The 72089-nt window shown below is 33.7% G+C and overlaps 1 protein-coding gene across 5 annotated transcripts; it reads left to right on the top strand.

The window, feature by feature from the left end:
• Positions 1–15795: 15795 nt before the first annotated feature.
• Positions 15796–52998, top strand: LOC149563526 (uncharacterized). 5 transcript variants are annotated; one of them, XM_089826759.1, is made up of 13 exons: positions 15796–15992; positions 16098–17014; positions 17298–17409; positions 18790–18853; positions 19073–19156; positions 21853–21969; positions 26007–26450; positions 27390–27811; positions 28370–28469; positions 30224–30283; positions 30403–30486; positions 43383–43520; positions 52191–52998. In XM_089826759.1, the coding sequence occupies exons 3-13, from the start codon at positions 17312–17314 to the stop codon at positions 52512–52514; spliced, it is 1935 nt and encodes a 644-aa protein (XP_089682885.1). In that variant the 5' UTR covers positions 15796–15992; positions 16098–17014; positions 17298–17311; the 3' UTR covers positions 52515–52998. The 5 variants fall into 5 exon arrangements, with proteins under 5 accessions (XP_089682885.1, XP_089682886.1, XP_089682884.1 ...); XM_089826760.1 differs by lacking the exon at positions 15796–15992 and having other exon boundaries at positions 16016–17014; XM_089826758.1 differs by lacking the exon at positions 15796–15992 and having other exon boundaries at positions 16879–17014; positions 18787–18853.
• Positions 52999–72089: the final 19091 nt, after the last annotated feature.

Raw genomic sequence — 72089 nt, 5'->3', positions numbered from 1 at the left:
AATATTTACACGTGACAAATATTTAACTTTATTGATATATTATAATATGTTTGGAGTGTTGTATTTATGTTTTAAACATATTGATTTTTGTTTTGAAGGTTTAAAGCTTTTGATAAATATTTACAATAGTAATATTTTATGAGACTAATAGGTCAACTAAGGTTTCTTGAATTTTTAATCCAATAACCAAGAAATTTTAATATCTTGTTACACCTTCTCTTATGAATCTTCTTAATTGAACACTTACATAGTTATAGGAACTTGCAATTACTCTCTCAATTCACTTCGATCCATCTTTATCCTTGGACCCATATTGATGTGAAATACTAAAGTGAAAAAAAGAACATGGGATGAATAATTAAGATAATTAGTGACAATGCAAGTTCAAAATTTTGGTAATATGATTGTTTAATTATAGCTTGGTAGTTATTCAGATCACACACAAAAGGTCTAAGTATGTTTTGATTGTTTATACATTTTAGGCTTATTAATGGTTTTGTGCTTCAATAGTTCAATTTATATTATTTCTCATGTATTGCTCTATGTTTAGAAAGTTTTAAGTTCTAGCCCATGCAATTATTTTGTTTAGTGATTTATTTATTTATTATGAGGAAAAAAATAGGTTTTGAAGGGACCTCGAAACCCTTTACAAGCAAATTTTGAGTGGGATCCAAAACCCCACTAAGATGAACCACTAAAAAATATAAAAATTCTAGTCAATAGCATAAACCAACAAATTACAACATTAAATAAAGAAAAATCAAGCAATGCTTTAGCTACGAGGTAAACAAATCACAAGGTTGAAGCCTCGATCAAAGAGAAAGTTACATGAAAAAGGATATCCTTGGGGCTTGAAATGAACTCCAGAACTGAACAATGGGTTTTAGCATAGCTCCTAAAACCATAAATAAAATCCAACTAAAAACATTTATCTTCATAAAAATAGTGAAACTTATGGGGTTTTGGTACAAGAGCACCTAACACTAATAAGGATCAGAGGATTAATAATAATTTTACATATACAAATTACAAGTTGTAAGGTCATTTTAATACACTTTGACTCATCATGTCAATTTATGTAATATGAATGTAACAAATTGTCAAAGTAGTCCATTTAGGTCTTGATTTGGTCCATTTGGTCAAATTTGTGTAAAAATATTATGAAAGGCCAACAATGATGTTAAATGCGTTATTTGGTCCATTATGATGTATAAGGAAATTATTTACAAATTTAGGTGGATGTTTGCATCAAAATTGTAAAAGTGTCAAAAAATTGTAAAAAGTGCACAACATTACAAAGTTGTACAAGAAGTTGCAAAGTTTGAAACTTAATGGTCATAAGGAAGTTGAGTGGTTTTAAACTTTCAAGTAGCTTATAAAAAGTCTTATGATGGCCAAATTTTTAATTAATTCATTTAAATGAGGTGAAGATTCCACCTAAAGAAATAATAGGCCAACACTTAAGAATGACTTTGAGTTGAGCTCACATGTTCACATGCTTGGATCCTACTGACTGACAAAGGAGGGGGATTGAAAAGAATCGAGGGAAGGATTAAACTCCCAGTCATATCATAAGATATTTGTGTTGCATTAGAAATAACCTCTCAAGGCTTAATCATTGTATTTTCTTAAAAATGTATTATTCCAAAAAAAAAAAAGCATTTCCAAAAAAGTGTAACCCACTATTTGATCCAAAGTTAATTTCACCACTATTATAGAAGAGTAAAAAGTGTTTGGCACATGTATTTCATATGTGCGGATTGTACTCATAAGGATGTGGGCTCTTTTTGCGTATAGCTTTCTATAGGAGGTGGAGATCCTAGTTCTGATGAGTGGGGATAGACATCTCAAGTGGAAAGACGGGGTGGGGGGAGGTTGCATGAGAGGGTTTATTTTGGTGCTGGCCTAGTCAATGGGCATGTTAAACTATGGTGATGTCACAGGTCCCTAACACGGGATATGGTTATATGAACATACCAATATCCCTCATTCAGTAAAATAAAATGCACTATATGACTATCTTCGCATGTTGGGAAAGTGTCCCAAATGTGAAAATAATATTTACTTGAGAGATGTTGGGGTTGTTTAATTGAGGTGTTAAGTTTATTTCAACATATTGGTTTGATTCCAAAGATTCAAATCTCTCAAGAAATATTTACCCAAATAGTTTTTATATCTAATAAGTTATTTAAATTTTATGTGAATGGATTAGTTAAATTCATTCTCTTTAAAAACCTCAAAAATGTCTTGTTTGATTATTTTTCCGTGGTTATAGGAACTACTAACTACCAACTTAGTTCACCCAGGGTATCCTCTATCCATTGTATAACTATTCTTGGACATATTTATTTGTGAAATGCTAAAATGAAATGAGAATGAGAAATAGATAGATACGTGGAAGCTTTAGTACAAAATGATCAGTTTACAAGTTTACTATTGTATTAGATTAACAACATTGTTGTGAATATTATTGATTTCTAATTTGTCCTAAAAAAAAATTGTTTGTTTAAACTACTATATTTTTTTGTGCTTTTGTGGTTTCTTTCATATCATTTCACATTTTTCTATGTTTAGGAAATGTAAGCTTGCAACCAAATTAACTAGTTGCATTTTTGGTAACTTCTACCTTCGATGTACTTTCAATTGATTCACTAGAATATATATGTTATCAAATAAACAATTTGGGTCCTATTCATTTTAAATGATTTACTAAGAAACTAAAAATAAGAATTCCTATAGATGCAAATAGTCTTAAATGTATAATTTTTTAACTTTGATTTGAATCAAAGTGTTGATTGTATGATTAGGATTAATATGTTTTCTTGGCTAATGTGTAGAGGATCATTTCCAATTGATTGATTGCATGTTTGATGGTGTAGATTGAATGCTCACATTTTTGGTAGTGCATATTGATGGATTTTTTAATGGGTTTTGAAATGTTTTTAATGCAACAAAGTTTTAATAAAATTAATACATAGTAATTACTATATTTTCAATTAAACTACTTCAAGAAAAAACTAAATCTAATCTAAACATAATGAGCAACAACAAAATGTCAGTCTAAAAAATTCATATAGTCACACTATTCTAACAATAGATAAACTAATTTATAATTAAAATGTAGAAATCTTACACATAAATGTTAGATATTTAAGGTGTGTAAGGATTATTTAGCAATGTAGGAGTCCTTGGAGACCCAATTTTTTTAAATCTTTAACTCTTTCTCATTCTGATAGGTCCCTCCTTTATGTTGGATGGTGACAAAAAGGTTGAGGGTTTAATATGTTTCAAAGGAAAAAAAGAAAAAATATAGTGATCAATAATATTTCAATCATCAAAATTGTGAGAAAATATAAATGCAAAAGACTCTAGAGTGTTGGAAACTTGTTCAATGCTTCCCTCGAGATTCGTGGCAAGGGCTTAACCACCTTCTATGTACTATAAGTTGAGTTGTTGTATTAGGCATCAACAGATCAATCTTTTGGTGCAACAGAAACCCCACTCTAACAAGTGGTATTAGAGTTTGGTTACAGGTTCAAATCCTTAGATCCTTGGATAATGTTGAGGGGGAGATAGTTGGAAATTTGTTCAACACTCCCCTCAAGATTCATGGCATGGGCTTAACCATCTCATGTGTACTATAAGTTAAGTGGTTGTATCAGGCATTGACAGATTAGTTTTTTGGTGCAATGACAGCCCCACTCTAATATAGAGGTGGTGAATATTATGGAAGATTGTTTCAAATTAATGTAAGCATGCAATGTGATCCATGTTGAAAGTTAAGGTCTTAGCCTTTATAATATTTTGTAGAATTATTCATTAAATTTGGTATTTTATCATTTAATATATTTAGAAATTGGTTTTTTATTTTATTTTAATTAACATTCGTGTTCCAACAGAATTGTACATTAATTTTTTGAGGTGAAATTCATTGTCATGTATCACCATCTTATGGTATTTTGTAAGGATTCATCCAAAGGTTTAGTTCGAGAAGATATGAAATGCATATCTAAGTGGAATCTTATAACAAATTCTCATGACACAAAAAGTATGATTATAGGGAGTTACTAATTTTGAATCACGAATCTTAACTTGCTTAAGATACATGCTATAACACATCATGTAAAACATCTTCTAAAGAAGTAAATGACAAGTAAATGTATGCCAAATTCATATGTGGGTCATTTAGCCATGATATTTTTTGGATCTTATTTAGGCCCATGGAAATAGCCAAATTAGCAGCATTTTGCCCCCACCATGAGTCTATTTGAGCATTTTAGATGAAGGAATCTAGGATTTTTATGTAGGTTTGTACTATCATTTTTTCTTTAGAAATGAAATATAAATCTTCATTCAATACTTTGAGCCTACAAGTGTATTGTAACATGTTTTTTTGTTGTAGGTTAATATATTAGTTCAATGAGTTGACATGCAGGTTTCTTAACTTAAAAATGTTTTCCCCATGTATGTTGTTGTCTCTTCTCTTTTATTTATTTTATTTTTATTTCATTCTCTCAAAGTGTTAATGCCAATAATTCTACCAACCTTTACCTAGATTTGAAAGTTGCATTATTTTCCCTCTAAGAGTTGTTGTGGGAAATTAACTATGTTTGTTTCTAATTTAATTGAAAGTAGTATGTGTTTATACCAATCTATATTGACTATATTATTAAGATCATTATAGGACACTTGAAGATTTAGATTGAGTTTTTTATTTTTCTATAGTTCATATGAAAGCTATGACAGTTCCATGAAATCATTTACTTTCATAGAATTGTGTGTGCCTACATGTTATTATATGTGTTTAAATATTAGTGCATGTGATGCTTCCATGGTATTTCAGGTTTTGTATTTTTTTTATAATTTATTTCCTAGGCTATAATGCTTCAGGATCTATAAAAAAGAGCTCATTGATTTTTAATTATTTTATGAGTGCAAGTCTTATTTTTCAAGATAAAACAAACACTCAAAGGATGGAGTAGGTGGAGTATAATGGATTTGGCTATGTAGTTTCTTGTAGTATAACATTGATCTATAGATTCTCCTTAATGGTATGATGACTTTATTATTTTTCTATGGTTGCACGAAAAACTATTCATGTTGGTGTTGTTCTTGGGTCCTTGGTCACATGAGCAAACTTGGGTTGTCTCGACTATTATTTGATGTGCTCATGTTGGGTGTGTGGTTTTAGCCCTAGCATTCAAAGACATTAGTTTCTACCAACTTGAAATATATTTAGACTAAAAATTTGATCATTAGGTCATGTGATTTTTGGAACAACCTAGCTCCTCTATATGCATGTACATGGTCATCGTCGTAAATTTTGTGCATTTGTTGACTTGACTTCAACAACCTCTTCTTCTTATAGGTTATCTTTAATTGTATGTTTTAGATTCATATTGATTGGATTTGAGATTCTTATAAGATTTTTGTTCAAACCCTATAATTACACTTACCTATTATATTTTATTGTTCTAGTTCAAATATTTTGGTGATTTTTCATAATTGTGGGTCCTCCAAATGGAAAGTGATTTTGGATTTATATATGTCCATGATATGGATGGTTTGTAGATTTAACATGGTTAACTAAAACTTGATCTTCTGTACACTTGTGGATTGACTATTTTCATATTATGATTCTACAAGGATGTTAGTTACATGCTTAGTCAATAATTATTTCATGCAGGATCATCCTAGGGAAGTGAGCAATCCTATATGCAAGGGATTTGTGCTCGAGTTTGTGGAGTTATGGTTTGTACAGTTGGGGTTGTGATCAAGATATATTAATCAACCTTGTCCTAAGTGAGCATAGAGTTTGGAGTTATCATCTTGGACTTAAATCCATTTTTGTGATCGTTGGTCATATGTTTTTTGGCAGACTTTGGAGATTGTAATTGTGAGCTTCTATACGTGGGAGTTGGTGTGTGCACTCTTAGATTTGGATAGTTTGATGACACACAGACCTGTGTCTAAGTGCACATTCTTATGAGTTAGTTATGCATTGTAAACTTGGGGCATGTCCTAAGTATATAATTTCTATCATGTATTTAATGTTTGTAGCCAAGCCAACTTGTGGCTTGAGGATGTATTTAATGTGAGTGTTTATTTAATGTCTATTATGCTAGGCCTACTTGTGGATTGATTTAGTATAAGTAGAGGGTCTTGTGGAGTCTAGAGTCATTATCATTCAACAGGGAGAAGAAGGAGTAGCTGAGAAGAGCGAAGTTTGTGAGCAGAGCTAGTAGCTACGGCTTGGGAAACAAGAAGGTTTCTTGGTGGCTTGCGAGCACAATTTTAGATTCTTCTTGGAGTTCTCTACCAGAGTGTGGATCTGGACTAGCTAGGAGTTGGATCTTGTGAGGTCTTGTAAAATTACTTTTGTAATTGCTTATGTATTTGGCTGTAACTTGGAAGGCATTACAGTCAAACATGTTGGATGTAAATCTGATGATTCTATATTATGAGAATTGATGCTATTTTGGATCTAAATCTTTGTGTTACTATTTATATTCTGCTATGTGGTTATTTTTTGGGGGCTAGGACATCTCCTTTGGCGAATCTCTTGCCTTGCACTATGTCAAGTGGTATCATAGAAGGTTGGATCTTGTTGATAGAGGGTTCGCGAAGATCTTAGTAGATGCCTTTGAGACAATTAGACCCTAGGGCAATTGAAGATATCTCTGATGCTATGGAAGAGAGGATCTTAGAGAAGATTAAAGCAGAATTTAGATCTAAGATGGTGTTGATGAAGAGTGATATTATTGTTGAGATCATAAGTGCTATAGGTGGTATACCCCAACATATGGGTACTAAAGATGGTTATGAGGAAGCTGTTGAAGACTTTGAGGTTGTTGGATCGAGTGGTGAAGGTAGAATTGATTGAGTTGAGAGACCTATGGGAAATAGGGTTGGTCAGTTTGGTAGATTTGGGTCCCAGTTGAAGTTGAAGCATAAGATGTAGGTTTCTAAATTTTTAGGTATTTTGAATCTTGAAGACCTAATTGATTGGATTGGCAAATTGGAAGACTACTTTAAGTTAGAGGATATTGAAGATCCACTCAGAGCGAGGTTAGTACAAACTAAGTTGAAAGGACATGCTGCTTTATGGTGGAAGGAATTACAAAGAGATAGAGAAGAATAAGGTGAAATGAAGATCAGTAGGTGGAGATTGATGGTGACTACATTGAAGGTTAAGTCCGTTCCTACTGATTATGAACTTGAGTTTTTTAAGAGATTGCAGAATATGAAACATAAGGATGTGTCTATGAAAGATTAAACTAAGGAGTTTTAAAAGTTGATTATTCGGTTTGGACATAGAGAACTATCTAATGAAGGTGGCTAGATATATTAATGGTTTGAGATTCAATATTCAGGATGAGATTAGTATGCTAAATATTGCTTTGGTTGAGGATGCTTATTAGTATGCTTTGAGAGCATAAGAGAAGTTGAAGAGGAGACATCAAGGTAATCCTCGAGGAAAGGAGAAGCATGATCACTTGGTGAAGAAAAAAAATTGATGCAAATGAACCAAAACCTGTTGAACAGAGGAAACAAACAGACAAAGGTGTATTTAAGGGTGCTTTCTATAGATGTGGTGAAGAAGGTCACATATCTTTTGAATGTCCTAAGGCTGGTGATAAAATAAGTTTTGTGGTAGTAGAGGTCGAAGACATGGTGAATGAACTTGAGCAACATGGGATAACTTGTTGATTCAGAGTGTTTCTAATGCAGAAGCATCTTGCATCAGAGAAAAAAATTGGAGGAGAGAGAAAGTGATGAAAAATTAGAGGAAAATAAAAATAATAAAAAAGGGAAAAGAGGAGAAAAAAAGGAATTTATATTTTCAAGGTGCATAGATGGCATAAATAGAAAAATAAATTAAAATGGTTGTCATTCCATTTATCGAGGTGTGTAGGTGGAATTTTACAAGTTTGTGGACATTTTATTAAATCATGCACTTAATATTTGTTGGGCCACATGGTGGTGCTTAGTTGTATTTGGGTGGGAATTAAATATTTTTTGTAAGGTAGTTGCATTTACCTTTTAGCCCACATTGATTGTGTTTGTAACATCTTGGGTGGTAACTGCCTATTTAAGCAAGGAATATGAGCATTTCTAATCAAGCTTCAAGGTGTGATCTCTACTTAGTAGAAGCTTGGAGAGAAGGAGGAAGCAGAGGAGCGATTTTTTTCGAGTCTATGGACAGAGCGTCAAATGTGAGGCAGTTTACAGTAGGATTGTGGTGGAGTTGTGAGTGTGTGGACAGAGCGCCAAATGTGAGGCAGTTTACACTTGGATCTTGAATAAAGTTGGAGAAGAGCTAGTGGTTGTGGTTTAGAAACAAGGAGGTTGCTTGGTGGCTTGCAAGCACAAGTTAATATCTTAGAGGTTTCTACCAAAGTGTGGATTTGAACTAGCTAGTGTTTGGTTGGATCTTGAGGGATCTTGCAAAATTGTTATTGTAATTGCTTTGTATTTGGTCATAACCAGGAAGGCCTTACAGCCCGACACATTACATGTAATAGTTATTTTATGAATAAAGAGTTGTGATTTGATATCAGATCGTGCATTGTTATTGTATTTTCGCTATGTGGTTATTTGTTGGGGGCAAAGTTTATTAGAGCACAGTTGTTCCTGAGCGTGTAGAAAGATTGCCAAAGTTGTGGTAGTTTGCACCAGGACTTGGGTTGGAGAAGTAGATCTGAGTTGATCTTGATCTGGTGGTGGATTTTCTTTCTGGAGTCCTAGATCTCTTGGTTGCAAGGTAGTAGATCGTGGTTCTAGCTTGTAATTACAGAGGGCTTGCAGATGGATTGATGGATGCGAAGATGGAAGTTTGGTCTTGTTGAGGCATGATTGTAGAGAGTTTGTGGATTGTAGATCTGTGGTCTTGGACTTGTGATGTGGCTCCTAATTGTTCATTTGAGGTGGTAGGTTGCGATCTGACTTGCAAACAATTCAAGGTTGTCACAAGGAGCGTGGGAAGGATTTTTTGTAGAGGGTTTACAAAGATCTTGGGAGATGGCTTCAAGAGGATTGGACCCTGAGATGATTGAGAATCTCTGTGACGTGGTGGAGAGGAATTTTTCTAAGATGTCTGTTCAGTTTGAAGCTAGTTTGGCTGATCAAACTAAGAAGGTGGTGGCTCAGTTTAAAACTAGTTCGGATGATCGAGATAAGGATAGGATGACGAAGGCATTCTGTAGATGTTTGTGGAGTTGGAGTATACCAATTCGGAAGAGAGTTGTCTAGCCGATTAGAAGACTTGTTTGTGAGAGAAGATGGTATGACAAGGTCGAGGTGGATGAGTTTGGTTTTGTTGATTAGTTTGTGGAGCTTGATGTAGAACTTGCAGAGCAACTTGAGGTTTTTGTTGAGGATATTCCTAACCTTGTTGATGTTGGGATGAAGATTGGTTTTCATGATCAGTTGGTTGACTCTGACATGGAGATTGTAGAGCACCCAGTTGTGGATGATCTAGTTGCTATTGGTGGTGACTTGTATGTCGCAGAGCATCTTGTTGTGAGCAATGAGATTGTTGGTGCTGTGAATTTAGAATGTGTTGATGGAGATCTACATATTGCTCTTGATATGGAGTTTGTTGTTGCCGGTGTGAATTCACTGGTTGCTAATGTGGATGAGGGTTTTTTGATGAAGTATTATGTTCAATTTGTTCCTGGGAGAGAGCATGTTGATTGGATGGTTGAGATTCTGGTGTTTGACATATGGATGCAAATTGGTTTTCTTGTCCCTGATGAAGTGGAAACCTTTGGTGAAGATGAAGATGGTCGTAGATCTTTCTTTTGGGGTCAAAGTGTGGGGGACACTTTTTTATCTACTTGGGAAGTTTGATGTAGGAGCATCTTGTGTCAAAGAAAAAAATTGGAGGAGAGAGAAAGTGAAGAAAATTAGAGGAAAATAAAAATAATAAAAAAGGGAAATAAGGAGAAAAATAGGAATTTCTATTTTTGAGGTGCATAGATGGCATAAATAGAAAAATAAATTAAAATGGTTGTCATTCCATTTATCGAGGTGTGTAGGTGGAATTCTAGAAGTTTGTGGACATTTTATTAAATTATGCATTTAATATTTGTTGGGCCACATGGTGGTGCTTAGTTATATTTGGGTGGGAATTAAATATTTGTTGTAAGGTAGTAGCATTTACCTTTTATCCCAAATTGATTGTGTTTGTAACATCTTGGGTGGTAAGTGCCTATTTAAGAAAGGAATATGAGCATTTCTAATCAAGCTTCAAGGTGTGATCTCTTCTTAGTAGAAGCTTGGAGAGAAGGAGGAAGCAGAGGAGCGAGTTTTCCTGAGTCTATGGATAGAGTGTTGAATGTGAGGTAGTTTACAGTAGGATTGTGGTGGAGTTGTGAGTGTGTGGATAAAGCACCGAATGTGAGGTAGTTTACACTTGGATCTTGAATAAAGTTCGAGAAGAGCTAGTGGTTGCAGTTTAGAAACAAGGAGGTTGCTTGGTGGCTTGCGAGCACAAGTTTAGATCTTAGAGGTTTCTACCAGAGTGTGGATTTGAACTAGCTAGTGTTTGGGTTGGACCTTGAGGGATCTTGCAGAACTGTTATTGTAATTGCTTTGTATTTGGTCGTAACTAGGAAGGCCTTACAGCCCGAAACATTGCATGTAACAATTATTTTACGAATAAAGAGTTGTGATTTGATATCAGATTGTGCATTGTTATTGTGACTCCGCTATGTGGTTATTTGCTGGGGGCTAGGACATCTCCTTTGGGGATTCTCCTGCCCTGCATTGCGTTAATTTCTTAGATAGAGGACATTAGAGCCCTATCAGAGAAGAAATTTGTTTAGGACTCATTGTGAGTCTAGAGGTAAGATCTGCAATGTGATTGTGAATGGTGGTAGTATTGATAACCTAGTTGCTGAGAAGATGGTTCAGAAACTTGGTTTGAAGAGGATGAGACATCCTTATCCTTATAGGATTTGCTGGTTACAAGATGAACATTCTTTGGAAGTGAGGGGGCAATGTCTTGTTGATTTCCAGATTGGGTAGTATAAGGATCAAGTATTGTGTAATATTCTAGACATGAGTTCTTGTCACATATTACTTGGTAGACCTTGGCAGTATGATTGTAGAGTTATGCATGATTGTGTTAAGAATGTGATTATTATTAAGAAAGGTGGTAGGAAGCATTCCTTGATACTTTTGTAGAATGAAGAACTCGGTAGAAGGAACTTATGTATTGGTAGTCGAGTTGAGTTGAGAGATTTTGAAAGGGTTGGAGATCAACATGGAAATCAAAACTATTGTGCACTGAAGATAGATGTGAAGATGACAATTCTAGAAAAGAAGTTGCCGAAGAAGAACAAACACAAGAGTGTACAAGTTGATGTGGTAGAAAACATGTATGTGAAGAACTAGTTCGAGGTTCATGTGTTGAGCCCTGAAAGATGTTCTTCCAACTATTAAGAACATGTTTTCTTCTCACCTGGGGTGTCTGATGTAGGAGCATCCTAGGGAAGTCTACAATTCTGTATGTGGGGGCTTTGTGCTTGAGTTTGTGGAGTTATGGTTTGTGCAATTGGGGTTGTGTTTGAGATATGTTGGGCAACCTTTTCCTAAGTGCGCATAGAGTTTGGAGTTATTGTCTTGGAGTGAGAGTCATTTTGGTGACTGCTGGTCACATGTTATTGATTTTTTGGCAAATTTTGAAGATTATACTTGTGAGCTTCTATCCGTGGGAGCTAGCATGTTCACTCTTGGATTTGGATAGTTGGATGGTACATGGACGTATGTCTAAGTGCGCGTATTCTTATATAGTCTTATGAGTTAGTTATGCATTGTAAACTTGGGGCCTATCCTAAGTATTTAATTTATGTCATGTATTTAATGTTTGTAGCTAAGCCAACTTATGGCTTGAGGGTGTATTTAATGTGAGTGTTTATTTAATGTCTATTATGCTAGGTTGACTTGTGGCTTGATTTAGTACAAGCAGAGGGTCTTGTGGAGTCTAGAGTCATTGTCATTCAACATGGAGAAGAAGGAGTAGCTAAGAAGAGTGAAGTTTGTGAGCAGAGCTAGTAACTACAACTTGTGAAATAAGAAGGTTGCTCAGTGGCTTGCGAGCACAAGTTTAGATTCTTCTTGGAGTTCTCTACCAGAGTGTGGATATGGATTAACTAGGATTTGGATCTTGTGAGGTCTTGTAGAATCATTTTTGTAATTGCTTATGTATTTGGGCGTAGCTCGGAAGGCCTTACAGCTGGGCATGTTGGATGTAAATCTGATGATTCTATTATGAGTACTGGTGTTAGTTTGGATCTGAATCTTTGTGTTAGTATTTATATTCCATTGTGTGGTTGTTTTTTGGGGGCTAGGACATCTCCTTTAGGGATTCTCCTGCCTTGCATTGTGTCATTATTCCATAAGGATGTTGGTACCTAGTTAGTTAATAATAATTCTTGTTGTACTTTATCGATGGGATCCTTGGCTATAACTACTTGTGGATTTATTTGGAAAAGTAAACTTGGAGTTGATATGATGTTTGAGTCTTGAGACTTAAATGCTATTTTATTTGTTACCCTTATTTGCAAGTTAATAATTTGGGGATGAGTTTGCATGTTTCATTGATTTAGATCTATAAGTTATATAGTTGTATAGGTTGAATCCACCCATTGACAATAGTTGAAGGACTTATATGTTGAGTGTTTGTTTCTATAACTATTTTCAATATTGACGCATATTTAGTTGATTAGCATTGCATGTGGTTTTTTTTGCACTAGTATGCTACATTAGGTTGAGAGGAGAGATGGCTAAATACATGTTTACTAAGCTATTAGGACTTGTAACATCTTGGCTTGGAGATTATGGTTATACTTATTCTTTAGTGCTATAAGTAAAGTGCAGTTCAATTCTTTGATTATGTTGGAGCCATGAATTTTCTTCATTTAAGAGATGATTATCATGATGTTATGGATAACTCAATGCCATAGTTAAGTTCAAATCTTTGGCAGTGACATGATATCATCAATTGGTGATAGATGATCTTCTATAATGGTTATTGGCATCATGAACTCTTCTTGGATTATAATTCTTGAATACAATGAGAGTACTTTGACATCTTGGCTACCATTGTTAGAAGATCCTAATCTTCAAATATTCAAAGATATTAGCATCCTACTTAACCACAAAAAAAATTAGAGTATTTAGTTGAGATGTTAATTTGAGACTTGTTTTTTCCCATAGTTGATCCTTGATTCATAGGATGGTTTAGTATTGCGTCATGGTGGATTCTTGATTAGGCATTAGAGGCTTAGCATGATGGAGCTCTAAGGGTGTTGAATATTTATGGAGCATATGATCTTCTAGGAGATGATGTTAGATTATGATGTATTCCTAGATTTTCTAGGCATGTAATGTAAAATTTGACAATGTCATAGTCAATTCCCCTAGTATTAAATATAATAATATTTTGATTGGAGTTTCATGCTAGCGATATGTTACATTTAGATTTTCTTTAGCATGAATTTATGGGTTGTGTCCATTCATGGATATATGGAGATTGAAGATTTCTTAGCTCGAAGAATATAAGTTGAAAAATATATTCTCTAATAATGTTTCAACAAAAAGTTCAACAATTGTTGCATCAAATATACACGTATTTGTAATTTATTTAAAAAATATTGTTATTAAAAAGAGTCATTACGACTTTATATATCCCTATCCATTATATTCAATTTTTAAGTATTATATATAAATAATTAAAATAAACAACATTCAAATTTTTAGTAATAAACATAAATAAATAAGATGGATATGGTACTACTTTTATATAAGTAACCTTTGTGAATGTAGGGGAAACGACCTAGTAGTCGTTCAAGCTAACTTCGTGCACCTATAGTTCCTAATTTGTATGTCAAAATTTACCATTTTTTTCAGTGACCCTCCATAGGTGAGTGAAGATCTTAAAGCTAACCTTTCGACTTTTTCACATTTACATAACTCTTCATAGAACTTGTAGAGTGCAAGGTGGTCTAAAAGTGTCATTGTAAAACGTTCGCCCAATGCCCGCCACTAAGACCCACCAATAGCCATTATAGTACTTTTTGCACAAATGGACCAATCAACAATCAAGAAAACTAAAAAATGAAAAAAAACGAAAAAGAATGGATATTGGTGTTTATGGTGATTTGTTTTGGTATGTTTGTGTGGAGATACCAGAGTTTTTTGGGGTGTAATTAGGAGTAAAATGTAATTGTTAATGTGGCAGCATTACGTACATGAATGCACGACTCATTTCCCTTATTACCTTTTTTTTTTTAAAACACTAATTTTGGCATATGGTTTTTTTTAAAACACTAATTTTGGCATATGGGTAAAGGCAATATTATTTATTGTTTCTTATAGAATAGTGCTGAGTGCCCCTTAATTCTTCTAAATTTGTATTTAGTGCCCCTTAAATTCTTGTAAATTTGTAGTTAGTGCTCCTCATTTTCTTGTAGAATAGTGCTGAGTGCCCCTTAATTCTTCTAAATTTGTATTTAGTGCCCCTTAAATTCTTGTAAATTTGTAGTTAGTGCTCCTCATTTCAATTCACTTTTTGGCAGTACTGTGTCATTGACTCGTGGCCATTTAATATTGCAAGAGTGTTGAAATTAGAAAAGAAGCTCATCTTGCAGTCATATTTAATAAAGACTCATGCATAATCATTTGCATGGAATTTCAATGCTTTTTGAACTTTTGTTGTCATGATTATGAAACCTAGTGCATGCCCATTGACGCGCTACATACTTTTCCAATTTCTCTGTAGTAAAAATGACAGCAGAGCGTCATTTCAGAATATCAAATTTTAATGGAATTCTGGGGTCCAATGGCAGAATTAGCCCTCAAAAGTGCGGATTTTTCATTGCCTTTAAGGTGTGAATAGACAGTCCTGTTGTTCGAAAATGTATATAAGTTCGCGAAAAAGCCAAAATCAATGATGGTTCCGATAATGGCGATACGAAATGGAATAATTTTGCAGAATCTCTGTTTTCTTTGAATTTCCCGTTGTCACTTTGTGGGAATGCATATATTTTTTTCATTATTTGAATGTTCTTTTTGCACTGTAGAACTATTTGTAGCTAAGCTTGGTGCAATGCCCAAAAAATGCATTTTTTTTTCGTTATGTGGACATTCTCGTTGTACTGTAGAGCTAATTTGACACTAAGCCTGGTGCAATGCCAAAGAACTCATATTATTTTACTATTTGGATTTTTGTTGCACAGTTTATCTAATTTGTAGACGAACCCGTTGTAATGCCAAAAAAAATGCATATATTTTCCATTATTTTGGCATTCTTGTTGTACAGTAGTGCTAATTTGTAGCCAAACTTGGTGCAATGCCAAAAGAGTTAACGGATGTTTCCAAATTGCGAGATTATGATAGTATTTTTTTTTGTTTTTCCATGGAAATCTCTGTTAAATTCCTTGTGCTGTCCTCTCTGCAGGTCTATTGTAATTGGAGCGGGTAGGAGTGGACTTGAGGTCAGGAATGTTTTAACCATCTCTTTCGTTTGTCCCTTGCGGAAAAGATTCTCGGGTTAGGTATTTCATGTTTCTTTCAATCCCACCTAACAGGAAAGAGGTGAAGCAAGTGCATCATTTTAATGGCCGACCTGAATGTAACGTGAGTGTTAGAGCGAGAGTATTTTATGATTCGTACCAGAAATTGAACGTAGTCGAATTGACCGCGGACAAGGACTAGTACCTATTGAATTGGTGGAAAATTTAATTATTGTACCTTATTTACCCTAACTCAGCTCATAACTGTTTGCAGGTTAGGGGCCACAGAATGTTAGATTTCTGGGCCAGTACTTTGTGACCGAAATTGGCTACCGGCGAATGGAAATTCCGCGGCTCCCTGCAGACTTTTCACTTCTCAGTTTGAAAATTCTCGCCGGTCACGTTGAGAACTCTGAAGTCCGTCAGAGGTCTCAGATGCTGCTGATTTGTCAAATTCTGTTGGATATTACGGTAAATGCCTCGCGCTGAACTGAACCGCATTAACTCACTAATTTTATTTACTATTATTTTGCACAGAAGCGGTCACGATTGCTGACGTGTGCATCAAATGTGCAGACATGGACATGTGCGGAGTTACAGGGACGGGAAAAATTTGCAAGCAGTTTGTCTCCCTTAACGAGGCAAATGTAAAGGATTTTGACAAACGTTTACTCAAATATGTCAGAGGAAATCGTACAATTTAAATCCTACAACTTAAACTAGAATTTAGGGTAAGTTAATGGCAGAATCAACTAAAGCAACAGGAAGCTATTGGATTATAGCGACAGGCGCCTCACATGGGGATTCGCACTGTTGTATTTTAACAGGATAGATAAGTTATTATGGGATCTCCGCCAAAACAGCGGAATGGCTAGGTACTCCGCCTGCTTCAATTAATTATCTATAATAAGTTATTATGGCATCTCCGCCAAAACAGCGGAGCGGCTAGGTACTCCGCCTGCTTCAATTAATTATCTATTGTATTTAGCAGAGCATTGATGGCTTGTCAGGGGTGCCCGCCAAAAGACGGCGCCAGAGGAGGCCCCAGCACTCGATTATGAAACAAAATTTTGAATTAGAGAAATCGTAATTAATGTCACTAGTTCGTGAGAGTGCAATATTTTTGCTCTCCTCGTTATGAGTTCACTTTTTACACGCTATTCACCGTAAATATTTTGGTTCTGTAGTTTCGGACTCTACCGATTTAAGTCAATGGTAGCTTGCTGTCATTTGACTCAATGTGAGCGAAAAACAGAGAAGTATATGCGTTATGTGATGGCATACGGAGAACAAAGTTAGATAAGGATGATGGAATGAATGCGTCCGAGGCAAATTTGGAAAAGAGAACAAAGTTATATTCCGCTTAACAATTTTCTCTTTGTTTGTTTGTGCTGGAATGCTCTATTCGCGCCATTTGAAGATATATTGAAATTGCCTTATTTGCAGAATGAGTTGTTAGTGATCAGAATCCCGAGCAAAATTGCGGTCACAATGTGAGTGAGCTCATTTGCCCTTGTAATTTCTTTGTTATTCTGTTATCTGCGCAACGAAATTTAGGGGATAGCATGCACCGATTTAGTATTAGAGAGGATAAGTGTAACGGAAATGGCGGCAACAAATATGTTTAATATTTTAAAAAGGTGGGCGTTTCCGAAATTTGGGTGGTGCAGAGGAGAGGATAATATATAATAATTTTTTTCTTCTTTCAGCGGTTCATAAAATGTTGTGTTTTGGGAGGTAGAATTTGTGGTTTCATGGAAATTTCTGAATGTATAGTGAGGAGGAGGAGGATGGACTGCAAAACTGACCAGGATAAGTCTGTTGGAAAGAGGGAGCATTCCGAGACCCCAGCAAAGCCTCCACGCGGAAACCACGGCCGCTCTCTCAGGTATTAAGGCTATGAATTGGTCGTCCCCTGTCAAAAAACTTTTAAAGCATTTGGAAATTGCACATCCTCTGAAATAGCAGTGGCAGATAATAAGGCTAATTAATGTGCTCTTTTGTCTGTGAATGTTAGAGGATTACATCGGGGGATACTACTCTATGGCTACATTTGCAATCAAGGGATTTTTAGCAAGGTTTTTTCCTTGGGAAGATCCTTTATACGTTTCCTTACCGACTCTTGAGTTTGTAAATAGTCTAGTATGGTAATGAACTAGTTATGAATGTAAGCCCTTCCAATAGATCAAAGGTCTCTCCACTAGGGATAACCAACAGAAAATTTATAAATATCCACGACAAAGTAGTCTAACAGACGACAAATTAACGTACATACCTTGCTAAGAAGTGTTATTTGGGTTATTCTCCATAACTCTTCTGGCGAAACAGTAGCTTCCTTTTGAAGAATGGATCCTCATCATAAACTATCTGAAGAAATCTCCTTTTGAGATCTAGCAGCAACTCTCAAGGTACTGACATATTTGGTCCAGCCTAGATTCTAATCTTAAGGTGTAAACATATTTTTTCTGTATGTCACTGTAGACGTCGCAAAGTTGGATTACATACCAGGGAAGCGAGACAGATAACCTACAAATCGGGCATTGCTAAATAAGACCTAGACGGTTAAACATGCCTCGGGACCATAGTCTATGAGATATGGTTGGGCCAAAAGTCATCTGGTATTACAGCTGGATTTGTTGTAAACTACGTAGCAGGGATGGATGAGATAAGTTTTAACAAATTAAATCAATTAATTTATAAACTCATATCGGAGACATTAATACATCTTTGGGACTTTCTCCGCGTGCAAAGTGTCTGAGTTTATATGCGGATTTCTTGTACTAAATGTGTGATTTTTAAATGCCAAAACACTAGTGCAAAATGTGTGCTTTCTTTTAGAAGTCCTAATTGAAAAGTTAATTATGAGACTGGATATCGTCGAGATTCCTGTATGCCACAGCAATTATTTTGTTTCACCTGATCGAAAATATTTCATGATATTTGATTTTGTTATTGTTTTCTTAGTTAGGTGTGCATCTCAGTGGGTTTGCTTGGGGATGGTGACTCAGACGGATATTCTTCATTCATTTCTAGTTTCTGTTTACCTTTAATTATAGAATGGTATTTGTCTGACACATTTAAAAGGAAATTGTCATTATTTTTTTGAGGTGTGTACTCATTCTTCATTATAGATTTTTTAAAATCTGTACACTGATTTGTTGATTTGTGGAGAAGCTTAACAATGGATACTATATGCTTTGTAATCATCATGTTGATTTAGTATATGCACAGTTGATTCATGGAGTTTAATATTATGTCACTGTAGCAGCGCTCCAGAAAATGAAGCTGATCACTGGGATATATCACCGCAAGCATTTCACAGTATAAAAGCGGTAAGAATGCATTGTCTGGCAACACAGAACTATATGGGTTAGTGCAGGAACACACTGAAAACATTGGGTGGTTGTTTGGGAACCTACTTTTAGCTGTGTTAATTACTTGATTCTGGCCAATATCACAGAAGTTCAGAACACAGAGAATATATATTGGCCTCGAAACCTTTTTTCAGTTGAGCATGTGATGATGTGTTATTTGATTTATATACATTTCAGGGTTGGAAAAGGATGAAAAGAAGCATTGATATCACAAAAAGGAATGTTTCTCGAAAGGACCGGCAAACCTCTTTGGAAAAAGATGTGAGTTTATTACTTATTAGGAAGTTTATTTCATTGAATAAAGTTATTTTCTCAATATTTATGCAATTTAGTTGGAGTAATCTTATCTAGATTAGTGATACAAGCTATTAAAAAAGATAAATTATGTATTTGGCACATTTGGTGTCTTCCGAGATGATTTAATATGAGGTACAATGGCAAGGATCCCAAGTCAATAATGCTTCTGATTTTTCCAAAGTACAGCTTGAGTTGTAATTTGTTTCTTAGACATGAGTTTAAATGATATCATTTTCCATTCATATGGGCACTTGACAACAAGAGAGGACCTTTAGGTAGTTGAGTGACAAAAGGGCCTGATCACTGGGAGAGCTCTCAGCTTCTGGGTCCATGATCTTGAGGCACTTGACAAATAGGTGAGATGTCAATTTTTGCTAGCAAATTTGAACTTAAATGCAACTATCTTTAGGCATACAACTGATAGTTTGAGGGCCTGTACTAATACCCTTGATTGAAGAGAGGGTGGGCTTTGCGGCTCCTTTCCTGAAGGAGCATGTTTCTGCCCTTAACTACCCCTAGTATTAGTTTGAGGCTGATCACTACTGATTTAGGTAAGGGCATTTATATCCTGACAGTGGGGGAGAACAATGAGGTGTGAACTATTGTGAACTGCTTGATCACCTCTAAATTTGTAGCCATGTTGCATCAGTATGCGTACCCACACCGCTGGGATGTGTACCCACGTACCCAAGTAACGGTTACTCGTGGAGAGTATTATAGCTAACGACCTTGATTAAGGTTTCCAATTTTTGTTTCAGTTTTTTGTTTGCATATCAGCTTGTTGTTTATCAAGCATAATTCAATATATAACCAGTGTGAAACTTTGATAGGATACTGATCAACTGTAAACTTTATCACTGTACAAGTCAGAAGTTTATCATTTGCAATATGTCATTTTTATATGATTTATGTTCTTCTTGTTCATGTTTAAAGTCCGCCTTCTCTGTTATGCATCAAAACATTTAGCATCTATTATTATTACAAACATTCTGCAAATCTGCAGATGTTATCACTGCTCTTGTTTTGAAAAACCATTGTCATATCTTCAGATTTTCAATAAACTTTAAAATATATTAAAAAAGAAAAATTTAACTTACCCAAGTACTCGGTCCCCTATTTTGAAAAATAGCCATACCCGTACTTGTACCTACACCTGTACCCTAGGTACCCAAGTACCTCCGTCCCGGTACAACCTTGGTTTGTAGTCTAGTTGTTAGGCACTTGGTTGATAGATTGAGGGCTGTCATGAGGATTGGAGCAATCCTCCCATTGTTTGAGAAAATTGTACTTGTAAATGCAAGTAGTCCCAGTTGGAATGCTTCTAGAGGTAGCTTGCTAGGTTATTGACAGACAGCATTTGATGTAGACACTCAGACCAGCATAATACAATTTAATGATCTTTAACAACTACAGTATTTAAAAATGGGGAGCACATTCTCAGTCACCTCATATCCAGAATATTCAGCAATAAGACAGTGACAAGAAATAACACACAGTAACGTTATAGAAACAGCTAGATAAGATGAGATAAGAACGCAACATATATGTTTCCATTAATTTGCAAATATTTACAAAAAAATCCGAATCAAACTCTCCTACCTATCCCTCTATAGTTACCAATCTCTGGTTATAATTTTTTTTTAACTCACAAAGTAAACTACTCCTAACAGGACTTTTTATTTAGCAATCACGTTGCTCCAGTTTCTAACAGACTAATGGACTAAAATCTATTACTAAACATAGTAAAAATAGTTAAATGCGCGTCCTTTATCTAAGGAGTTGGTCAGCTCCCGATTTTTAGAAATGAATTTCCATGAAGATTATATATCTCGAGATTGAAGCTGTTCTCTCTATTTGAAAGGTGTCTTTTCAGGTGGCACGTGCTGTTTCTGTTTATGAGATACTTTATAATGTTCTCTATCTCTCATTAGTTGACAAATTGAAAAAGTGAACCAAACAAGGAAACAAAGTGATGTCTCCAATTGTTGGAATACCATTAATGCTGCCTCTGTTATATATAACAAGTTTGAATTTCAAGATTTCATGCTGGTCGATGTAGATGGATGTGTGCATCTCTACTTAGAATTAGGCTCAATTATGCCATATGTGGCCTCTTCAAACCTTATAAATACATTTAATTTCTATGTCAGTGATGACCCTGAGTTATTATGCATTTTATCTGAAAACTGTTTTTTGAGCTTTTTATCCTTTCTTAAATCTATTCTTCCTTTGCACAAAAGAAATCGTTTGCAATGTATTGTGAATAGTAGGAGCCATGCACTGATGCACCACAGATGGCATCAATTCAGTTGCTCCCATTTATTAACTGTTGCTTGATTAATCATTGATATGAACATACAATCTTCTTTGCTGTGTATTTTCGTTCTTCTCCATTTTCTGTATGGCATTTGAGTTGTAGGTGAAGACAAATATCAAATATGTTTAAGCTATGTTCTAAGATCTCCAGCATCCAACTCTAGCTACAGAATATTGGGTCTTTACCCATTATTTAAAGTTGATTTTTGATTTTTGAGAGCATCAATTTGACTGGCAAGGAACTTGAATACTCCTGGAGAATTATTTGGTTTCATTCATTAAAGTGATATATTTGAAGCTCAATGCATTAGGGAACTTTTGTTTATTAAATTGGGTTATTGCAGGTTGCCCTGCTTGAGATGAAGTTGCAGGGTCAGTTGGCAGTGAGAGAGGCTCTGGAGAATGCTTTAGGTCAAGTCTCAACTATAGATAATTCAGAAAATGGATGCAATATTCCCAAGGTAACCTATCTTGCTATATTAATATCTGCTTCTTCACTGATAAGAATTATGGGAATTTGCAGATCTTATGGCTGGCTGTTATGTGTTCCTGGTGTATGACTCTTCTCTTAAGTCAAACAGTCTTAGGCTAAGAATGTTTTAATAGATATAATAATGAGCTTAAGAAACTGATCTGTGTCTCAGTGGAAAATTCTAAATTAGACTTCCTGATTATACAGTAACTGCTAGTTTTTCGAATCAATTGACTAAAGCATATTATCATGTATATGTCTCAACTGTCTTGTCTCACTTGCTTTCAAATTATAAGTTTTTTCTGTCTTGTCTCACTGGCTTTTAAATTAAGGACAGAGTCACAAACCTTTAGAGAAAGAAACAGGCAAATGTAATCATAATTCATGATAATAGATAGAGTGAAATATTTTCTGGAGATATTCTAGCAGAGAAGAAAGTCTACTTATTTTAATTAATCCTTGAAATTACTACTATGATAAGGATGGCCAGAAGCATCATCTGACTTCAATCAAGACAATTAAAATACCCTTAAAATTATCCTGTTATCAATTTTTAATTAGGTTACTTCTCTACCATAGAAACAGTTTGATAGTAGGATTGAGTTGTGACCATATGTTCAAACTTCGCATCCAATGGTCTTTCCCACTCCATCTGGTTTGCTGTTCAGTGTTGGTTTGAAAACTTCTGGTTTTCAATTTTAAACTTTGGGCAGCCATATGCAACAACATGTTCCTACTTAGAACATTGTTCATGCATACTTAGTATCTTGAGATTCTGTCATATGCCATGACGTTTTATAACTTTTGGTTATTCCAAGGGGTTGAGCTTAATTGCTTAAAGCATTGAGTTCTCATTGGGGACACCAAGCTGAAATCCCAAAATGACATCTAATATGAAATTCTAATTTGTGACTCTTGGTCTTCAATAGTTGGCTTCTAGCATGGACATCTAAATAAGTGGATCCCTAAGTTGTGATTCTTGGACTTCCATAGGTGTTTTTAGGTGTGGTTTCTCAAAAGGAGTTGTTATTAGTCTGATTGTTGTGCTAGCAAGAGCTTGTATTGGTTTCATTCTGATAGGATATTTGTAAATGATTATTGCTTTAAAATAAATATGTCGTTTTCCATTTTAGATTGCTGAATCCTAATTAAATTGTTCTTCACAATTTGTTTAGAGCATGGTTAGTCAGAGAGATTTTGCACGCTCACGCTTTTAAGGTGTGACTCATCCAGGCTCAAGAGTTGCTCACATTTTCTGGCCTCTTGAATTTTTTGAATGCAAAATGACATAATTACTCGCTGGTCTGTTAATCATTTTCATTTTCCCCATATCCTGGGCATGTAATTTTTCTTCGTCAGGGTCCATTTGAGGATTTTTAGTTAAATAGATGTCTTTGGGTTGCAGTGCATGACGCAAATTGTGTTCAGTGTCTTGTTACATTTAGAATGTTCAGATTCTTATGTTCAAAGACTTCATAATCAGATATTTGAATTTCTCTGACGCACAGGTCTTGGTTCTTTTGAAACTTAGAAAAAGTAAGCATTAGCGTCAATGCAATCTAAAGTCCCAAACTCCTTGCTATGTAATCTTCTTTAATGCTTATTCTCGTTGTCATTTGTATCTAAGATTTTGGGATTCTGGAACAGAGTTATAGACAGACTGAGGAAGTCATAGGACTCCTGAGTTTGATTTCTGGCTGTCCCCAAATTCTATCAAGGACCATCTTTGTTAACTCAGTTCAGTCTCAGACATGGCATATAAACATTATATATGTAATATGTATGCATGGATTATATCAGGATTATGTAATATGTATGCATGGATTATATCAGGAAACCAAATTTCTGAAAATGAAGGCTCCCAAAACTCAACTGGTTTTGGATCTAAGGCTGCAACAGTTCCATAACTCTTTAAATTACTTCTTCAATGCACAATGTGTTATTAATTCCTGGAGATCTGTTATGAAACAGATTAAATCCTCTTTTCATTCTGAATAAATTTTGTATCTATTCCTCTTAATTTGATTTTATACATTTTAATTTTTCATATTGAAATGGATCCAGCCAAAAATGGTTCAGAGCTGTAGAGATTCAAGTCATCAATTGCTAAACATTTTATTCTTAGTTACCGATTTGTCCTGGCATATGGTGGATGCGGAAGCGAAAGCGTGCGGATGTGGGATGGCACTGGAAGCCCTGTTGATGCTTCCCGAAAGCCATCCATAGACAAACTTCAAATTCACAGGCCGTAAATCCTCAACAATATTAACAAATTGCAGGTTTGCCCCAATTGCAGTCATCTTCTGCATCATGTGATCTCCAATCACTCATTTTAAACCAAATAAAGCAGCAGCAAATAGCTTCTCAATATATTCCTCAGTCAGCAGGACTATCAGACACAAAATATTCAAAAATTGCAATTGCTTATGCAACAAAAGGCAGTGCAGAGATTTCAACAGAACAAATCAACATTTAGTTCTCCAACAGCAACAATTACCCCAATCCCAAGTGATACATCATCATCAGAATCAGCAACAACATTATACATATGCATATACATAGTATAACTGTATATGTAAATACATAGTATAACTGGGTGTGTGTGTGTGTGTGTGTGTGTGTGCATCCATCTGCATCTGCATCCTCCTCCCAAAAATAATTCGGAATCCCACATCCGCTTCTGGATCTGCATCCGAATTGGTAACTTAGATTTTATGAAATCAATATGTTACTAGTTGTTCATATTGTTAATCAATATAGTATGTCTAGAAGATATTGCTTATAATCCCTCTCTCCCAAACAGTCTGTATAATGGCACACCCTCTTCTATTTGTATGTCTTGGGTAACTAGCATATGAGTTTTTAATTACTCTAACAAATATGCCGAGGTAGCTTGCACATGAATTTTTAATTGCTTTAATAATCATCCCGAGCTTCGATTTCTATACTCAATGTCTTACACTACAGAAATTTGTTCTGAGTTTTTGATCTCAGTAGTCTATTCAGAGATCTATAAAGCATGTAGAAATGCCCTCTAGAATGTATAAATAATAACTATCAGGAGAAGTGATTTGTGCAAGTATATGTATCTTAGTACAGTTGCACCTCCTAGTAAATACCCTTTTGTAGTTTTTAAATTTGCATTTTAGTATGCATACCAAGGACTGATGGATTCTGCATTAGTATATCCTTATCACATAAGGTTTTATTCTTGTCTCTATTCTCTGCAATTAAAGGAAATGCTATTATATATGCTGACGAATTCTATTCTTCTTCTTATATAGTGCCCCCGCAAAAATTCTCTATTCAATCTTTTTGTCAGAGGCTGTTTCAGCTGCACTTGGATATAAACATTCTGTCCATGCTTCATCTAATTTTCTTACATTCTGTGATTTGTCTAGAAATGATTTGGTTGGTTATTTGCCTTTATAGAATCTGTAAGTACTTTTAGATTTAGATTTGTATGTTACTTGTGGTTGGTTCCCTTGGTAGAGTGTGGTTTCTACATTACTAGTAAGCTGACCATCAAGCTGATTATAGCCTCTAATCTGAATTTAATGTAAATTGTATTACATTCGTAGCTAGAATATTTGCCAAGTGTTTAATTTCTCTACACTCTAGGTTTACTGGTCAATATAATCTTGAACTTTGATGTACAAAGAAAACCTTGACCGTGTTCTACATACTATGCAATGATTGCCTGTGCTTTCTGTTCAAGCTTTTACAACAATAAATACATCTGTTGGTTATTGAGTTGTAGCAAAGTGGTTTTTTAATCATCTGGGGCTTTTATTTGAACTTTTCTTTATCCCCTGTTAAATAGGATTTCCTGTTTTATTTGTTTGGAGCTTGAGTGATAATTTTCAAATTACTAACCATTCTAACAAAGATTTGAGACAGTTCAATGAAAATTTTACTGACTGATTGATATGTGAATTTGTTCTGCACTGATTACTTTGTTTTGCGTCCGATCAATATTTTTTCCCTCAGGATTGATATGTTTGTTCTGTGGATCCTGAAATACAGCAAACCGAAGAAATGATCAGGGAGATTGGAGAACTAGAGTCTGAAGTGCAACGCCTTGAACAACATCTTCTTTTGCTCTATCGTAAAGTCTTTGAACATAACGTTTCAAACAATCCCTCAACATCAATCTCTCAAGAATATTATCCTAATCATAAAAGTCATTCTGGTCCATTACAACCATCCAATGGATTCTTAAGCTTGCTAAAGCAGAGTAGTAATCTGGTTCAGCGTAGCCAATCGTCCCTGTCACAGAGTTCTACTAGTTCCTTGCAGCAGCTGACAGGTGGGTTGAGTAGACAAATACACTCAGATTTTCTAGTTCAACGCAGTCATTCATCTCTTTCTTCTTCAAGTTCAGCAGTGAGACTTTCCCCTCCTTTGTATAATTCACCGCTAGTTGGTCTGGAACGCAGCTCTCACTCCCAACCTCTATGCTTGGCACAGGTAAATTTTTATTTTATGTAATTTAGTTCTAGCACACTATTGCACAAAGTGACAATTAATGAAATTTTCATTAAATAGTTCCATGGCTTTACATCCATAAAGCTCTACATATTTTTCTTTCAAAAACAAGATATTCAGAAGATTCTAGAAATAAGTTTGCATAGGCAAACAGTTTTTACTAAGTTGCAAGTTAAAGTATTTAAAGCTATTAAATAGAAGATTTGCCTTATGTGAAATTTCAAAGCATCATAGGGAAACAAAAAAGAGAGTTATTATGGTATTGCTCTTGTTATCAGGTTTTGGCTTTTATGTTCAGCCACTTAATGATATGATGATGTAGCCTCGAAATGATAAAGGACTTACCAGGTCCGCCAGAAAAATGGAATTCTTTTTAGGTATTGGTTTGTATCAACAATACAACTTTCTATATTGTAAATTGACTTTCAAGTATCTTTAGTATTCAAAAGGATTTCATTGTGACTGTGTAGGCATTTTTTGTTTTGTTTATCATGTTTTATGTCATTGTTTCCTTTCTCCAGTATTAAAAAGTGATTGCTTTGGTGCTGAACTATCTGCAATAGACTTTCTTTATATTTGCAAGTTTATTTTTTCAAAACTAGACAAATTCAAATTTGCTTCATGAGAAGAATTTGACAGTTTAAAGTAATATGAATATCAATATAGCATGGACTGTGGCAAAGTTACCAAGTTTGGGAAGGGTACTTGGTGAGGTTTGGTCCCAGCTCAATTTTTTTGGGTTGGGTGGATATTATCTTTTAATTATGTCTTCTAATTTTTTCTAACGTATACCTTTTGGCTTTTGATTGCACAAAATAAAAATTTCATTTTAATGTTGCTTTATTCAAATTATCATTGAATGAATGGTGGTGAGTGTGCTACATTCCAACTTATAATAATCATTTTACTTTTCATGTGCAGGAACTTGAGGGTCGTGTGGCCCGTCTTGCTGATCACTTGGGGACTAGTATTTCAAATCATGTTGATGAATCACCTAATAGGCTTTCTGAAGATCTGGTACATTGTATGGCTGCAATCTATTGTAAACTTGCTGAACCTCCACTGCCAAATATAGGTTTCTCAAACTCTCCAACTTCATCTTTGTCTTCATCAAGCACATTTTCCCCTCGGGATCAATGTGAGGCTTGGAGCCCAAGTGGCAAGAATGATGGGCAATGTGATGTAAAGTTGGTTGATCAATGTGATATAAAGCTGACCGATCCTTTCCAAGTCAAGCGTTCAAAAAAAGGTGTAGGAGCATATGCTTCAATGATAGAAGTACCTTGGATTTGTGTGGACAATGATCGGCTAAGTTATGCAGCTAGAATGCTACACACTTTCAAGTGAGTATTTCTTTACAAAAATGGAAGCTTAATGGTTCTTCCTTTAGACAGTCGCACACATTTTACAACATATAACAGTTGAGTTATCCTTTACACAAGGAACCTTGTAGGTCAAGTTGCCTTTCTGTCTGGGTGAGCTAAACATACGATTATTTACCTTCTTTTTACTGTGGTGGGTAAACTCCAGCCATAATTCCTTCCTTTTCTGTATCAATAGTATAAAGATAAGTTTTAATTGTTTTGAATTTGAACATTCATGGAATACACATATTTGACAACATAAGTCAGTTCATACTTGAGGTCCTAAAATATGGTAATGGTCATGATCTTTAACATCAGACATAGAGTGTCATAAATATGGATGCCACATAGTATAAACTTTTATGGGTGTTACTGTTAACTGGTAATTAATTTTCTCTACGTCACAATGTTTTGCACCCATGGATTGAACAGGTTGAAGGCCTTTAAATATGACCACAAACATCAACATTGGGTACATAGGTTTTTTCTCTCTGAAGGTTTTTATTGGCATAATTATTTAATAGATTTTGTTTGTAGGTCCTATGTTCGGCGGTTGGAAAAGATTGATCTTAACGGGCTTAAACATGAAGAGAAGCTTGCTTTTTGGATCAATATATACAATGCTCTAATGATGCATGTGAGTTTTGATCCTTTCTATTCTCACATTTCAAATGTTATCCTTCAATCTACCACACATTTTGTTTGTTCTGGTTAAAGTTGAATTGTTAAGTAAAAGCGTTGGAAATAATCACTTTTTAGCAACATGTTTCTATGGTGTGTTTTTATTAATAGAAAAAGGATTACATAGAGTCATGACTGATAATGGTCTGCAATTTGAATCAAGCCATGGCTGATATATACTGGTTGCTATATTGCCAAAATGCTTGAACTGTTTGTATCCAAAACAAGGATGTTTAATCATAGTGAGTAGATTTAAACAATCTATGAGTATTATCTGAAATACTGCTTCTGGATTCAATTGTGTGAGTATTTTTTTCATCAATGTTTCGGATCACATCTTCTCCTTATGCTTCTCTTTTCATCCTGATGATGGATCGCAGAGTGTGATCCAAAATGTTGATGAAAAAATACTTACATAACCAAATCCAGAAGCAGCATTTCAGATAAGGGTATTTAAACTAAAACACTTGCAAAAATGCTAAGATTAGAACTTCTGTGAGGAAAAATGATCATCATAAGCAAAATCAGAATTAAAATGACCAAAATATCCTTTTAAGAAAATACTTTACATATCTTGTTGCCCATATATATATTTATAGCTTGGGTATCTTTTTGAAGTCAATTTAGAATATGAGAAGGATAATCCACATATCTTATCATCCCATATTAACGTGGGTATTGTGCTGAAGATGTTGATTCAGAGTGAAAGGAAGATTGAAGGTGATCTTGTGAATATCCTTCCATTGAATAAGTCCCTTTTGGTTAGTATCCAAGGCCACATTTCTCAGGAAGTCCTCAACCATATTAATCCAATCATGTTTTACAATAAGAAAATGACCACTTTTAGATAGTTGAGATGGTAGCTTGGCCAATGTTCGAAAGCAATCAGAATTAGATTCCACAGTCAACATGGGAGATTTAGTTCACACCAGTAGCATTCCTTTCTTTATTGTTAAAGTTTCTGGATTTGGTTTGTAAATAAACCAATAAATTGGTGAAAATATGCAACGGGTTACCTGTATTAATCTGAACATTCTTTTGAACATTGGAAAACTTTCAAGATATTAACTATTTTTTTACTTGTCTTGGCTTTCAAATGTTATCTTTCAGGAAAGAATGGAAAAAAAATTACATAATTTGATATGTTGCAAAAACACCACCTGCTTCAAAAGGAATAAAGACGGCATATTTCTAGAAAGGCTGCACTGTGTGTTGGGAATTACCCACGGCAAAGCTAGTATTTCATTGAACTCTTTACTACACAAGGATGATTATAACTTACCTCCTCAAAAGGGGCCTGTCAGAGGCCAAATACTGACCAATTCAAAGAAAAATTTGAGTTTGCATTTACAGTCACAGTACAAAATACAATGATGAAAGATGCATCATTGTGGTTTGTAAAGAATAACATTTATTTAACCAAAACTTTACTTATTGGAGCAACTGGCTCTGATGCAAAACAAAACTCTTGAATTTGAATTGGAATCTTAAAACTTGCCATGGCTTGAATAGTAACTAACCAACAATTACAAGTTTAAAGAAATTCACCAGCAATGAATTTGTCTTGTCATCAAGCTATTATGATTCCAATCCAGTGTGTTTAGATGGATACTTGTTTTAATTTAAGGAAGAGAATTTCTTTTATCATTTGGGTTTATTGTGTGCTTCTTTAACTAGTGAAACTAACATTTACTTTATCATATTTTGTAGGCTTATTTGGCTTATGGAATACCTCGAAGTCATTTGAAAAGAGCACAATTGCTATTAAAGGTGATTGAATCCTCTCTGTTATTAAATCAGATTATGTTTTTACTATGATCCTAGGTTGGTCAAGAATTTGTTGCCTTGTGGATTTCTCAGAGGGTATTTTGACTCTATTTTTTCTCTAGGCTGCATACAAAGTGGGAGGTCATTCTATAAATGCACATATCATAGAGAGCATCCTAGGATGCCGTTTGCATCGTCCTTCACAGGTAAGCTACCTTTATTTGTGAGGTTTCTAATTTTAACAAATGCTTTTAGTTTTTAATGAATTGCCATATCAACTTGTGATAACTTGTGCTTTGGAGCAATTGTTCATTACTATTTTGGATTATGAATTTATTCATTGTTGAGTATTTTGTCATGCATCTTTATCATAAATTTTAATTAATCTATTTCTTGTGTACTTTAGCCAATAGGTGGCCTTTTTCCTTTGGAGTGTTGTACACCTTCACATTTGGACATTAATGAATAATTGCTTTATTTTCACCTTCACATTTGGACATTAATGAATAATTGCTTTGTTTTCTTGTTAGAATTTCAAGGTGTATTGATCCCGTGAACAAATTTTTATTGCACTGTGCCAATGATACCCTGATGCGATGTTGTAATACTCTTGCTTTATTGCAAATGTGTTGGCATGCCTTCAATTCACACTCGATAGATTTTGAGTCTTGACCTGTTTTGAAATCAATTACATGCTTATGTCTGATAACATTGTATACCACAGGTGGGCATTAGGAATATTAATACATGCTGCATAGCAGATTACATTGCAAAGTGATCAATATATAATTTTATATAGAGAACAAAAAGTGAAAATATGGTTGTATCAGCTGGTGATACTCTTTTTGTGGTTTGAACTTAGGATGTGTTTTTTAATGACGCTCATTAGCGGCACAATTCTTTACTTCTATTGATAGCTAATGAAATTGAAAAATATAAATTCTTGTCATTGGTTTTCTTTTTCTTGAGAATGTAATGGAAGTTTATGAAATGTTTTACCCAATTTAAAATAAGAGCTTTCAGACATCTATTATTGAATTGCTAGGTTGCATTACAGGTTAAGTGCTAATAATGATTTAGGTAATGCAAATCTAATTAGGTGTATGATTAAAAATGTGGTTTACTTCATATTGAATAGATAAAATTAAGGGGAAAATTCATTGCAAGTTTTGAAGGAGGGAATATTGCTGTTTTTAAGTTTGGTATATAATGTTGCAAAGGAGTCATGGTTTCTATGGTGCTTACATAAACTTAGAGCAATTAGTAATGTAGAGAAAGTTACTAAAATCAACTTATTTTAACATGGGACATTAAATTGCTCAAGCTCAAGTTACAACCTCTTGTGTTCATAATGTTATCCTTGTTGAAATTTTGAGCACTTACATAGGAAACCATAAAAAATATTTTAAAGAAATACAAGGCTTCTCAGCCTTCATGGCTGCCATCTTTCTAGTCTTCTATATGACGCAAAGTAAAAAAGATTTGTACAATATATTTTCTTACTTAATCTTGAGGTTAATTTGTCTTCTAATGGTCTTGCTACTATTTAAAATGGTGGACATAGGTTTGATTTGTGTTTCCTTTCATGACATTTAAGTTAGGTCAAAACTGATTTTTTTGAATGTAATTTGGCTTTAAGGACATTTTATTTCAAATGAACCCATCCCTTGACTTGTTAGTGTCCTCTTATTTTGAATGCATTAATTAGATATGAAAAGAAGGCATGTTGGTTGAAATTTATGAATTGAAACACAATTATTATTGATTGAGAAATGACTACTTGAGAGTCGATTGAAAATGGACTCAACAAGTCTTTTGAAATGGTAGGTATGGTAATAATAAGTGCACTGAGGAAGTTGGGAGTTTTCCTCCTAGATATCAATGTCAAAGGGGTACATTGATTGTACTAACAAGTGCACTTATTACACAACATAATTGGTAAAATATTTGTTGTATTAACAAATGGTCGAAGAGATCATTATAAAGAATTTATAAATGTACATAGTAGAAAGTTTCTCATAAGAAAGTTAAGAAGATTGTAAAGATGATCTTATTTACGGAGAATTAAATATATTGCATATTTGACCATTAAAGTAATAATATAATAATATTCTAATACCCTTCCTTAATGCTCAATCTGTCCACAACACCAAGTTGTCCCTTGAATATATAATATATTTAATTATTTTTAAATAAGATCATATTTAGACCAAGAAGCTTATATATTACAAACTTATCTAGATCAAGAATCTTGGTGAGAATGTTTGCAGTCTAAATTTGCTGTTGGAACATAGTGCAAGCGAACAATCTCGTCTTCAACCAATTGTTGAATGTAATGACAATAAATGTCCACATGTTTGGTTCTTTCATGGAAGACCAAGTTCTTGGCAAGTTTAAGCATTCCCTTATTATCAAAGAGCAAGGGAGTTGGTCCTAATTGAGATAAATGCATATTCGCAAGCATTCGACAAAGCCAAACTGCCTCACAAGCTACCTTATTAGCTCCTCAGTATTCTGCTTCTGTTGAGGAGAGTGAGACTGCATGTTGCTTCTTACTAGTCTAGGTGACTGCACCAAATTCGACTGAACACATCCAAAAGTTGGTGTGTTATCATTAACCAAACTTGCCCAAATATGAAGTTGTCAACCCATTGACTGGAATCTTGAGTCCTAGTGTAAGTAAGTCCATAAGAAAAGGTGCCCTTCACATAATACAACACACGCATTGTTGCTACCCAATGATTGGGCTGTTATGGAGTGTGAGATGTAGCTCTTTGCAAAATTAAGATTAGGTCTAATGATAGTGAGGTAGATGAGACTACCTACTAGTTGCTTGTAAGCATAGTAACATGGAGACACACCCACCCCATTTTTGCCCCAAATCTTGGAGACGAGGACGCACAAGGGACTTGGGGACTTTGTCCCCTCGTCCCTAGCAATGCCACTAGATTTCACAACCTCAACTGTGTAACGCCCCACCAGGGAACCCAAAAGAAATTAACCTAAAGTTTCACTAAGTTTGCCAAACATTTTAAATTTTTTTTAAAAAGATAACATCAATAGATAACATAGTGGAAGCAATAACAACAAGAGATAAAATAGTGGAAGCAATAACTCACATACAAACAACTATCATAAACAAATTACATCTCCTAAGGGTCTCATGACGTAGAATCACATTTAAGTTTAATTAATACTAAAACCAATATATAACACATCCATATTGAAGAATAACTACAAGTACAAATTCCATTTAAACAATATACAATTATCTCGAATGCCACTTGGCAATAATCAGAATGCACAATCATCCAGTGTACAGGTCATAGGGTATGAAAGGCTAAAAGAATATACATCATAAAAATAGATTACATCATCTTGTCAGATCTATGAAATCAAATACAATTCAATAGTACAACCATCCATCATAGTACATAAGAACAAAATGAAAGATAATACATAACATGAAACTCAAGCCACGACATCGAACTATCGGATCTCAATTGTATAAGAAAAATGCAGTGCCACCCGAACTCATGGAACCTAAATGGCTCACTCCCACTGCGTTGAGGAGATAAACTCAAGTCCCAAACGAATATTAACAACACAAGTCATAACCAACATCTAAGTCAAGGAAACACCTGAAAGCAAACTATCTCGAAGGGTACCAAGACACAAGTATCAATTGATTCCAGAGGCAACACAGACACGTAGGAAATCTACTATGCAAGTGGACAAGTGTCATTGCATGAGCTAACTCTAAGGTTACCCTGGCAGCCACTATGGACTCCAGACCCCCTAGTGTCTCTATGTGGAATTAGTATCCTTTCGTATAGACAAGACATACTAACAAGTCAACTCTAAGGTTACCTTGATAGTCCCTTAGGACTCCGGACCCCCTACTGACTTAATGTGGCACTTTATCTTATTAATTTATTTTAACCCATTTGATGAAATATTATCACTTATTAAAATAACCTACAATGGGTTACTTGACAGCCTCTTTAGGGCCTCGGCCTCCATTGCAAGCCACTTCCCAACATGACATACAAATAACCTACCTTAAGCCCAATAAAAGCTTTAGGTCACATACGACCATAAATCACTCATTAGTTCGTAAACAAACAATTAGAAAAAAATTGAAAACATTATTGATCATAACCACAGATTTCACCAATATGATCATCTTAACAGGATTGATCCAAAGTCAAGTAAACACAAACCAAACCATGACATCATAAAAAACAAATCACATAATCACCTCAGTCCTATAGAAGAACTAGGAAGCGATCCAAAGGTAACTGATCAAAGACTCAAAGGTTATATCAGATAAGTCACACCATTCACCTCAGTTTCACAAAAGAATACTAGAAAGCAGTAACTACCAATAGATCAAACTCATCACAGAACACACATGACACATTACCATGGTTGGATATGAAAGATTGTATACAAAACATCATCATGACATCACAGAACAAACCCCCAAGCTTGTGGTAAACGTCCTAATTGGTCAAAGTACTAAGTCAACCTCGAAACCCATAACAGTAAGCCACACATCATAAAGAGTACATACAAAAGTAACTTTTGTAATACATTAGGTTTTGGAACACAACAATTCAATTTTCACTATAGGTTTTCAAGCTGTTATTTTCATTTCCAAATATTACAATTGATAATGTTTTCGATCTCAATCAGGGTTTCAGTTTCCATTTCTTTAGTTGCCAAATTCACTATGGTTTCTTAGTTCACTAGAATCCCAGACAATTCAACAATTCATATAAAGTTGATTAAACATTGTTTTATAGTTTAATTTGTTATCAAAACATAAGAGTTCAGTAAACATACACATAACAGTTTTCGTCTTTTTAAAGTATGTTAATTACTAAGGTTTTCGAATAAGAAAATTTCCCTAGCAATATAAATTATTTTCATATAAAATCGAATCATCAAGCACAACCCAAGTTTACTAAAGATAATTGATCAAAGACTCAAAGGTTATATCAGATAAGTCACACCATTCATCTCAGTTTCACACAAGAATACTAGAAAGCAGTAACCACCAATAGATCAAACTCATCATAGAACACACATGACACATTACCATGGTTGGATATGAAAGATTGTATACAAAACATCATCATGACATCACATAACAAACCCCCAAGCTTGTGGTAAACATCCTAACTGGTCAAAGTACTAAGTCAACCCCGAAACCCATAACAGTATACCACACATCATAAAGAGTACATACAAAAGTAACTTTTGTAATACATTAGGTTTTGGAACACAACAATTCAATTTTCACTATAGGTTTTCAAGCTGTTATTTTCATTTCCAAATATTACAATTGATAATGTTTTCGATCTCAATCAGAGTTTCAGTTTCCATTTCTTTAGTTGCCAAATTCACTATGGTTTCTGAGTTCACTAGAATCCCAGACAATTCAACAATTCATATAAAGTTGATTAAACATTGTTTCATAGTTCAATTCGTTATCAAAACATAAGAGTTCAGTAAACATACACATAACAATTTTTGTCTTTTTAAAGTATGTTAATTACTAAGGTTTTCGAATAAGAAAATTTCCCTAGCAATATAAATTATTTTCATATAAAATCGAATCATCAAGCACAACCCAAGTTTACTAAAGATAACCATTTCACCAATTACCATTTTCAAAATTAGTTTCCAAATATATTTATAACAACATAATTTCATATTATTACAATTGTATTAACTATTATTAAATTATTAATACTAATAATTATTTAATTAATAATAAAATAATTTATAATATATTATTTATTAATAATAATAATTATTAAATTAACAATTATAATAACTTCTTTTTTTTTTTTTTGGATCGGTAAGAGGCCGAAGCCAAAGCCAAGATTAATTATTATGTGTTGTGATTAATTAATTAATTATTATTATTTATTAAACATGATTGCGAATAGATTCAAACCCAAGACCTCTTGGATAAGAGGCTCACAATTTACCATTGTGTTGTAGGCTCTTGCCTATTATAATAACCTTAATATAATAATAATAATGACAATATTCTTATTAATAATATTGATATTAATAAATTTTATATTAAAATAACATTTAATATATTAACATAATATAAATTTTAATAACTCAATTTAATAACATTGAAAAGAAACTAAAAACTAAATTTAAAGAAGTGATTTAATATAGCTGACCCCAAACAATGCTGCCCTAGTAGTGCTTGCTGCCTTGGCAGCGATCTGCCACCGTAGCTGGGGAGGGGGGGGGGGGCGGAAGTTCACCGCCCCTCTCAATTTTATATATATATATATATATATATATATATATATATATATATATATATATATATATATATATATATATATATATATATATATATATATATATATATATATATATATAAACAAAACATAGCCATGCCCCCTCCCGTTCAAAACGAAAATGTAATTTTTTTAAAAAATTATAAGAACAAACAAAAATAAAATAAAACCATTATCCCCTTCCAAATCATATGCCAATTGCGATTTATTGTCATCATACATTTATGTTTTATGATAAAAAATTTCACTGTAAATGATTATTGTGTTAATTTTTATTAACATATTTACTTATTTTATTTACAACTTTTTAAGCATAGAACAATAGGGCAATGAAATTTAAATAGTTAAAGCTTGTACAACAAATATGGTTTTCTTTTCAAACCCCACCACATCTTGATTTTTACCAATTAAATTATGAATCTCTAAAACTTTCCAGATGAGGGTTTCAATCCTAAATTAACAAACATTGATTTCAAAAGAATGAAATTCATTCATAGACGTCTTCGAAAACGAAGAAAAATAAATTCACAACGAGGGTTTTTAATTTCCAATTTGTATACAGATAATCTCAAAACGAAGAACAAATGAAATTTATGACAAAGGTTTCAAATTCAATTCAATAGCAGAAATCAAATTTTCTCAAACAAGGGTTTCAACTCAGAGAAATTCAAAAAACAGAAACACAACAGACACAGAGAAGACAGGAATTCGAAGAACGGAAAACTATTGTGCAAATAATATGCAAGATTCTACCTTAATCTGATGCCAATACAACAAAAGCATAGAGCACACAAGTAATCCCCTTTCTTTTGAAAACCTCCTCAAAAATTGCTCCTCCAAATCCCCCCATTTTTTTTTGCAAAAATGAGCTCTAGATCTCTGATAAAGAGTTCTCCCCTAAATTTAGGGCTTCGATTGGGCAATCATGCGAGAGGACTCGTTGATCTTTATCTTTTATTATTTTATTATATTCTAATTTCATGTACAACCCTTTTGCCATTTATTTAAAATATCTTTATTAAATAATTTTCTTTCTCTCTTTAATTACTTACGAGACCTTTTAATATAATATTTATTAATTTAACTAATAATATTATTTAGAGTTTGTTATTAAAATAAAACTCCTAAATAATTATCATTAAATTAAATAAATATAAATATGCCAAAATTTAGACTTTACTGAAATCTTTTAAATTTAATTTTTTTATTTAATTAATTTCTAAATTAACTAAATATTGAATTTTCTTTATAAAATTTACATTAAATTAAATCATTAAATTATCTTCTAATTTGATTTAATTATAGTAGAAAATCATCACAAACCCAGAAAACCAAATACGACAACTCAACTGAAGACAAAGAACATAATAAAACCCTAGGGTCAAAAATCATGAATTTACATCACTTGACGAATTCAGATGGGTAAACTAACTCAGATACTTCTCTTGTATCTCCCCACTTATACCATTGAGATATTGCGATAGGGTATGCTCATCTTGGCAATTCAGGGATGTTGATACTTGGTACCTGCAATCTGCATAAAATCTATGCATGTACATACTCATATATTTTAAACTAAACAGGCAATGGAGGAAATGGTGCATTGTGTAGATCCTTATTAGCAGGTGACTACGACTCCCTTCCTCAACCACATCAGAAATGTCATACATAAAGTAAAATAGATAGGTACACGATAAACATGCAAGCATGGGTTAAGTAACCATAAGAATTGCACATAAATCATACATCTAGCTATAAGAACTGCACATAAATCATACATCTAACCATAAGAATTGCACATAAATCATACATCTAGCTATTATCATGAAATAATTGAAAGTCAGTAAATGACATATATGTACCATCATCAAAGCATAGTCATGAATAACTGAAATAATTAACTCATCACATAAATCCATAGAGTATAAAATAACATCTAGTCCAATTTGGTACCCAAGTACCTCTAATCATAAAACATAAACATAAGACATGCCTAAAAGAATTTGGCAATAAAATAGGATAGTCAACTAGGGGTAGGCATTACACATCGAGGATGGGGGACTCCCAATATTGACTATTTTCTAATTCAACTATTTATGTTCATTGTTCGATGTTCCAATTCAATGCAATGTTCAAGTATTTACTCTTTTACATCTTTATATCTTACATTACAATACATCTTATCATACCTAGCATTTTAAGTACCATATATATAGTATATGCAATCCCCTTGTCCCTTGTCGTCCCTAAATTAAGGCCCTTTTGGCTCCCCGTCTTGGAAACTTGTCCCCCTGTTCCACCATCCTTTCGTCTGAGGGCGGTGCAAAAATGCTTGTAAATGATTTCATCAACATGAGGGGAATCAGACTTGACTAACAACTTTAGTCCTTTCTCTATAGGTTGGAAGCAAGTTTATAATAGTGCATACAAAGCTTGCCAAACAAGTCCATGACATACATAGACTGAGAAGTAAAGATCCTACCATTAGGCTGCCAAAACTCAACACCTAAACAATAATGGAGAAACCCCAAATCAGTCAAATCAAAATCCTTGCACAAATCTTGTTTGATTTCTTCAATCAAATGTGTTAAATTGCTAGTAATGATCAAGTCATCCACATAGGCTACAAGAAAGAGAATATCATTGCCAGAGCGTTTAATATACAAATTATTGTCAGAAGGGCAACATTGAAAACCATGAGCAACCAAGTATTGATCAATTTTTATGTACCACGCTTGAGGGGCTTGTTTGAGTCTATAGAGTGCTTTCTTGAGTCTACATACTTGGCGTTCTTTGTCGGCAACCTTGAAACTAGGAGGCTGCGTATGTAGACTTCTTCTTGCAACCCACCATTGAGGAAGGCACTCTTAACATCCATCTAGTGGACTTTCCATCCAAACTGAGCTACAATGGTGAGAAGAAGAGTGGAATTTCTTTGTCAACCAAGAAATTCTACCCTTTGTTAAGACAATTTCCTTGTGTGGTTTGATTTCAACCCTATAAGGAAGATGATGAACAATGCAAGTAAATGTGAATGGAGAAAAAAGAAAAAACAAGGAAGAAGAAGAACAAATGCACAGTCTTCCTTCTAAGGGACATTTTTCCACCCTTGAAGAATAAGGTGTTGATAGGAAGTTAAAGTGTTGATGAATCAGATCTTCCTTCAAGTATTGAATTTCCATCCTTTCAGCAACACTTCCTTGTAGGGTGCAAATCTTCACTCTAGTTGATGACAATTTTTCAAGAGCAAAACTTTCCTTCTACAATTGAATTTCCACCCTTTGAGAAGAAAGATTAAAGAGAATCATGAAAGTTGGCCTTGTAAAAGGAATAATTGCATTCCTTCAGTCACACCTTTTGGAGGCTATAAAGGGAGATCAAATGCAACCATTCCAATCACACTTCAAACACAAGTTGATCACTGCAAGGCAGAGAATCTCCAGCATCAGCAAATATACTCAAGGAGGCAATTATGGAGAGGAAAGCAAGGATTAACTTTCAGGTTTGATCACTTGAAGGCAAGTTTGATGGCAGACCCAGACTTCAATCATTGAATTCCCAGTAGAGGGTGAGAAAATCAGGCAAATACATGCAGATTCCCAACAGACCGGGTGAAATTCCAAATATTTTGAAGGTGAATCAGTCTGGTTTCAAGGAAGAGAGTACGAAACCTGAAGCCTTGGGCATAAAAACTACACATAAGGTGCGAAACATCTGTGAAACTCAGGAATACAGGGTACAGTTTCAAAGAGTGACATCATATCAAACTCTTAGAAAATCAGAATCCATATCCAAATCAGAGCTTGTTAGATGGAAATGTTCGCAGTAAGAGCAAGGTTGTGAATAATGAATCATATTTCTTTATCCAAATGCAAATTGGGAGTTAAAAATTTGTATCTTTGGAAAAATGTTTTATCATGAAAATGTCTCAAGTCTTTTCAATTTTGTTTTATAAACTTAACATGTTATTTCACATGAAAGACCCAAGCATCACAAGAAGGCAAGACAGCAAGACCAAAGCAATTTCAAAAACAAATTCGAGGAGAAAATTTTCAAAATGAGGATGAAGAACATTCATGAAGATGAAGCAATCTGGAATACGTATATCATCACATCCTCAAAAAGAGGGAAGTTTCAAATGAGTTATCAAAGTTGGAATAATGCCGAGTATCAAGAAATATCTCTTCTTTTTGAATCAAGAATAAGGATGTGCATAGTGAGGTGGCCCATTTCATTTTCTACCAATCAAAGGATTCCAAGTCAACATGTTCAAGTTCATCCAATCAAATTTATTTACAAGCAGACATGTGGAGAGCATTTAATTTAATACCACAATGAATTTTCTCATTGGTTTATCCTCAAAATGATATGTATTTTGAAGTGATGTTATTTTCCTATTGGACAACATTAATTGATTGTAAGTGGTTATTCTATCAACTCTAATTAGGGTTTTCATAGAATTATCTCAGCCATTGATTCAAATAAATTTGGGCCCTTCGGTTTTTTTGAGAGGTATGCCATTAGCTAGCAAGTAGGAGTAGAGTAGGAGGAGAAACAAATTGTTGCCAAGAGTATGTTGAAGCGAATATATTATTCTCATTGAAGACATGGTGGATCTTTGTCTGTTGTTTCCATATTTTGTATGGTTTGTACTTCTCTATGTTTAATTAAAGTCCATTGATTGAAATGGAGAAATGTGAAGATGTATGATGATTTCCATGTTCATACTTCTGTTGCTCGTTGATTGCAAGTCGCAGTGTAAGGTTAGTCTGAACTTGATTGAGTGCTAAGTTTGATTGTCAATGTTCATTTGGATTGCACCAGTATTTGTGCATTTGGATGAATGTTGATAATATGAAAATCCTTCTTTACATTTGGTGATTGCTATCATCATATGTAAGCCCCAAACACATATGATTGGTATAATGAACTATAAAGTGACCTTTCCTTTTTATTTTTTCCCATTTCTGTAATTTAAATGTTTATTGCTTTATTGCTTTATTGTAATTTAAGATTTATTGCTTTCTTTAAAGATTTAAGATTTTCAATTTTTTTTTTAATATCCAGATTCTAGTGTGGAACAATCTGATTTTTAAACCCTTAATGTTAAACGATTTAATTTCTCCAAAAAGATAAATCTGGCAGGTTTTCTTTCTTTTATTTTTCTTCATTTATCCACAATAATTTAATTAGAAAACATTATTTATGAAAGCATAAAATGAACAGTAACTAATTTTGCAATATAAAAGCTGCCTTAGTCTCTGACTACTAGCTATCATCCTTTGTCAAGGCTAAAAGTGGGTTTGAATGCATTTGAGAGGCTTTTGGATAGAATCAATCATATTCTAAAATTGATAGTTGATATGGCTTGCACATGATTCCACACAATCAAATGTTGGTACGAAAATTTTAAATTTTAATCACAGTACATGATCTTTTATTGATATGGGCAAAATTAAATTTTGATATAAGAATTTCAAATCCCTATTACACTCCATGAAGTCTTGCATAGGAATCTAGACAATCAAATGATATAAAATTTTCAAAGCATGCAAATTGTATACCTTGGTAGAGCCATTATGGAATGATTTGATCCTTAGTTAGGGTAAATATATCACTTTATTAGTGTTTTTTATATTAATATTATAGTCATTTGCTCTTTAGATTTTCCTATTATTAATATTACTATCATTTTCTTTGTTATATTTCTTACATTTGAAGCACATAAATTGTATATCAATGGGTTGCGGTCATTTTTGGCGATGTTGGAAACTCAGAACTTTCAACTTTATGCATATCAGAGAGAAGGGTTCAATTCAAATTTGTCCACTTAATTTTTGTACAAATTTTATATTTGACATCAATAAATGCATGCATATACATTCACCAATCTGAAAAATTATGAGATTTATCAATCCAATTTTAAACAAGCTTGTAAGTTTATTTATAATTTTGTTAATTTTATAATTTTTGGATTTTGTTTGCAGTGTTTGTTTCTAATGAAATGGCAATGATATTTTGGAGGTTGAATTTATTTTATTGTTATATGTTTTAAAATAGAATCTTAACTATCTTGCCAAATGAATGTGGAGGCTATATATTATTTTCAATTCTTTGAACACTTATTTAGCTTGATTGGTTGTCTTTATTTCTACAAGTCAAATGTATTTCTTCACCATATCCAAACAACAGTTAAGTAATAAAATAAAGGACATTTTCTTCCAAAAATATTTATCCTTACTATATATCATGTGTGAAAATAGATAAAATGTTTGATTAATTTCCTACAATCCAACATTGTAAACCATTCAAGAAATTTGCCTCCATATTTTATTGGTTGATAATATTTTATTTACTATTTGCTTTGTACCCTCCAGCACATTAACAGAGATATCTTACTATTGGCATAATCATTACACCTCCTTTTGGTTCAAGTACTAGTAATTACTTTGGCATCAAAACCAAGGAACATAACCATATACATCAGTGCAATATATAGTTATACTCAAGTTTATGCCTAAAATGAAGTGTCATGTGGATCATTAAGGTGCTTCACAGTAACAGTGAAGGCTTAGAATTGTTAAAATTCTTGTAAATATTTTTAAAAGGCGTATATAATGCAATTAGTTCAATTACAACATGATGAAGTACTAAATTCTAATTACTAAGAAATTTAAAAAAATGTGTGGTATGCCTATATTTGTTAGCCTTTGAAAAACTCTCTTTAGCATTCTGGTCATTAATTGGTTGTACTTTGGTATGCACAGTGGTTTCAGACATTGCAGATGCTACTTTCAGCTGGGATGAAGTTCAGAGCAGGTGATGAGCGACAAGCATGTGCCCTTAACCACTCAGAACCTCTTGTGTGCTTTGCTCTTTGTTGTGGGGGGCATTCAGATCCTGCGGTATGCACATGAAACACAATTGGGCTTTATAACTGAATGCTATGGTTTCTTATTTGTTTAAATATTGTCATTAGTATGTTTGTACGTGCTGCCTGATCATATCATAGGCATATTGAGTAGAACTATTTGGAGGAATTTCATGGTGGTTTATATTATTGTTATGGTTTATATTCTAGGCTTTAGTCCATAATGCCTCACTAATAGTAGTCTGATACTTTTGGTTCTGGTTGTTAAAGAGAGATACAATTTAATTTTGTGCAATAATGGATGGTGGGTTGAGGACCTGAGGTTGTTGCTTTGCTACTGAGGAGATTATAATAGGTGTTGAAGTTGAACTTTTCAGTAGAGAGTATATTTGAAAAATAAATGAAGAAATTGTTTCTGGTGTATTGATCATAAATAACGATTGCTTGGTTAAGATTGATGGTAAATCTAGTTGTTCATAGAAAATTGGTGAGTAGAATGAAAAATTCTGTTTCATAACTCTCCCTCTCTTGTTGGTGAAATACCTTTGAATAAATAAGTGTTAATAATTACTCCATGTTTTCAACTAGAGAGCTGGTGTCTGGATTGCCCTAGGATTAGCTTATTATATTTCTATTGATATCCTCTGTCAATTTTGTTGTTCACCCCTCAGCCCTCTGCGTTGGCTGAATTTCTCAATCTAAACATCGAGAGCCTAAAGCTTCTTGACCTTTTCTGTTAAGTTGTTTGACTTTGCTATTACTCACCCTTCAACTTAAAGTCTATAGGAATATCGGTCGTATTCTATATATAAAAATCATGATAAGATGTGTGTTTACTGTCATGTTATGTATATTAATGAAATAAGATTTCCACAATCCATAGTTTGTTTGATGCTGCTTCTGGATTAGACTGACTTTTTTTTATCAATGTTATGGATCACATTCTGTGATCCATTATCAGGATTATAGAGAGCCAAGACATATTGATGATGGATCATGGAGTGTAATCCAATATGTTGATAAAAACTCAGTCTAATCCAGCAGCAGCATGAAACATGCTGTGCGTACACCATAGTTGGCAAACTGGCAGAGTACTGTGCCAATTGGTAAGTTCTAGTATTATTTCCTTAGAAATGAAATTTTCCAAGTTTAACTCTGGAGTTGGGAGGAGGATCTCATGGAGTATTATGCCTGAAGTTGTGTGACAACTTGGCAAATCCAAGTGTAAAACTTAGCACATGGTATTTATCCTTTCTAAGCCCTATATTTGGTTTTTGACACCAAATCACAAGTAAATGGTGGAGCACATGCAGGTCAAGGTAGAAGATGAGTTTTAGTTTACCAAATGTACAAAAACACAACTGGGTGTGCGCCTCTGCACATAGGAATGTCATTGCAAAATGAAAATGTGCCTTGTTTAAGATAGGTAGGCTCTCAGCAGTGGAATGTCAGATTTTTGTAAGTAGTGTGGGTAAATTTTTGAAACATGCATTTGCAAATTACATTGAATGCCTTGTGCCTAACAGCAGAAGAACACCATTTGGAGACATTTTATAACTGTGTTTTGCACTTTGTTTTTCATAAAGAAATTTTAGTGTTGTTTTAAATTACCATGTTGGAATTTGTTGGCCTGCTAATTCTGATTCATCTCTGAGTTTGGAGATTATGGTATGTAATATATAGAGCATATATGATCACTAGATTGGGGGCATTTGTGGGATTGTTTGATGTAGGATGGCAGATGAGTGCTATAAATTTAGAAAACCACCTAACCTCAAGGAGAGGGACCTCTACCAAAAGCAGCTGTGAGAATTTTCATTGGGCAATCTACTCAGTTGGAAGGTTCAATGCCTCATTTCCATTTGAAGCTTCATAGCCATCTTCCTAGAGAATCCCCTTTGGAATGCCTTTCTTGAACGACGACTCTTATCAGGATATAATTGTTTAGTTTTTGGAGTCAAACTCATTGACCCACGTTTCATGAGTTGTGGTTCACACAAATTCATCTCTCATGAGAATGAATGGAACACTTAGCACTCATTGCATTTAGGTGATGCTCACAGAGGTGAAGCACTGAGACTTCTTGGGAGGTCATCCATCCCAATACTACTCCATCACGAGCACACTTAACTATGGAGTTTCCTCCGTAGTTAAACCCACTTTGCTTGCGACCCCATTTGCAAAACCTTCAACTAGTGAACCATTCATTAGAAAGCTCCTTAAGCCAGTTAAATTCTGATTCTATCTATGATTCCTATAAATACTTGAGCCTGGCATTGTATTCATTCATGAACAAGAAATTACAACTCTGGAATCAGCAATGTTTTTCAGATTTCTGAGTAAGGTAAGGGTTTTGGATGATTTTCAGACTGAATTTCACGCTTGTTGAAGATAATTCTTGGCAAAAATCAAAGAAGAATATAAGTTACCGGTTTGGGCTTAGGGACAGCTTCGGATAGGAGAACCCAAAACATGGGTACATGAATATTTTTTCCCATTATGGTACACGTGTGTGTATATTATATATAGAAAAAGAAAAGAGAAATATCTAGAATTGTAAAATTAAATAATTTCATAGTACGATACTCGATCAATGCCAGATGTTAAAGATAAATTTTAAATGCCAATTGATTGTGTAAAAAAATCAAATAAGCATATAAATACCTCGAGCAAAGGCAAAAAAACACACACACATGCCTGTACCGGGTGCATATCCGAACCCGGTATGGGGCCTATGGGTACGAACCTAATATATAAGCAAATTTCCATTCAAAATTTCAAATTCTTTAAAGTTTTAGGCAATTTTCCTAAATTCTTGAGATTTTTTTTAAGGTTTCTCATTTGATTGATAGGTTTAGAGTGACTTTATGTCGACTTGAAGGAGATTTTCAAATCAAATTCAAGATTTGAACTTGTAATTCCTTTGAATTGGGGTAAATTCAAGAGGAAAACTCAAAGAGGAAATTCAAGAAGCAAATAAAGAGGATAATCAAGAGGAAAATTTAGAGAAAATTCCAAGAGGGAAAGAGGAAAAGGTCAAGTTTGAAAGGCAAAATGTTAAATTTACGCATAGAGAAGAAGAGGTATGAGTTTCTAGAAAGAGAGAAGGTGTGAACTCTGGAGAGAGCAATTTTAGAGGGAGATATCACTAAGGAAGCAATGGTGAAAATTGCTGAATTATATGAAATTTCAAAAAAATCAGACTTGAAAGTGCATTTCCAAGTGCGAGAATATTATTTTCAAAATTCACGAGACTTAATAGATTAGAAAATTGACAGTGTCATTTTAATGAGTTATCGACAATTTTCTCAATGTTGTGTTATAGGTTTGATGCAAAGTGAATAATCAAGGGCAAACAAAGATGAAGGGCATGCTACAACCTACAACCACCATGGATTTTCAAAGATCGAGATCAAAGGAAAAAATTCAAATGATATAAGGAAAGATGACATTTAAGGATGAAAATTTGTCTAAGGCATGGCAAATTTCACAAGGTAGCACCAATTCCACTCAAGAAAAATTCTTGAAGAAAGCCAAGTGGTCAAATGAGATGAGCTAGTGAAAGGCAATGAAAACAATATCCAAGTGTGGGAGATTTCTTAAAGAGCATCAATCCTCCAAGCATGAAAATACAAGAAACATGATGAAATCCTGATCCCTCGCCAAGGAAAATGAGGGAGCAAAGAAGATTTGGCTAAGTGTTGGAAATTCCACAAGCACAAGAGAAATATTGTTTGATTCAAATTCTTAACTTCCAACTGATTTGCAAACCCCGTGATTTTGCAATCAAAGCAAGTTAATTGTCATTAACAAAATTTTGTCAAGTGTTGAGATGTCAATTCAACGAAGGATTCCAAGAGAAGATTAAGACATCTTCTAGATTTCAAAGTTCATACTAGGAAGTTTGAAATCCTAGATCAAAGAACATTCAAAAAGGAGAAAAAGTTCAAGAAGGTTAAAGATGATACAATTCAAGAATATTTTACCAAAATTGAAGGCGAAAGAGATTAGTATGCTAAGGTGGCAATTGCTTGTGCCCACTAATCAAATGATTTCATGACATGGTATCCAAGTTCAATGAACCCAATCTTTTCTTTCATCGGGATAAGAGACACTTTCTTCTAGAAGAAAGCAATTGATAAGTTTTTTATTCGCTAGTAGAGATGCACACGCATCAGTAGTTGTCAGAGCTGCCCTAATATTTGTGTGGTTCAATCGTAGAACTGAGGGACAAGTTCAGGGGCAAGGCTGAACACTTTTTTCATTGATTCTCATCACATAAGCATTGTAAACTCTAATTAAGATATAGTTGTTTAAATCTTGGCCGCCAATCTTAAATTGATGTAGGTCATTCATTTGTTTTGAATTCCTATATAATCCCCACTCCTCATTTACAAAGGAGATATTCAAAGATATTTGCATAAAAAACTGCTTAAGTAAATTCATTATTCAGTCTTCGGTGAATTTAAATATCTTTTGCAAGTTGCATGGTCTCTTGTCTCTCACTTAGAGTATATTTAATTTTGACTGAATGATTTGATGAGAATGTTCATTATGGAATCAATATGTTTTTTTAATTTCTATAGTTGGTTATTTTGCAACTATTGTGCAAACTTAGTCTGAACTTGTGATAAAAATCTTAACTTCAATAACTATATTCATTTTTTGAATGTTGGTGAACATTTGTGATGTGAAAATCCATAGAAGATTGCATTGTTCTTGTGGAGTTGTTGAATTTAGCAAAGCAAGGATAGATTTTAGATTCCACTTTTTTGCAGTCTTGTCTCCAAAGTTCATAGATCTAGTTTACAGTTAGAGTCTTAGTTATCGGATTTGTGCCTAAGAGGCCGGATTCAAATTCAGATTCGATTTGGATCTGGATTAGGGTAGGATCTTTGTTTTGGATTGCTGATCCGTCCATGAATTTGAACGGAACCACAGTCCAAAACAAAGTCATGAATCCATCTATCGCTAATCCACACGAACTCGTCATGAATCTCCAAGGACCCACATGCCAAACTTGGAATATATATATATATATATATATATATATATATATATATATATATATATATATATATATAATGTGCACACACACACACAAATCCTCACAAACCCTAATGGGAAAAATAAAAAATTATGAATCCGATTCACGTGCCTGAATTGGATCCTTTACCTTTTCTTTTGGAGTCTCATTAGAAGTGGAAACTCAAGGCAAAATTCTTTGAAGGATATAATCTTGAACAACTACATAAGTCCACTTGGAGGTTTTCAACAAATCTCCTACCACAAGACTCTATTTTGAATAGAGAAATCACCATAGTTACACCGCCCTACGAGACGGGGGGACAAAGGGGCCTTGATTTGGGGACGGTAGGGAGACGGTGGTGGGGTGGAGGGAGCAGGGTTGTATATATTATACATTTGGTACTTAAAATGCTAGTTATGAAAATATGTATTACAATTATACAATATAACTTGATATAATCATATAAAGATGTAAAAAGTAGTAAACTTAATAAAAAATTAAAATTGAACATTGCATTGAAGTTTTGAACTGGAACATCATGATTCATGATCAAATGACAAACAAACAATGAACATTGACATTGAACATCAGCAAATATAACTTGATATAATCATATAAAGATGTAAAAAGTAGTAAACTTAATAAAAAATTAAAATTGAACATTGCATTGAAGTTTTGAACTGGAACATCATGATTCATGATCAAATGACAAACAAACAATAAACATTGACATTGAACATCAGCAAATATTAGTTTATATATCAGTCTTCAGATCAATAGTATGAGTATCTAGATTCTACCATCTAAAAGTAATCAATGATCATATGAGTCATGACATAAAGACGATTACAATAAGTATCATGTGCTGTGAATCATGATATCAAAATAAGTATATAATATTACAATGCAAACAAAAACTATAAGTCTCCCCGCACCCACAATTAAAGAGACTTCGTCGTGTCCCCCCACAATAAAGGAGACTTCGTCGCATCCCCCCGCACCCACACACAGAAGACGTCTCCGAGACGTCTCGCCGTCTCCGGTGGAGGTGGCGCTCTAAGTGGCGCTGTCCAAAACGCCGAGACACCATCCCCACATCCTGGGGACATCCCCGTCTCCGAGACGGCCCAGTTTTTTTGAGGGGGGAATGTGACCCTCTGTTGCACTGAAATTCACACACATTTGGAACCTTGGAGTTGTCTTTGTGATCGCACAGTTTGTTTGTTTATTACAAAAACTCCTCATACCAACATGTTGGGGATTAGGCAGGTATCTTTTGAAGGAAGCAAGCTCTGTGTGAGCTAGAGAAGTATCTATTTACTTGTTTTATTGTATGTCAGGAATATGTATATCTTAATGTGAGTGCTTTGTTTGCTCCTTGAAATGTATGTCATGATACTTGCAATGTGTCCCAGTGAAGCAGCAAGGCAATAGATAATGAAATTTCCACAAAAGATGACAACGCTTGCCGAAGCTAAATGCATGCTAACATCTCAAAATTTTTATTATCTTTTATCTTAATTTGTGTTTAAAATTAAAGCTACAAGCAATGTCAAGCAAAGCTGGTGGAACAGCTGGGCTATGAAACTTTTCAAACACCGAGATTCTGATTTTGCAGGGAAAGTATCTTAACTTGAAAGTCGTCAATTCCAGTTAATTAATCTGTTAAATTACTAGAATAAAGATTGAACAGTCATTTAGTGAAGATCTAAATTAATTTGAGTGTCATGATAAAAAAAATTGACTTATGGTTTTAGACCTTCTCACATTTGTTTGCCATTATTTATTCAAGTTTATTTATTAAAAATAAGTTATAACATTCTATAATTACTATATGTGAAAAAAACTGAATCTGGGTTTTTGACTAGCAATTTTTTGATTCAATATTCATACTATTTCAAACTCTCTTCCACAAGATAATATTATTTACGTAAATTTAGCCGTATAGATGTGAGACATTTGTAGAATCACACATGTTCCTGTAAAAAGCATAAATTAATTTATGCATTTTGCACTCCTGCACTGATGGAAGCTGAGTTTTCCAAGTCAGTAACAAAAGAATAAAGTTTTCCTTGGAAAAACATCCAACTTGAAAATGTCAGGAGATTTTAAAGAACACCGCCACTTAATGTCAAACTGGCAGTTGATCATTGATATTAGAGAAATTAGAGAAGAATTTTTTAAAAAAATTGTTATACACACATCAGTCTGTAAGAGTATGTTTCTATGGCCAAATCCAGTGAATTTTGCTGATTTGTGCATAACATATTCGTTGCTTGCAAATATGGCAGTGTTTCTATGGCCAAATCTAGCGAAAACATTTTTCTGATTTGTACAGAACATATTCATTGCTGAATTTTATCAGGTTTCCACAATCCATTTTTACGTGTAATCTGTTTCTGGATTCAATGTTGTGTATAATTTTTAGCATCACGGATCACACTCTGTGATCCATCATCAGGATGAGAGAATGCAAGAATAGTATGGTAAAATATTCGTTGCTTGCAAATATTGCAGTGCCATGTACAGACCTCCTCTGGGAATCCCAACCGGCTAGTAGAGTTTCTTTCGAAATATCAAGAACTTGATTGCCTGGAGTTGTCTAGTTTAAATTGAATTAGTTGCCAGTTATTGCTTGACCAATGCATGCTTCTCAATGAGTTACACAATTGTCATACCAAAATTAGAACTTGTAAGCAGCTTTATAGAGCTGAGAATAAATAAGCTAAATTCCTAAAACAATTTTATGGTGAAACTTTATTTTCCCTCTGAAGCAGGATTCTAGAGTTTGGGATTTGTAGAAGTCTTGAGATCTTCCATGCCAAGTGTGATATTAGTGTAGCGAATTTGAAAACGGAAGTCATAAAAAGGTTCCTTGTATATGACATATTGTGTAATACTCTTGGCAGGCTTTAAGTATTGCTACAATTTAAATTTTTGCATTACACACAACTTCCGACTTTCAGCTCACAGGGAGAAGTAGAGCATAGTCTGCTTGAATATTTCAGTGTTGCCTTACCTGGGTCCAGATAATTGGGTGGTAGTTATTTACATGTGTCGCCAAAACATCTTTTATTCATGACTACTCCAATTTTCTTACCGATTGAATATTTTACAGTGTTGCCTTACTTGGATCTGGATCATTGGGTGGTAGTGTTTAACATCTGTTGCCAAAAAATCTTTTATTTGGAACTACTCCAATTTCTTTACTGATTGAATGTTTTACAGCATTACCTTACCTGGATCTGGGTCATTGGGTGTCATTTTTTAACATCTGATGCTAAAACATCTTTTGCTTGAGACTATTCCAATTGACTTCCTGATTGAATATTGTACAGTATTGCCTTAACTGAATCTGGACCATTGGGTAGTAGTTTTTATCATCTGTTACCAAAACATCTTCATTTGAGACTATTCCAATTTACTTACTGAATATTTTACAGTGTTACCTTACCTAGATCTGGATAATTGGGTGATAGTTTTTAACATCTGTTGCCAAGACATCTTTTGGTTGAGACTCTTCCAATTTACTTACTGATTGAATATTTTGCAGTGATTTTCTACCTGGATCTGGATCATTGGGTGGCAGTTTTTAACTTTTGTTGCTGAAACATCTTTTGTTTGAGACCACACCAATTTACTTACATCATGTTTCATGCTATTGGTTTTGTATAGGTACGTGTTTACACAGCAAAGAACATCTACCAAGAGCTTGAAACGGCAAAAGAAGAGTACATTCATGCAAGTGTTGGCGTAAGCAAGTCAGGCAAAGTTATGCTGCCAAAGCTTATAGAGGGTTTTGCTCATGATTCATCTCTAAGTTTATCCAGCCTTTTGGATATGGTGTGTCGGTGTTTACCAGAAACTGAACGCTTTGAGGTTAGGAAATGTTCTTTAAGCAAGCCTCATAAATGCATTGAATGGTTGCCTTACAATTTCAACTTCAGATACATTTTTTCCAGAGAGTTATCAAAATGGACTCCGCCTCTGCTTTCATGACATGAATGATCAGGAGGTCTAAGCACAGTGATGTTTCAGATATTCATGAGATTTTTCGTTTGACTTGGAGTCGTTACTGATGTCAAGAATTGGAGAGAGCCTTAATTCCCACCAGTTCTATAGGCAGTGGTAATGAAGTGGTAAAATGCGATTGATTCTACATTCTGCTTCTGCCCCTCAACTTCACAGGATTGATTTGCAGATTGTGTTCTTAGGTGTATCATAAAAGCCAAAATTTCAAATTGTATAAGGCAGTTGTATTCTCATGTACGAGTTAAAAGAGTATGAAAGCAAATTTTCAATTCAGATGTGTTTTTACACGACCAGAACAGGCAAATACGGAGGGAAGTTTTTTACACTGCCACTCACAGGGAACGCTATCGGTCATGGCTAATGGCTGTATACCATGGTAAAACAGTGAAACGCGGACATGGTTTTGATTTCGCTTCATACTGATAATATACAAATGTACCATTGTGCTCGATATAGTTGTATCTTCGCTTTCCATTGAAATGATCTAATAATCACAAGGTTAAGCAGTGAAATGCATCATTTTACATATTAATAAAATAAAATATAGTCCTTTTAGATTTGTACAAAATTAAAATTTAAAGATCGAAATATTAGAGATTCTGGAGTCTCAATATATTACCAAACAATTTCATTAAATAAGAAGCGAACGCGGCTTGAGTGATAATGTGGAATGCATGTGAAAGGATTACCCAACGGTTATTTTGAATTTAATTGATTAGAGAATCCAAAGTGAGGTTAATCTTAGTTGAAACCAATGGTTTGAAGTTTGAACTCGAGGTTCTTTTATATGAACAGCTATGACAACCCATACGAAGCAGAGTGCAGACCCTTCAAACTTTATAAAAATCTGAAACTAAAAAGCAACCTATACGTAGGAGACACTTTCATTTCAAACTCCAAAGCTCTCGTTGTTTGGGTTACCGTCTAGTTGGGTGGACAGGCTAACATCTTTTTATATTGTAAACAAAAGGTTCTTTGCTTTGGTATCTATTTTTAAGGGGATTTTTTGTTTTTTTTAAGGAGTCGCAATTGCATTGGATTCGATTACAACCATTGAATATATCTTATTCTTGACAATTTTATGGAACCCAAGTTGGAATGATATTCTCTATATTAATTGACTTCTCGCCAGTCACTTCCCATTTCCCGTTAAAGATGTCAATGAAACGGTGGTACTCCTAAATCAATAGATGATGAAGTTCATTTCATGGTTTCACATTCACATCACATCTGATTAATGGAAATCTCTATTGTTTATATACAATTTGTGTTATGGATTTCTTTAATAATTATTTCTGTAAATGAACAAATGATAATCCTGTATCTCTTGGCCTTTTTTTGTGAATTGTAATCTTAATAAATTTTATTAATTGAAAAGGACTATTCATAAAAAAAAAAAAAAAACTGTTAAAATGGGCTCTTACATGCATAATTGGAGAAGTCATACAAATTTTTTGGAAAAATATTCAACAAAAAACAGAATTAGTTAAAAAATAAAAAAAGAATGATACATTTAGAGAACATAAAGAGTTATAGGTGAAACATTACATGTCATATGATTTCTCACAATGTTTGAGATTTCGACATAAATTCAAACTTTAAAATGTATAACCATAGTATATGTTTATAAAATATGTTCAAATGTAAAAAATGACAATTTAGTAACTACATCTTGCTCTTCCTTCTTCAAATACAACTCAAAATTTTAGGCACTGCACTAGTTATTGAAGTATTTAAATTTTAGACATTGAACATAATGGTTTACTTTTTTGTTTTTCTTTTATGTCAATTACATCTTTTGAAAAGAGTCTCCTATTTACACCTTATGGATCTTGAGCAATGACAATTTCAAATTCATAAAGAATTGTCAAACTCAACAATGAACATTTCCAAATTTACAGCTTGTCTCTCAAGTCACGATCAAGTGTCATCTTATCAATGCATGTAACAACACTTGCCATGATCTATCATCAACCTATATGAATTAGAGAGTAGAATTAAGGTTAATGAAGTAGGCCAAGACATTTATTGATTGGTGGAGTTGACTTGCCTCCCTACAATCAATGATGTGTGAAATGATTTTTCTTAAATCTCTGCCATAGTAATGTGAAATGACTTATTTGCCTCTATCCTTGGCCTAAAAAATGAAACCATTAGCATACACTTTCCATCCACCATATGAAAAATCCTTACAAAAGGTTGTCACCTTAAAAAAAAAAACAAATTTAAAATTGTAACAAATTAACCCCTAAAAAAGACAAATAGATTGTGTTGTATAATTTTATATTTTTGTTTTTTACTTACCTTGATTATCTCCTCTCCACCTTCGTTAAACCAATCATAAAAAATAACACTATCTTCTCCACCTTAGATTTTTTTGGAGTATACAAACTCCAACCATCCATCAAACAAAAATACTTGCTTAAGATGAAGAATGACACCAAGAATGCTTTGCAATGTGAGGAAGTGATTAGCAAATCATTTCACTTTTGGTCGCACAAGGTTCATACTATTTGTGTTTTCTCATCAATGAGAAAACCCAAGAGTAGACAATGAATATGGTTAGTTTGTTAAAATGAAAGCTTTAACCACAAAAAGCATAACAAATATATTCAAATTATCCCAATCACTTAATGAAGCTTTATAATCAAATTTGCACAAAATAACATAAAAATGTAAATAAAATCATGTAAACTCTCTATTGTGCTCCATTGTTCTTTCTCCTCGTTAATTTGATGTCGCTATTATGGAAAATGCACTGATATGATTTTGAAAAGCAAGTATGAAGCAAATAATAACACGAGGATACTCGAAACATGGTTAAGCAAAAATGGATGAAGACCATTAAATAGAAGATAGACTTGAAAACGAATAAACACAAAAGATGAAACGAACAACCAAAAGGAAAGGAAGAGCCAAGAGTCAATAATGAAAGCCCAATAATAAACTAAATTTATCAATTTCCTTCTAGAAATTTTAAAGGCCATTTAAAAATAAAATGTTTAAATGAGAATTAAATAAGACACTAAAAAAGACATTTGAAATTGAAGGTGGCATAAAAGACAATAAAACATAGTTAAATTGAATTTATTAATTAAAATAAAGGGACATCAACACATAAGGACATTTAATCAAATAATTGAAAAAATATATATTTAAACCTAAGATAAATTGGAAAATTAATTAAAATGAATGAAAAGAGGATAATGATAAAATAAATGAGATAACTCAAAATTGATTAAAAAATTAGCTAAAATTGACCAATAAGAAAAAAGATGACAAAAGTCAGGAGATAGGGGCAATGGCCATTTTTAGGTATCTCCATTTTGCCCTTTTTTGAGACAATGCATTTTTCTGAGTGTTGTTTCAAAGAAAAAATAGAGAATGCATTAAAAGGATGGCAACTAACACAAAAAGATGTAGGGGCGCCCCTCAAAAAATTGATGAAACTTGAAAAGAAGAGGCTTTTTTTTTGAAAATAAAGTAAAGAACACAAGACCAAATGGAAACAAGGATATCCCAAGAGAAACAAAACAAGCTGAAATGAAAATAAAAGCAACTTGGAAGGACATGTACCAAAACAAAAAACGTAAAACAAAAAAAAAAACCAATCCTTGCTTTTCTTTATAAGTAATTTGTTTGTCTTTTGTACAGATTTTTGATACAACAAATCAGATGCATCGCTTTGGGACACATGTAAAGTTAGAGAGATCACACAATCCTTTTTGCATGAGATTTTACATAATGCAAACAAGGAATGCCCAAATCCACTCCGAAATACATACTTCATGGATCAAGCTACATGCCCCATAATTTCATGAAAAGATCCCACAAATAGAAGGAAAAGCCAAAATAAAGGACCATAAACCATTTTGGTTACTCTCACCACTTAATGGTATCCTTGAGTAGCATAGGAACATGGAAAATGATAAAATTGGTGACAAAATAGGACAAATTAAATAAAAGATCATGAACCATCCAAATTACTCTCATCACTTAGTGATATCCTTGAGTAGCATAGGAACATGGTGTCAAAAATGAAATCGATGAAAGATAAGAATTACTAAACCAAGCAAGCCAAGGACCAATCAGATCTGATTGCCAAAGTTGATACTGGTAATAATAATGATCAATGTACCTCGTTACAAGAAGGATACATCCTGTATAAGACACATGATATGATAATGATAATATTTGGTTTCGACACAAACACATATATTGGAAAAATGTTCAACACTCCCCTTAGGATTCGTGACAAGGGCTTAACCACCTCATGTATATTATAAGTTGAGTGGTTGTATCAAACACTAATAGATCGATCTTTTGGTGCAATGACAACCCCATTCTAACAAGTGGTATTAGAGCTTTATCGCAGGTTCAAATTCTTAGACCCTCGAGTAATGCTGAGAGTGAGATTGTTGGCAAAATGTTCAACGCTCCCCTTGGGATTTGTGACAAGGGCTTAACTGCCTCATGTGTACTATAAGTTGAGTGGTTGTATCAAGCACTAACAAATCAGTCTTTTGGTGCAACGAAAACCCCACTCTAACAAGTGGTATATAAGTTTGGTCACGAGTTCAAATTGGCATACCCTTGGTTAACATCGAGGGGGAGATTGTTGACAAAATGTTCAATGCTCCCCTTGGGATTCATGAAAAGGGCTTAACCACCTCCCACGTATTATAAGTTGAGTGGTTGTATCAAGCACTAATAGATCAGTGTTTTTGTGCAATGACAACCCCACTCTAACATCCCATGTAAGACAAAATGTTGATAGGATAAAAGATAAATGACTAGATAATGATGATTGATTGATGATAACAAGTTTGATTGAATTAATTGTTAAAATGGTTAGATAGGTTCGTCTATTTATGCATAATTCATGAATCATAGGGTTTTATGTTTCCCAACCACATATTTGTCTTGTTGCAAATGCCAATTTATTGAAAATGAACAAATGTCAAATGAAGTGAAATGATATTGGCATCGAAAACTAAAACTTTATTGCTTTGAATTTTTAAAAGTTATTTTATTGGATTTTTAATTTTTAAGTTTTTCTTTTAAAGGATTTTTTTTACAATTTTTTAGGACTTGATTTAATGTTTATAATTTTATAGGACATTATCACTCGAGCAATGTGTATTTGATTTCCCAAAGTATCCAACAAGATAGGGACATTATGACAAATATGTTGATGTAATGAAAACGAATAAAGGAAGTTTGATGACAAGTTTATGTTGGCATAAGGAATGATTTGACTCCCACATACTACCTAATGAGAGGAGAAGATGTTCTTTTACAAGCTAAATGAATAGATGTGACAAGGTAAGATAATGACATTATGTATAGATTACCAAGTGATAAGTCAAAATGGACATGTCAAGAGGTTTTTGAAACCATATTTTTCATTTTATGTCCTTATTTTATATCAAGTCCAAGAGAGAAATTGCACAAGAAAACAATAAGACAATAATAGGATATGAAAGATCAAAAGGATGAATAAGTGATATAATTGAAGGATTAGAGAAGGACTAAGAGGAATGCAAATAGGACTAATGAGGATTGAAAGGGATAAGAGAAGCGTCAAATAGATATAAGGTAAGGACATTAACACTTGAGCAATGTGTATTTGATTGCCCATAATATCTAGCAAGGCAGGGACATTATGAACAAATACGTTGATGGAATGAAAATGAATAAAGGAAGGTTGATGACAACTTTATGTTGGCATTAGGAATGATTTGACTCTCATAGACTATCAGAAGAGGGGAGAAGATGTTCTTATTACAAGCTAAATGGATTAGATGTGACAAGGTAAGATAATGAGATTATGTATAGAATACCAAGTGATGGGTCAAAATGGACATGTCAAGAGGTTTTTGAAAACATGTTTTGCATTTTATGTCCTTAGTTTATATCAAGTCCAGGAGAGGGATTGCATAGGATAATGATAAGACAATAATAGGATATGAAAGGATAAGAAATATCAAAATGATGAATAAATGATATAATTAAGGGTTTAGAGAAGGGATAAGAGGAATGCAAATAGGACTAATGAGGACCAAAATGGATAAGGGAAATGTCAAATAGATTCCTAGCCTTTTCAAGATCATAAATAGAAATGGGAAAACATGTGCGAATAAGGATGATGGATATGAGGGACAAAGGATAATGGACAATATGTGATGGAAGCTCATGATGAATAGGATATAATAAGATAATGTGAGCGAAACTTGCCCCTAAGTAAGGTACACAAGATGTTCATAGATTATGCATGATGTATGTTTACCAGGTTTTCATCATGGTACTTGTCCAAAGTACTTATTTTCCAAGTTTTCACTAGTGGACAAATGTTTTTTTTCTTTTCTTTTAATGATATTTTACTCTCTTTTTCTTTTTGAGTTTTGAACTTTTTGACTCTTTTGGAAAATGGTGGATGCATAACATGTAATGGAAAAATGACCAAGAAACTTGTGCTATAGATGAAACTCTTGAGTGGTATGCAATAAGGGATAATGGATATGAATATATGCTCAAAGATGTTGGTAGGATAAATGGATGAGTGGATAGAGCACGATAAAAAGTTACACTAAAATATTGGATAGAATGAATGAAAGGATGAAAAGTAGGCATTGGATAATGAAATGGGTGTAAGAAGGCTTGATTTTTAGTGAATGGAAATGTGGGCAAGAAGAACATTTACCAACACCTTGAGGGGTGGTGAAATGACAGAGGATAAGTAGATTTAGAATTCAGAGGAGTGGACATAGATTTTGCAACATAAAGATCCAAAATGGATTTAGAAAATGGAATATGTTTCGATGAAGAGATAACAATTTTGGATGCTAACTTTGGTTTTTCTTTGGGAAGTTGTGGATTTGGAAAATGGAATATGTTTCGATGAAGAGATAACAATTTTGGATGCTAACTTTGGTTTTTCTTTGGGAAGTTGTGCTTCAGTGAATTGTTTGGGAATCCATATGGATTTTAATTTTTAATTTTTAATTTTTGTGGTTCCTAAGACACATTTACTATAAAAGGGATTAAGAAACCTATATAGCTTGCAGCTTTTCTTTTTTCTCAATAAAATTTTGTATCCTTTTTTATTTTTTCTTTCTTTTGCTTGGTGGACCCTTTTGGATATATCTTTTCCTTTTTGGATCACATTTTCTTTATTTTTACATGTTGATAATATTGGACATGTTGATCCCTTATAGAATATGGATTGCTAAACATAGAGAATTTATTCTTTGTGTCCATATTGCTAGGAGAATGAATGAGATTCACGGATGGATATGAATGAAATAGAGTAAACTTGGATGGATGGAAATCATGTAGAGTTTTTTTATATGGATGGAAGGTTCTAAATGATGTGCCTTTGTTGATCTTGATTCACAAAAGGATAGATGGATTTCAAGCTAGTCGATGGAGGAATATATGAACCTATGATGGATGGGAAGGTTGAAGGGGGAGGTATAATATTTAATCTAGATTTTGTAGAGATTCCAACACCTTCAAAGTATGGTATGCAGCTGAAGCCATGACCATTATAAATATTTCTGATATAGATGGGTTATAATATGTATTTCTTGTGGAGGTCTAACCCTTTTTTTTGATAATGCATGCTTTGACAACTACCAATCACATACTCTTTAATTTGGAAACATGACATAAGTCCATTTTGAGGTGTACATGGTCAAAAGATAGGATAGAAGTGAGAAGTAAACCAAACCAAATATAAGTGGAGGATCCCTTTTGAAATGTTGTGAGTTCATGAACATCTTGCATATACTTGTTAGAATCATGAGGGGGATCAAGATATTTGACAAGCTCTTCATGAGGTAGAGTAGCAGGAATGCTATGATCATTTAGAAAAGATAGGGTCTTGTGGTGGACATGAAGTAGTAGGACATGGGGAAGAAGGGAACTTGAGGAGGATCTAAAATGGATGGTGGGATCTTTTGGTAGAAATGAGAATGGAATAATTCTTCAATCTTGATGTGAAAGGGGACTATCAATCTCCATTTGATGGATGATTTTCTCTTGACATAGGATAGAATCATTAGGAATAATTTAAGGATTGTTATGATCTTTCTTAGGAAGTGGAAGGTCGATAAGAATTGGAAGGAAATTTTTTTCTTGGGATAGATGGGGATCATCATTAAATGGTACACCAAAATGGTAGGACCATCATTAGATTAAGGAAAAATAAGACCTTCGTAAATAATTTTTTGGGATTGGTAATGTTGGGGATCTTAATCTTGACTTAATTTAGGACTTGTTTCTTCATTATTTAAGTCATCCCCTTGACATGGGGTATTTTATGGAATATGTATGAGATATTCGGTGGAGGAATTAATGTCTTGATATATGGAAGAAGAAGGTTAGATGAGATTATCTAAACTAGGTTTCCTTGGGAATGGAGCATAAGGTGGCGCTAAATCTAGAATCACTGAATTATAAAAGGGGCTTCTACCAAGGAATGAGTTAGTCTACCTTTTTCGTATGGATAACCCTAGGGAAGTTTCATTATTGGATATATCATTTGATGGGGATAGTGTATATTGTTCTTGTGAAACTTTAGGGGATGAAGGAATGGTAGAAGATATGGAAGATAATTGAGGTAAAAATCCTCTATGGGATATGGACATGCCATTCATATGATTTCCATAGAGTGAACCATTGATAGATTTAGGTAAATTATAGTGATCATACTCAGAGATAATTTCGTGTATATGAGCCAAATTTTGTGGTAAATATTTGAAAGTTTAGGTTTGTTAGTTTTTCCGTTTCAATGGTCTTATTTGTTTGAAAAGAAATAACTTAGCCTCATTCCACCTAAATGTAAGTTGACTACTTGATTCCATTTTATCTTGAAGATGAAGGAAATATGCAATAGGGATAGCTGTGTCAATTTCCTCTTGAGAAAATTATGTTGAAAGGTCATGACCATCTTGTGAGGAATTTAAATTGAAGGGTGGTTGAGATTAAACATGAGACTCTTTTGAGAATTCTGAGGTGTTTTGTGTAGGAAATTATTACAACATGGATGGAAATTTATTCACCATGTAAGGAAGGTCCTTGTTGGGCATGATATTTGTTTCCTTTCTTGAATTCAAATGTTTGATAACTGAGGGTAGGGAGGGGTGGGGTGAATCAATTATAACTAGTTATCCTACAAGCGTTGAAAATAATTTTTTACAAACTTCAACTTCATAAAATTTCAAATCAATAACTCGGTAACTTCATCAAACATCTTAATTCAAACTTATAACAACTTCACATCAAATTGTTATCTCATTGTTTCTTATTATACCAAGTATCGGAGTAATCATCTAACTTATACCGAGTTGCAACATTAAACAATTGACATAAAATAAACTTTGCACCACAATAAGCAACCACACATTTGATACACGTGTTTAATGTGGAAACCTTGTAAAGGGGAAAACCACCTGAGAACCAACAACCCAAATATTTTCACTCTTCTAAAGTGAGCTCTGTTAGGAGCCAACCTTTTTAAAGGTTACATGCACATTTTTAGTGTGACCTTGTTAGAGGGTTTTCACCAAAGATCATCTAGACCTTATCACTTCTTGCCATTTCTAAAGAGTGGCCCGCTCCAAAGGACTTACAAACATTACTATTGAATGTTACCATATAGAATTTCAAAAACTTATTAGCTCCACTCAATCAAGATATTTTTTTGCTACAATGGTAAGAAAGTAATAGCGAAATGATCTGTTAGGTTTTAGCATTACCTTGCTTGTTCAGATCTCCACTTTACTCTGTCTCTTCCTTTTGATCTCTTTTTGGTTGATTCACACACTCACACTTTCACTTAACACTTCCTCTTCTTGATCTTCTACATTGTGTTCTACTCAGTTCACCTTCTATCTTCTTCTTCCACTTCAATTTGCATCAACAAAAATCAATATTGATCAACAACTAAAAATATCTTGTTCATCCCTTTAAATAGATAACTTTTTCCATCCCAAAATATTTCAAATATTTCTAAATTACAATCATAGATCTCCATTAGATTCAAATTCAATGAATTTAGGCACTCAATAAATATACTTCTTGAACTTTGTCCTTCATTTCAAATTATTAAGTCTTCTCCATTAGATCTTCTTCAAATTACTCCAACTGTTGACCTCATGACTAACTTCATCCTTATCTTTTAAAATTCTTGAACATAATTAGTTTTCATTAAATGTTGACCTCTGATTAATCTTTTACAAACTTGTTCTTCACATTCATTCTTAGTGATTATTACAACTCACTAGGTCAATACTTGATTCGGTTAACACTGAAATGACTTGTTTAACACTAAAATTGAATACTTCTTCCTTAGGTGCTCGGTTAATACTGTATTCCTTCATTCACTAATCAAACTATCTGGCATATACATCTCACTTAAGATCATGTAAAGAAATCAAACTAACATTATACTGTCAGAGTCTAACTCATTCAAGTGCTCATTGACTACCATACACTTATCAATACTTATATCATCATACTTTCTTCAAATCCTCTTCATTAATCAAATGATATGGCACTCTAGTGAATTAACATAATGTCTAACCAACTAAGGATTGATTTCAATGACAACATAACGACTGATATAACTCTTACACATAATCAACATTATTGTTTGGGGATAACACCAAATGTAAATGCAAACAAGGAGCTAGGGTGAAATTGGGAATCATTTCCTAAGTTGGGTTGTTGTGGATCTCTAGATAAATTCATACATGATGATTGGGTTAATTTGTAAATAATTCAATATTAACATCATAGTATGGGAGTTGTGTAGGTCTAAATTAGAATGGTCTTGTGTTGAAGTTTTCCATGAATGGTTTTGAGGAATTTTCTTGTCTCATAATAGCTCGAGACCTTGTTTCAACAATGGGCATGAGCCTAATGGAAACACAAAATATGATTTTGAAGGAATGGAAAGGTAAATTAAACTTAAGGGAGATAATATTTACCCTATAACTCCAAGAGGTTTCATGTAATGTAAGTTAAAGGTGACAAATGAAATGAAAGGAGATCTTAAATATGGCGGTCTATTAAAATGAGGGTAGAGAATAGTATTATAAAGACATGGATATGAAAATGGGGACCTAATGAGAGGTAGGGGTAAGGACTAAATGAAAAATGGCTAAGGGGTATGATTAGTTCAAAAAAATGATGAAAAGTTGGTAACAAGGACAAGGTTCTCAATACATCTTGAGGTAATAAATGAGGCAAGTGAGATAGATGAGACAAGAGGGTATGCAAAGAAAGACAAAGGAAATGACTAAAGGGATGACCTAGGATATTAGTGAGGAAATCTAAAGGACACTTATGGAAAGTCGAAACAATGTTGTAAAGTTTGAGTTTCCTATGTTTTAAAAGTTTGGACAATGTTTCTTTATCAAGGTTTGATGAAAGTATTTGTGCACATGTTTGAAAGTTTGGACAAGTGATTATTGATTAGGAATATGTTTTGAGAACACACACTAAACAAAGTATTTTCTTATGAGAATAAAGACAAGAAAAACTTGTTGGCCTGATTTCTACTTACCCAAAAGATTTTGAAATATCTTGTGAAAATTAGGAAGAAAGTATTTTTGCTAGTTAGGGTTTTTAAAATTTTGTCATTCCCCATAAAAAATCCCTAATTATTGTTACCATAATGTCCTTTGTGCCCTAGGTTCTTGAAAATGACTTTGCATTATTCATATTTTCAAGAAGGTTTTTAAATAAAGCCCTAGAATACCTTTGAAAACCCTTTTGTTATAAAGTTCCGCACAACTATTTTAAATATTTTTGTGAATATCTTTTTAACCTAGACCATAACTGCTTTTTAACTATAGGTTTTCCTTAGGTCAGTTCACATAGTGTTCCTTTAAAAATCTTAACCCAAGGAGAGTTATGTGCTTGATCATTAGATCTTGGCAGATCAATAATGGGCGTATCCCTGCATTTTGAAGTTGCGCAAAGTTTAAACAAAGTGGGGATGTGACCTTGTGACACCTGTCTTGGTGGGTCCCTCTTTCTCTTAAGTTTCCAAGCAATGATTTTGCATGTTTCTAAGCCATCAATAAGATGAAGATCAATGAATGTTGTTATGTCATCATGAAAAATAGCAAGGCTGTTAGTCATAGTGACATAGCGAGGAGTTGCCACATGGTGCTAGTGGACTCATTCCTATCAGATCTGCAAAAAGAAAAATTGTTAGAATAGTTGGAAAGTTTTTATAGCATGTTGACATAATGATGTAATATCATTGGTTGAGGATAATGACTAGACCAAAGGAAATGCATTTTTTCATGATCGTTGATCTTGTGGAGATCGATGGTTGTCGCTTCCTTTTAATGTGAAGTTGCAAGATTTTTAAGGAATGTGGGGAAGCAAGGTAAGAACATGTGTCCTTATGGGCCTAGGTGGTAAAGCTAATGAAAAAAGTAAACAAATTAAAATCTAACATGTGGCAAATTCCAAGAAGGACGAAAGGTCAACAGGTAGTGGTGGGGTCACTTTTAGAATGAATTGATTGATAGAGGTAGAATGAGAGTTTACTTGATGTTTTTATGTTGATATATTAAGGCTACGATCTTACGAGGCTATTGTGAGATCGTGAAACAAAGAGTGGCCTGGAGATATTATGATTAGAACATAGAATGCTGGTGCTATGATGATAAGATGCCACAAAAAATGCTCTATTTGTGTGATCGGGAGAGTTAAAATGATCAATTGCAATCTTATGATGCTATCGAGTGATTGAAAAAATATTTTGCATGGGTTGAGATGGTACACCAGTATTGTAGGGTCATGAGATTATGGCTTTCATGTTAAGATACTACGATTAATTGTCTCATCATATGATCATTTGGTCATGCAGTTGTAAGATTGTTAGTGCATAAAGCCTAGGGAAATCCAAAGTCTCGATGTTACAACATGTTCTGTATCATTAGATTGTGAAGGGAGGAATGATAGCCTATGACCGTGCGATGAGAATGGGTAGTCTAAGATTGTAAGAGCAAAAAAGGTGATGTTCGATGCTATGACAAGACACGATCATAAGATTGGAATTTTCAAACTAACGCAGTAAGGTGGGACCAGGAGTATAAAGAAAGAAGATATGCATGTGCTAGTTTAGAGTCTCGATCTTACAATGAACAGTCCATCGTGAGATCTCTATAGAAAGACAAATGAATTACAAAGCTTCGACAGGGCACGATCGTAAGATACAATTGAAGCTGTGATGCTCTGATATGACGATGTTACAACTGCTTGTTTGTCGTATGATCTCTAGGGTAGATTACGAAAATTGAAAAGGGGTTAAGATTCTATGATAAAGATTGATAATTGAAGATCATCTGATCATAATGCCATTGCCTCCATGCTAAGATGTTATGAAGGGTTTCTTTTGTAGTTTATCATGTGATTGTCTTATCGTGAGATTGGAAGTCATAATGGGTTAAGTTGAATTTTCAACTATTGTGTACGTATGATCTCACCTAGCAGTTAATCAGGGTTTTGATCCTTAGGGTAGCGGGTATTTATAAATAATGCAGAAACAGGGCATACCTTTGAGCGACCATAAACAAATGATTTGATTTGATAGGTCGAGCAACATATTTTGATTGAGGATCAATTTTTTTGGTAGAGTAAGGATATGGTGGAAATCAAATCAAATTGGTTTTGTGGAACAACCAGCAAAGAAGAGTAAATATTTTGAATGCGGTTGTAGACGTAGCTGAGAATTCCATGATTAAAGGCAGAAGAGGATAAAAATGAATCAAGTTGTGGACTCCTGTAGCAAGTTCTACCATGCTAATTTAGCGGTCATTATCTTGGTTTCATCTTGATACACATAATGCTTTGAATGAAATATCTTTTGATATTTCTACATGTATTTTCCAGTCAAAATTCTAACAAGTGTCCTCCCATCTATAACTTGTTGCAATCCTTTATAAGGATTTCCAGGATGAGGATGAAAAGGTTCCAGAGTTGGAGAATTTTCTAGCTGTTGTGATACCATCTTTTGAGTTTTTCTCTATATATGATTGGCAGTAATGAAGCTAATATGGGTAGTTCTGGTCTATTTAGTGGTTTTATGAGTCATTTACATGCATCTTGAATGTATAGTTTCAAAGAAATGAATACATTGAGCAAGAAACTTCTTAGTTTCATTCTAATTCTTGTCTCCTATCTTTGTGATTTGCAATGTTTTATGGTTTAGGGACAAAGAACTTAAACCCTTTTGCATCCCCTTAAGGTTGTATGTCTTATGTGTTTTGTTGTTGGAACAAAAAGCCAAGTAAATGCTTGATACACCTAATAGGGTTGCTGGTTATATGAGAAGGATGTTGCATGAGTATGAGGTATTTATGCACATTGATGCATGATTCAAAAAGTGATAGGATAGATATGATATCTTGATGTATGGAATATGTCTTTGGTATCATAGGTGTGTGTGCATGATTTATGGAATTGTCCAATAGATAAGGCAGTGATCATCTTTAGGTCAAAATGCTTCTTACTGTTGCATATTTGGGATTCACTGAAATTAATTTTATAATCATCCATTTCCCTTTCTATTTAAGAGATGAAAGGATACCCTCACCCAACTTGTGGATTTCATAGGATTTTCAATTTGCTACTACACATCTTTGTTATTGCATAAGTATAGGAGAAATAAGGGTCTTATTTGCATTGTTTAGATTTAGTTATATGCCTTGCATTGGTATCATATAAAGAATATGAGGTCCACCCACCTAGGTTTTGCAGAGCCTAAAGTAGAAGAAGGAGAGTTAAGTAGCCTTATAGTTGGTCTTGGTGTCTGAATAGGTGCATTGAATATGGGAGTTAGCCACCCCTAGGTGCATGTGTTCTTATCACTGGGTTATTCAAAAGATGTTAATTCAGAAGCCAACAAAACCTATGGTTAGGAAAGGACAATACACACTAAATTTCACTTGAAAAAGTTTAGCTATGCTTACTTAGAGTGAATAACCTAGAAACTATGTAGCACATGCTCCCCCTTATACTTCTTGGGCATACCAAGCTTCAAATTCCAATAGGAATCACTTCCCAAGGAATTGTTGTCTCTACTAAGAGCCGTGAAAGTGGGGTGTCTTCATGGGCATAGGTCACTCCTTGAGTCAGCAAATAGAAAGATTTTGGAAACTAACACAATAGGTTCTAGTAAGGGCATCTTTTTAGATGGCTACGAATGCATCAGATTATACCCATTATGGAGCAGAAGTTATGTTCTACTAGTTTTTATGCACCACACAGGTGATGAGGGAGATCTTCTCAATACAACACAATTAACAAGTGTTCACTATGAGAATAATAACAATGACATCTAAGGTAAACTTTAACCAACCCCCTTCACAAAAAAATTTAAAATATTGGCGAATCTTACTTTATTTTGAAAAAAATAATTCTATCATTTAATTGGCAAATCTTACATTATTAAAATATTTTTAGAACTAAATTTTATAAAAATGTGGCAATTTAAAATATTTTACAGAACTAAATCAGTAGCCAAAATTTTCCAAAATTAGCCAATTAGCAGTTATTAGTCACTAAAAAATACCATGATGACATCTTTTATACAACAATTCAAAAGGGCTTGAGTTTAGCTTGTTACTGGTTTGATTGTCTCTTGGGGTGAGTACCTCTTGCCCACCAAATGTCACCCTCTAAAAGATAAAGCAAATCTCCCTTCACCCAAGATCCATGAAGGCGAAGGCGAGGGGAGATGATTCATTTTCTTTATCCTGGGTTCTAAACAAGAATGTGCTAATGCACCAAACACATCAAACACTTGGTTAATTTTAAGTACCAAATCAAAATGTTTTCCAACTTTTAAAAAAATGATTTTCAAAATGTAAAGTCTTTGATAAATGTCCTCCACCAAATATTGTTAGCAATTTTCAAAATAATATTTTCGACAAGCAATTTGCACCTGCATAAGTCCATAAAAAGAAAAAAAATAGCTCCCAAAAAAACGAGACGCATAAAATCTTATAAAAATAAAAATCTATTCTAAGAGTTAATTTAATTAAACCAAAAGACAAAATCTAAAAATGAAATCTAATCTAAGTTAATAACTAAAGTAAATATAAATTATTAATTAAATTACTCTAATTAACAAAAATAAGAATCTAATTAACAAAATAAAAAGATAAAAGTTACTCTAAGTTAGTGATTAAATTAATAGCAAAACTAGTTTAAACTACTAAATTAAGAACAAAACTAATTCTAAATTGAATATCTAATTCTAATTTTAAATTAATAAAATAAAAAATATAATTTCAAAAATTCAAATCTAATTCACCCTAATTAATCGACAAAATTTTAAATGAACTAATGAAATGGAAATCTAACAAACTAAATAAAACAAAGCTAACAAGAGACATAATGCATCATAGTTTCTGACATATGGGAGGTGGTCGTATTTTTGTGGAATGAAGAATTAGGAAATGGTTGCTATTAAGAAACAAAGTGTTAAGTAGAATCGAGAAATACTTTGAAGCAACATTTCTTTGCAATAGTAGTTTAATAAATTTTCTTTATAACCAAAAATTATTAGAAAAAATAATATTAATATTATTTACTAGCACTTGCACCTTTGAAGGGTACAAGGGTTACGTCGATAGTCTTTTATATATTCTTGATAATTTGATTTATAATTTTTATTTTCTTACTCATTCTGATTCAATTTTGTAGTTTAAGCAAGTTCATTTATTTAACATTATCTTTTTGATTGCTCTTTACTCTTAGAATATAAATATTTTGTTTGAAAGTCATATGATCTAGGGGAGCCTCCTCCTTTTTTCGTATAACTATATATAGACTACTTTTCATTTTGGAGCATCTTTCTAAAGTGAAAGAAGGTCAAATGAAAAGCCCATCTATTGATTTTACTATGGATCATATATGTGTAAAAGTAAGGCCTTGTCTCTCAATCTCACTAATATCCACTATTGCTTTCTGTAGCGTGAGTCCTTGAGATTTGTGTATCGTGATATCCCTCGGCATGGTGATTGGTAGTTATCTTTGGCTACCTAATGTGACAGGAACTATTGGTACACATTTGGGATCCTCTTGGTTCCATAGTGATCCATTATAATTTTCAAAATCTGTGAGAACATATATGGGCACGTCGGGTGGCTTAGTATAGTTGGCTGAATAAATGTACAATAACTCAACTTATCTACATCCAATAAAAATATATCTATTCAGTATATGTTAATATAATTATATAACATCAAAAAATCATTCTTTATTAAAAGTCAATTATGAAATATTTAGACTTTTTTTAGAATTTCTCTTTGTGTAATGATATAATATATATCTTTTGAAAATGTTAATTGAATTATTATGATTTATCTTAATGGTAATCATCATAATGAAAAGTCCATACATGATTGTTTATGATATTCCCTAAATATTATAATCCTATATCTGCATTGTTTGGATGAATCTATCAAAAAAGAGTTTATTTCTGTGTCTGAATGTTTTTTCAATGGTTATGCTGTTAATTTTGTAGAATGGCATTCAAACTTTAGAATAGAAGGGTTAGATATTATGTGTCCAACTTGGTTAAGTATCCAATCTTTACTGCCAGAGTTGATCCAAATAGTAATCCTTAGGTCGCTAGGGTTTGCTTCGGGAGATCTCATAGGTATTGATGCCTCGTTTCAATCTTGCAACAATGTAAATTTGCTGATCAAAACTAAGTTTAATCAACCATTTCAAATACATAGGAAAGTGATAACAAGCAGAGCATCTTATGATTTAAATCTTCAAACTTTTGAGGGGAAAATATCAAAAATCATAAAGTTAGATGATAATAGGAAAATCAAATTCGAAACCTTGCTGCTCACTTTAGATTTTCTCAGCAAGTTCACATGGATAAGAATTCAGAAAAAGAAATTGAGACAAAGGACCTCAGATCAAAATACTCTTATGTCAATCCATCAAAAGAATGAGACACAAAAAGATCTTTGGCACATTGAAATGAAAGACATTGAAAAAAGTAAGAACATTTTAGATGATAAAGTAAGGCTCAAATCATTCATAGTGGCTGATCATAAGAAGAGCCCAGAAATGAAACAAAGAAATAAATCTAAGGGAAAGCAAAAAGTTTCAAAGAGCTTTTCAGGGCAGAGTAAGTCACCAGAAGAAGGTAAAGACATAGTAGCCAATATTTTCAATCCACAATGTGATCAAGATGAATTAGCACCCTGTGAAAAGGAAGTGTATTTATCAAGCTCCATTGATAAAAAACAACAATAATCAAATATTCCTAGTAGTAGAGTTTCTATGGATGAAAATGTAAATTTGTTAGGTGAAGATGCCCCAGTCAGAATGATATCAACATCTCAACAAACCAAGGCATCTTGGGATATTGGAAAAGAGAATATAGAATATGTAGAGAATTCATTATTATTTGAAAATTCAGATAGAGGAGAAAAACACCAAATCCTAGAGGAAGTAATCAAAATGGAGCAATGTTAGTTACAAGCTTCAAAGGGTAGAAATATAACACCTATCAAAGAAGTTCCTAATAAATCATCCAAGTTTTGGCAGACTTCAATAGCTTCTGGAAATTCACCATTTACTCCAGTTGGTAATCAAAAAGATTTGGATTGCAATGCAGAGAGAGAAGAAAGTTCCCTGGTTAAAGAGTTTCAAAATTTTTAAAATAAGGATATTGTTATGGATTCAAAATTGGTAAGTCAAAATTAGAAGATGAGTGTCTTGATCAATTAATTGATGAATTAATTCATGTATTCTGCCATGAAAATATTGACAACAATGTAGAAACTTAGAAGGAAGTTTTGATTCAACGAATTCTCAAATTAGGTGGTAATGGCTACACATGTGAAGACTTAAGATGAGATCTATAGAACATTAAGGCTGAGGATAATAACAAGGGTCAAGTTTAGATAAGTGAACATGCAATGGGCATAGAGCAAAAAGATAAAGGGGTTGGCAAGGATAACACAGAAGGTTTAGATTCAGAATATGAAGATCAACGAAGCATAATAAATCAGATCATAAGAGAACTTGAGATGGATGATATAGAAGGAAAGGTATACAATAAGATTATTGGTACTCAAAATTATGGAAAAGACATAGAGCTTCTAGGGATTCAGATGAATCAGGAAGGTTTGAGCTCACGCAAATATGACAAAGTGAAAGGCAAGAGAGGTAGAAGATCTTTGAAGGAACTCAGGGAAGCAGATGGACTTAGCAGGGAACAATAAAAGATAGATCATTTACTCAACATTGGGAAGAGGAAGTGCCTTCCCAAGGAGGTATGAAGATTACCACTTGGAATGCTAGGGGCCTAAATGCCCCTAGCAAAAAAAGGTTATTAAAACATAACCTTAAATCATTTGAGTTAGAAATCATTTTAGTAAAGGAAACAAAATTGAATAAGGTAGAAGGAATGAAATTAGATAAGATGTTAGGATTATGGGGTTCCATCTTGCAAGAGTCAATAGGTGCTTCAGGGCGTCTAGGAAT

This window comes from Cupressus sempervirens, chromosome 4 (genome assembly GCF_028749045.1).
Source record: "Cupressus sempervirens isolate cs-2001-9-10 chromosome 4, ASM2874904v1, whole genome shotgun sequence".
Classification (NCBI taxonomy): domain Eukaryota; kingdom Viridiplantae; phylum Streptophyta; class Pinopsida; order Cupressales; family Cupressaceae; genus Cupressus; species Cupressus sempervirens.
The sequence above is the reverse complement of the archived record's forward strand: the minus strand, read 5'-3'. Positions and strand labels throughout refer to the sequence as shown.

What these genes read in the sequence shown, in the direction of transcription:
- LOC149563526 (XM_089826756.1), top strand. Translation starts at nt 17,276, where the DNA reads ATGGAAATTTCTGAATGTATAGTGAGGAGGAGGAGGATGGACTGCAAA. An exon ending in GAGCACAATTGCTATTAAAG is followed by an intron (nt 30,284 to 30,402) that starts GTGATTGAATCC and finishes TTTTTTCTCTAG; the next exon opens with GCTGCATACAAAGTGGGAGG. An exon ending in GTTTGCATCGTCCTTCACAG is followed by an intron (nt 30,487 to 43,382) that starts GTAAGCTACCTT and finishes TGGTATGCACAG; the next exon opens with TGGTTTCAGACATTGCAGAT.